Here is a 72089-nt window from a genome sequence, read left to right on the forward strand (position 1 = left end):
AGTCTTATGCCTAAGGGGAGATCACAGAGTCTGACGGCCACATAGGTCAACAAACAACTTTTAGCTCCCTTTAGCTAATGGTAGTACCTGGGAGGGCTAAATTTTTTCGCGGTAGTAGTTCTCCTACGGTATTAATATTAAGTAACGTTTTTAAAGAAGAAAAGATGACTAGTTTCGGAAGATAGCACGCGTTGTGCATACGACTGACTGTCATTACTATTTTAATATATTATCATCACGTCATAGCGTATATACATTGCTGGTCTAGATCAGTAACAAAAATATTAAATCTCAATGGTCGTACTACTACCCATATTATATAACAATTGACATATAAAGTATATAAGCAAACATACATAGATACATACATAGATACATAGATACATACATACATACATACATACATACATGCATACATACATACATACATATGTATCATACATACATACATATGTATCATACATGCTTACATACATACATACATACATACATACATACATACATACTCAGACGGACGGACGGACAGATAGATAGACAAATAGATATATAGATAGATAGATAGATAGATAGATAGATATATGGGACAATAGTCACATGTCAAGTATTCCATTGTTTCGCCTCCTCTTCCTCAGTTTCTCTTCGTCTTTTCTTACCTTTTAGGACTGGTATGGATTCTTCATTTTTTTAGAATTCTTCTTCATATTCGGGAAACCCTATCCTCCTATTGTTTCTTTGATCGGATATCGTTTTTCTTATGGCACTGTGAACCTCAGTGTCGTTTCTTTATACAATGATAACATATATCCTGACCTTTACTTCTGCTTACTCCTGTATTGCTTTGACGTTGAGGAGATAATGTTGACCAATGTCCATTCTCCTGACAAATACAGCAATTATCCTGACTTCTACCTCCAAAGGTGTAGTCCCACGTCTTCTCTGAAGTAAGCTTTTGAATGAGACTCTCTAACTTTCTAATCTCACCAGCTGTCTCTTGTGCCAAATATCAAACCAGAAGAATAAGATTTGTGGACTCTTCCATCTTCTTGATCATTTGAAAACTGAATGAATACTATATATATATATATACTATATATATATATATATATATATATATATATATATATATATATATATATATATATATACATACATATATATATATAGTATGTATGTATGAGTGAACGAAGCTACTGTGTAGGAAACCTAATCAAACGATATTTTTGCAATAAAGGTGAAACTGGTACGGTGAGAATCAAGAAGAACGTAAGAGAAAACATTGTTCCATTGTTCCGTATCCTCTCTCTGTCTGTCTGTCTTTCTCTCTCTCTCTCTCTCTCTCTCTCTCACACACACACACAAACACACACAAGCACGAGCAGAAGTGATAGCTCAAATACATGCGAGCGATTCTGAAGATGACATGAGAGAGACTAAATCTATGGTCTCGATTTCTGTCACAAAACCAAGAGAGTCCTGATTCAGCCAAAAAGAACTTCGTTCTCTCCTTAAAATTATTATCACATGAGAGACGCAAAAACTCTCTTTCAGAAAATTAAAAACGAAGGCTTGCACGTTCACTGTGAAATGTAAAGAGTTCACGTAGTGAGTAAAACGTAGCCAAATTAAAGTTTGTATCAAGATGAATCGATTACACTTTTCAAAGGAGAATATATGTGTGTTGAATGTGTTAGACACTGTTGCAAAAATAAAACGTTAACTATGATGGTACCCACACTGAGATAAGGGAATTCCACTCGAGGAGTTACATCATTTGTCTGGCAAATAATGTATCCAAATAACATGAGCCATGTGATAGGTTCTCAATCTTGATAACACATTTTGAAATTGTACTGTAATTTCGATGATAAGTGCAATTACATTCTCCTTACTGCCCGCAAATAAGCATTAAATTCCATATTGTTTTTTGATAATTGCAATTGAAAGACTTCATATTTTGTGCACACCATGATTTCTAACATTTAATGACAGAAACAGAAATACATTTGCAGATGTCAACACCCTTCTCTCTAGCTTCTTCAATCCGATGTATTTCATGTAGAATTGTCACATACAAATCCAGTCCATAATCACGAAATATCGTAGAATCAAAACTAATACCAAAATCTATTCATTCCAGATCAAATGGAAAAGTTGTTGCAATGCACATTCATTCACAATTGGACTCAAAATTTCAATTTTAACTGGGCACGCCATTTTCTTTCGAAAGTTATGCCGAGCGCGCGACTAAGTTCAAATTTATCTGGGCGGAGTTATGTGCGCAGAAATAATGTTGTTGTTGTGTAATGATGAATATGCGCTTGTGTATTTAGTTTGGAATACAGCATACATTCATTTACGTTGTTTCTTATAGTGTATTTTGTTTCTATAATTAAGCCTTAGGTAGAATAAAACAAATGAGCATATAATAAAAAGGTTATTGCATTTGTATGGGAAAATAAGAACTCGTTTTGTCAAATGGATATACTTCACTCCCAAGGTCGTGCAGTATTCCATTCAGAAACCTCGTTCATATTTTCCCATACAAATGCAGTAACCTATAATTATGTTTGAAGTGTATATGTCGGGGTACTGTTTTTGCAAGTATTAAAACTTGACGATGTCATGCATAGCTATTACTCTAGTATTACATACTTACAAGAAAATGTAAACGTATCCCATATTTCACATTTTACTGGCCTTATTTAAGTTGTTACGTTGGACTCATGATCACATAACAATTTCTGCATACATGCTATCAATCTAGAATAACGAAATGCAACAAGAAATGACGTTTGATTAGTATTACACTCATATTATACAACTAGGGCACTGTAAGCCATATTTTATTCTTCAGTGACTTTTGTTAAATAGTGGGTTTGAAGGTCATTTCCTGAGTATAGTTAATACTACATTCATAACAACTTGATGACGAAATGCATCTCTTGGTACTAGTATGAACTATATTTCACGTTTTACTGGTATTAGTTAAGTGTTTATGTTGATCTCACGACTCCATAGTTCTGCTCGTTTTAGGGACATGCTTAATGCATAATATACTTCTTTGTATCATAAAAATCGAGTTAACGGATGCATCATGACAAGAATAATAATAGGGGTGTCGTTGCTTATATATCACAATCCAGATGTGTCGTTTAAAATTTGTGTTTAACTTTCAAATATGAGCCACTTTCATAACAAAGATGTAAAACGTGTTTATTGGATACTTATATTTAGCACTACATCGTTAAAGCAGAACAGGTCACTGTGACATATATCATGTTTTACTATCATTTGTTTAATTTTGGAGCTTAGCACCTAACAACTTGGGTTTTCTAAATTGTTTGTAATATTGTAATAAGTGTAATCATTTATCTAGCTTCTACCTATATGGCATTCTTGGTCATTTTTTGGGTGTTTGTCTTATTTGAGTCATGCATGTAGATACTAGGAGACTGGATACTTACCATATTAGAGTCACAGAGGAAGAAATTTAGAGACCGGATACTTATATTAGAGTAACGGAGATTGATACTTGGAGACTAGGTATTTACCATGTTAGAGTCATAGAGACTGAAATTTGGAGACTGGGTACTTATCACATTAGATACATTGAGGTTGATACTTGGAGACTGCATACGTGTAAAATTAGAGTCATGGAGGATGACACTTGGAGACTTGATACTTATGACACTTGAAGACTTGATACTTATATTAGTGTCATGGAGGATGACACCTGGAGACTTGATACTTATATTAGAGTCATGGAGGATGATACTTGGAGACTTGATACTTATATTAGTCATGGAGGACGACACCTGCAGACTAGATACTTATATTAGAGTCATGGAGGATGACACCTGCAGACTTGATACTTATATTAGAGTCATGGAGGTTGACATTTGGAGACTTGATACTTATATTAGAGTCATGGAGGTTGACACTTGGAGACTTGATACTTATATTAGAGTCATGGAGAATGACATTTGGAGACTGTGAAAAATAAAAACAAGGACACCCAGCTAGAAACCTTCAATGTCAGTTTTATTTGCCTCCACAACGAATTTTAAATAAAGAATAAATGATTAATTTTGAAAATATTGTTCTTTAAAAATCAAGTGTATTATAGTGTTAATTGATAAATCACATATGATACAGAATATAAAGTCATGCAAATACTCTTACGTCTGTGAAAAATGGATATTTCTAAATTAGAATGGTTCTTATTTTGGATTTAAGTTACTGATCTGGGTCAAAGCTTTCTATGCGCCGTGAATGAACTCAGTTTTAGACAAGGTCATCTCCAACATACAATGTTACACTACAAAAGCATGTAATGAATAAAATAAAATAAAACTTACTAATAAACAAAGCAAATTAAATACACATAACAACATATTTTATTTCATGTATCATATTTGTTCACTGGCTTTCAACAGACAAGCATACCATTATAAATCTGAAATTTCGAAGATATTATTCGACGCTTACGTTCAAATCCAACAAAACGCAAATTATTTCCTTTTGTGTGCTTGTTAACTTTGACTTAAGAAGAAGAATTATGTTACTGTACATATTTTATGTGCGAAAGTAGATACACAAGACAGCAGAAAATAATCAGGAAACTGATGGCACAGTTCAGTATTTAGTTCGAAATCTGCGACTTTCAGTCTGTTATACAGTACATCTGGTTAACCAACACGTTTGAGCATAAACTAATCAAAACATTTTGATGCTACTAGTGAATAACGGATATATTTATCTCGTGGGTGAAAGCTTAAGTATTTTCACCCATTCGATGAAATATTTCCATTATTCACTCGTATCGAGCAAATACCCTCTCTGTACTCATAAGTGTGTTTGCAATCGTGCTTTTGTTGAAATAATTTTAGCATTTCACTTTTACCTTTAATATTATTGTCAAGTAATTTGTGGGGTTTTTTTTACATTTAGCAAACGTTCTAAAAGATATTCAGGTTATCTTCGAACCTATTTATACATCAATTGTAGAAATCTAGAATTATATGTACATCTCTCACAGGCAGACCGTATCAGCACTATTCGCTCTGTAAAAAGCGTTTTTATGTCACCGTATTTTATTGGCAGATTTGTAACCTTTACTTATAATATTTGTATACTGCGTACATTTACATAATGTAATATATAATATTCAGAAATGTTTTGGTTGCCCTTTCCTTTATTAGATGGTCCAACTGTCAAGTCAAGAGCAACAGTTTCCTAAACTCGCGCGAGGGGAGGGTGGGATCCAAACGTGAAAAAGTGTGTACTATTCTAATATACTTTGTCTTTATCTAAATTAATATTTTACTCGCATGTTTAACTGCCTCATAGTCTTTCAACATACTTTCCTATTTATATATAAATGATCTTAATATATTCTAATATTAATGATCAATTCGTTTATTCATGCATTTACAAATTGCAAATATGCCATATAATTTGACTAATATATATCTTTAGGGTAATGAAATCAAAAACGTATATTTGTCGATGGAATAACTTCTCTGCTAATTTCTTGGTAGATGTCTAGATATAAGTTTGTTGAAAGGATAATTAAACCAAATGAATTTGTGACGGATAAACAATTGATTTTTAATGATATTTTTGTTTATTAATTTGTTGTTGTTGTAGTTGCTGTTGTTGTGGGGTTTAACGCCATTTTTCAGCACACGATAGGCTATGCATGGCGGCCAGTATTAATGGTTGAGGAAGAACCCTGGAAAACCCCGGGAAGAACCACCGACCAACGAGAAGCTACTGGCAAGCTTTCTCACATACCCACATTGGACGAATCCTAGACTCTAACCCACGTAGACAAAGGTGAGATGGCAGTGATCCGTAACGGAGAGCGCTTTAGACCACTCAGCTACTAGGGGCCCCGTTTATTAATTTGAAATGTGTGGCAAATGGAAACCTTGTATCAACAGGATTTTAAGTAATGATAACACATTCTTTGATACTATGTGTAATTCTGAATGCTCAGACAGATAAACATAATTTGTTTTCCTTCATTTGACAAGTAGTAGACAGATACTGCAAACTTTTAGAAGTAATTTGTTTTTCAAGCGAGTCGTCATTCTTAAGAATAGAATTGTGTAATAGATCCCACAAACTTTGTATGTGGTGTTTTGATAGGTTCCCAACACACCTTTGAACAGTGGCTTGACAGCATCCTGGCATACTATTGGACACAGTCAAAAAAAAATCTTATTCTGACAGTATCCATCACACTTTTGAATACTGGGTGGGTTGAGAAATTTGTGCACAGTAATGGTGATTGAAATCAAATTTCCTGGATAAATGAAAAAACGAAATGCATTCCCTCAGGCCAAAGGGATCACGCATGCTGTACCGTAAGTCCACGTGTAGCCTTATATTTCAATTTCCTCTCAGATGGCATACTACAGAAAAATGAACTCAGCAGTCTATTATCACATTTGCTGTATATGTTACTTATGTATTTCTTCAAAAGCATCATGCAAAACCGTTCTGATTATACAACAAGAAAATATATTATACGTATTTTCACTAAAGATCTAGTTGTAATTGAATGAAGGATTACACTTACACGTAGTGCACACACAATGGACAAGAATTAGAGAAAAAATATGGTGCTTTAGGTGGTTTGTCATCATACATAAATCGAAATAGTCTCAGAGTTATTACCAAAAGATGACTCAAAATAATTTGTGAGACCAAAATTCACTTCCTTAGAGGAAATGAGCTAAAATATCTTAAAATAATATCATCATCGTAGATTAATCATTACGAAAATGAAAACATGTGTAACTGTTTTAAAATCAAACTTAAAAGAAAAATATGAATTAAAAATATACGGAAAATACGTTGTAATAAGTTCTATCATATTTACAGATCACACTAATACGATTGTATGGTCATAAACTAAATAACTGAAAGAAGCAAAACAAATAAGTTTTTAAAAAACTTAACAAACAATCTAATTATCAATCTTATAAATTTACAATAGTTCGAGAAAAATAGTATAATCCAATGAATATTTTTTATTTCCACTGAATAATCCAAACAAATATTTCCTCTCAAATAATATCTAAATAAAACATTAAAATACATGTGCATAGTTGACGTTACACCAAAAATACAAGAATATGAATGAGAAAATGTCAAGTCCTAGGAACTTAAATACAGACGGATGGGTAAAGCACGCATATTGTCATAGTAGTTACGTGACACATTGCAAATCTACAATATCGTAAAACAACTCACATGATCTAACACAATGAGAAATCCAATCCAATGAGAAAAAGCTTAATTCTTTGAAGAACCCACTCGTCGAATGAAGAAACAGCCTAAAACTTGTCGACATATTTACGAACAGTTTTATATTTGTAACTGTAAACACATATATAAGCATATATTTATATATCCTATGCAATTTTACGTTTTAATATCTAAAAATAGAAACTATTCACATACGAAATTTCAACTAAAGATAATCACTACAATTTACAGTCATGAATAAAATTAACAAAAACTTAATATACATACATAACATATATAAACGAATTAATATTGAGAAACATACATTCTTGTTAGTAAACACCAGTTTTGGAAGCTATTTATTGAGAGGAATGCATTTAATTAAATAATTCGTTGGAACTAAAATGCTCTAACATTCATTTAAAGACTATCTGGATGTATAATAGCTGTATTGGAATTCATTAAAAGACATTTTGGAATTGTATCAGTGCTTCCTCTGTATTTTGTATACATCATTATAATACAGGCCATCATTTGGAATACCTTTGGAACGCATTCGGGTTACTCTGACGCTGACGTACTAGAATTGATAGAACATGTATGACTGTAGCAATTCAATCATACTGTAAGTTATTTTTAATTCTTTCACTTTGTATTTTAGTGTAATAAATTAATATTTTCAGTTATAAACACTAGTTGGTTTTCTTGTTACTTGCTTTAAGACTAAAGAATCGTAACACCTAAGGAGTAATTTTTTTAAAATCCGTACATTCCTTAAACGAGACACAAAAATACTAAAATAACTAATTGCCTGATGTACAGACAAACGGTATGCGTGACAATCTTATTTTATCGGAATCGAGGAAACTGAACAGAGATGGACGATCAAGAAAGGTACAAATAATTCCCTTGTGTATGTCACCTTGAGAAGAAAAAAACCAAAACCACCCAAAGAAGCCTGATTACGTACCCTAAACATGGACTACCGTAATAGAGTTTTTATGATTCAATATTCGGGAAGTGAAATGAACAGTTGCACCAACAGATTTACACAGGGAAGTAAAACGATTTGAGCTGAAGAGTACTTTTCTCAGCAAACTAAGGTCATAAAGAAAGTTATATTATTTGATTTTGTGAGGCAAATAATCCTTATCTCCACTCCATTTCAAGTAGAGAAATACGAAAAGTGCATCGATGATCATATTATGTTTGAAAATAATTTGCTTCTGAAAATAAAAATTATGGGATACATAATATTACATCTTGATCCCAATGTACAGGCTAGACATTATAATCTGGAAAATCTATAACTCACTCATCTAGAACAAACTTCACTCAAAGCTCGTGCCACACCGCCAGACATAGCGTCTATCTACAATGCAAATCTGTTTGTTGCATGGGAAGTGATGATTCAGACTACACATTAGAAATAATATACATATTATTGTTGTTTAGATAGGTGAACAGGGACATCGTCATTCCAGAAGTATACGTGCTATTACTGACAAACAAAGAATAGTAACACAATAATACAAGGAGCTTCGTAGCTTACATTCCATCTATAAAGTCAGTGACTGTAATGTTTCATTTACATCAAATGTACGAGAATGAAAATATAAGTCGTTTCCAAAGTGAACGACTTTATTAATTAATTGTTCTGTTACCTTTTTTGCAGAAACCGTATTTAACAGACTTAGGTTATATTGAATTTGATGATCAAGTATCATGCGGAATAGCATTAGAAAACATTTAAGTACGTTCACACACGAGAAAGAAAACAAATGGTATTTTGCCAACTGAGGTAAGGAAAGATAACAGAGTTTATAATGTTGATCATTATATAACATTTGGAGCAGTGTACATCCGAGCATAAGAATCAACAAATTCCAATGAAACATGTAAAAAAAAGAAGCTTTTGACAAATTCACTATAACTTAATTTATATATTAATTGTGTATTTTAAGTGAACGACAACAAAACAACATTAATTATTACTAGATTACTAGATGACACTGATAGAACTTAGCATACTTTAGACAGTGTTGCTTCAGTCTGATAAATCGGATGGTATCTACATAACAAACAGTTGCCTGTTCTGATTAATATTAGAAAACCTTAGATTTTTGTCCTTACTCAGATATTCACTGTGTATTATCTTAAAATTTGATCAATTGCATTTAGGTTATCAAATAAAACTAAATCACTCAATAGAAGATAAAGATTGGATTGGAAGAGAGCGAAATGTGTACTAAACGCTTAGTGGCATCCTACCAGTTCATGGATGCAAGCAATTCACAGAGTTTAGATTATCAATTGGACATTTTATTTATGACCTCTTAGTGTTTGTTTGCTTTCAAATCAAGCTGATGACCAATTATCAACACCGACATGTAAAAGAGATTATCTGGACATGAATCCCAATCCCAATTAATGCTTGTTTTGATTGCTGCACAAGGATAATCATGATCATAGTTCATAAGTGAGAGGTGGAAGACCAATAAGGGCAAATTCGCATGGATTATTATTGTCGTCCATGTTGATGTCATCAACGAATAAATATACAAATTTAAGATTTATCTGAGCTATATCTTGTGCGTGGCGATTACATTTGTCTACGGATTAGGTAGACTGAACGTTGTTTAGACAAGATATTACTGACACAAATGCAAAAAGAGAAATAATCTTACTGAAATAAAATTAATCAAATGAATATACTATAGCGCTGTACACGTGAATGATGATACCTCATTTAGTGAGGTAAGGGCCTCTGCTTAAAACAGGGTATATATAGAGACAGCCAGAACATATAAACAATTTTATATGAACCCGTTTAGGCGGTAATCTATTTAAGGTAAAGAAATATGATAACTATATGAGACAGTATTGAAAAAATGTTAAAAGCTGAATTCGAAAACTGAAATAATATCAGTTTTATTGAAGTCTGAAAACGACTGTTGAAATCGTTGCTATGCTTAATGGTCAGTGCATCGTTTCGTACCGAACCGCTGTAAACGCTCTTCCAAACCAAACTGTCTGGTCTTCATAAAATCTCAGACAGGTTTTGTTGCTAACGTACCTTTTGTTTACCGTACTGTAACTTTTTGTACTTAATATTGCCAAAGAAAATGTTACTTAAAAGCTTCATCCCATAAATAGATCTAGACACGTTTAAAATTACAAAAAGAGTATTTGTATAGCTGTGAAATTCCCGTGTCAGAATAAGCAACCTCCAGTATCGGAGACTGGGCAGTAGGAACTGTCCTATCCATCGTCGGCCAACGTTTCTTCATTAATATTTTATTCTTTATCCACAAGTGCATTTCGCAAGCCTGTCTTATCCCTTCCCGCTTCTTTTCCTGCCAAACAACGCACAGAATAACTAGTTATCATATTCAACTAGGCAATCTAACGGTTGTAGTTTGGTACAGGGACTATTCAACTTCAGTGTGCAAGAGAATAAATATGTTATCTGGTTAATAATAAACATATTTCATTTCCATTTTCAAATAGGATGATGACGAGTTATGGTACAAGCCTCTAGGAAGGACATTTAGATAACATTTATCAAAGCGTATTTGACATCTGGCTTTTTGATCTTCTCTACATAAGCAATTATATTCACTGTTATCATTATTCTCGGACACAGGGTTAAACTTTAAAACGACATGTTCACAGTTCATAAAAATCACCTAAAATGCTGCTAATAAGCAATAAAAAAAACTTTGTCAGCAGTATTCAATACCAAATTATCACGTTAGGTTCTTTTATGAAAGAGGTAATAAGACATGGTGTGTCTGATTTGTCTCCAAGAGAAGCCGCTGGTGCTATTATTAAATCTGTTCTGCACATTACGATTAGTTTCATTTTCTTGTCACCATAGATAATCAAAAAAAATCACCCTTAAAAAAATCGACAAATATCTCATGAAGTCACTTTTTCATAGTATATTTTTATTCACCATTCATATAACAAATGTAGTGTCAAAAATATATGCTTGTTGTTTTGGTAGTAAAATTTATCACATTGCGCAACATGTTTTAACAGGTGATGCAATAAATATAATATTCAACAGTTTTATCTCATGAATTCGATATCAGTCATCCCTTATATCACTGATGTGATGTGCATGAGTTATTTCTTTCGTATCATACGTTGTACTAATTATGTTACTTCTAACCGGATGCATAAAAGTGGTGGGGTTTTGAAGATAAAAACTCACTCGACTGCATATAATTTTCTTATATGCAGCCCGACATTTCTGTTCCGATTACAGAAACAAAATTATTCCATTATGGTGTTTTTAGGCGATATATATATATATATATATATATATATATATATATATATATAAAAGGACAAAGAGATAATAAATTATGCAAGATTGTTGAATCATTATTATGTATACTAATAGCAACTTTTAATTTTGCCTACTGAGATTCCGAGCTGAAATCTTGAAAACCCAGAGTACCTTTGAAATTTAGGGCAGCCCTTACACTCATGACTGCTTAACCAATATGTTCTTCTAGGCTAATCTCCTGCTTCCAACATTGTATCAGTTGCATTTTAGTTTTTGATCAGATTATTCTCACTGTACCTGGACCTCCAGATTTTAACAGAAAAGTCATCACTCACAGTCACCAGCATTTCTGGATCTGCTGGGTTAAATGCAACAGAGTTTACAACAGCCGAATGTGGAAACTTATTCAAACAGATTCTATAATGGCGATCCCATATATATCCATGATTGTCTTCTGCTCCACTACAAATAATAAAACAAGAAATGAAATTCAGATGTTTAGTTAATAGTTGACACAAAAGAGGGGTAAGGCAATGATTATGAAATATATTTACCTTTGTATCTTTATATAGTTCATACTATAGTCTGTCCGAATTTTCAATACTAACTCCTTACATTCCATCTTTCTTAAAACGAAAGGTTTAGTTGTTTTAATTGCACATATCATGAGGAGAAAAAAATTACGAAACGGTTTCCTTATTTTGTTTGTATCTTTAATTTTCCTGGTCCGTTAATGATATGCTTTTATTTTCAAGTTTTCCCCCTGCAAGTGTATAGTGTTCTAATTGAATTATCGTACCGCGTATTGATAACTATTTCATCCGTAAAGTTCATCATAAAGCATACCGTTTTAAAATTACTTTATGTATCACATTTGCCTGTCATAATTTAAACAAACCTGATCTTTTCATCTCATAAGATTTTTACCAAAAAATAGACAATATCTTCAGAGAAAGTCTATATTGTACTACAATAAGGTAAGGACCGAATCAAACACTAAGTTTTCCCCCAGGACGTCGTGAGTCAAATGTAATTGTCATTAGGACTATCTGACTTTCCGTCAATGAACTCAAGACAGGAACTTATATCAGGATAAACTCGTTGTAATTGGAATATATAAATGTAGTTACATGCATCAAATGATGTAGAAGATATGTCACTTTCAAAAACATTTGTTGAAGGCAATGACGACATTGCTGCAGCAGAAAGCTAAATTTATTTATTCATTAATTATCAAATTCCTTGAAATATCTAACATCATACTGTGAATAAACAGCATCTTGATCAATTGTTCATCTTGTCACCGAAGGTTGTGTAGAACCTAACAATTTTGATAATATGTTGATCAAGAATATAAATTAGAAAACAAAATATATAATTTAATAAATGAATATTGAACATACCAGAAATCAGAGCTTTAATTTTTTGGTCAACATTACTAAACCTATATTTTAACTCCATATTTGAATTACAACTTGATACCTCCAAAACGTTTCATAATTGTTGATAGTTCGCAGTGAAGTGATAATATGATTATTTTAGAAGGCTTGCCCATTTCGAGACAGAGACTGAATGCAAATTTGCTTCAGGTATTTCCAAACAAAGTGCACTTGAATAATTGCTCATTTGGTCACGTTTAAAAGGCACTTCGGAATAATGGGAAGTGCGTGTTCGTCGACTAATTAATACGGCTGTTTGTAAGCGTACTAGTAGGAATAGACTGCTATGTAGATCTTGAACAATTCGTAGTGTGAAACTTCAACAAGAATATATCTCAATTAATCGTTCTTTCGATTTGTAGAGGTATATATATCAATGAACCTAATTACTTATCAGAAGACGTTTATCAGCTGGTCCTGCAAGGATATTGGTTATTACATTGTTGTTACATCTCATCATCGTTCATACACTAATACAATAACAGAACAATTACTAACCTAGCCAAATAGTCTTCGCACATGTCCAGTGATATTATGAAACAATTATTGCTAGGCGTGTAGGCCTTGTGGGATGCAGGTGTATACTATTCTAATTGAAGTAGCGTGCCCAGTATTGAATACCATTTTAAAATTACCTTTACCTATCAAATTTGCCTCTCATAATTTCAACAAACTTGTTCCTTTCATCTTCTTAGATTTTCTAAAAATTAGACATTATCTTCAGTGAAAGCCTATCGTGGGCTACTTTTCGGTGAAGACCAAATCAAACACAAAGGTTTCCCCAAAACGTTGTAAGCCACCAGTAATTGTAGTTAAGGCTATGTGGCTTTCTGTGAATGAACTCAGGACAGGAACTTATATCAGGGTAAACACTTTGTAATTGGAATATTTAAATGCGGTTACATGCATCGAATGATGTAGAAGATACATCAATTTCAAAACCATTTCTTGAAGGTGACGATGACACTGCAGCGACAGAGTGCTAAATTTATTTACTCATTAAATATCAAATTTATTGAATTATCTAACATCACTGTACTGTGAATGAACATCATCTTGATCACGAGTTCATCTTGTCACCGAAGGTTGTGTAGCACATAAACATATTTAATATTTAATGTTGACCAAGGATATATTACAGAGAATAAAACATGTAATTTAATAATTGAATTTTATTAAACATACTACATATCAGCGCTTTAATTTTGATCAACATTATTAAATCAAAATTGTAACTCCGTATTTGAATTACAACTTGGTACCTCCAAAATGTTTCATAATTGTTGACAGTTCGCAGCGACATGATAATGCAATTATTTTATAAGTCTTGCCCTTTTCGAGACAGAGACTGAATGCAATTTCTCTTCAGGTATTTCCAAACAAAGTGCACTTGATTAATTCGGACACATTTGAAAGACACCTAGGTATAATGGGAAGGGTGTGTTCATTAATTACTTGATTCAGCTGTTTGTAAGCGTACTAGAAGGAATAGACTGCTATGCAGATCTTGAACATTGTCGTTGTGTGAAACTACAATACAAATATATATCAAATAATTGTTCTTTTAACTTCACACTTTCGCTTTGTGGAGGCATCTGTATCAGTGAACCCAATTACTTCTCAGCTGACGTTTGACAGCTGGTCCTGCAAGGACATTGGTAACATAGGCTATTGCATTGTCGTTACATCTTAAGTATCATTCATACACTAATGCAACAATATAACACTTACTAACCTAGCCACATAGTCTTCGCTCACATCCAGCGATATCATGAAGCAATTACTGCTAGGCGTGTAGGCCTTGTGGGATGCATTCATCTTCCCTACCATTTTGACCTGCAAAAGATCGAAAACGTGAAGGTCGATTTCCTCTGCCAAGGGTGACAGCTCCATTGGATCATCGATCTCGCGGACTTCTTTCCATTTGCGACTATTCACGTACAAATATCTGCAGGAAGAAAATGTTTGTATTCCCTCTTAGGAGAAAAGAAACTCGAGCATGAATCACTAATCATAAAACTACACTTCATTTTTTTTAATCAAACTAGTAGTGTAAAAAACATCTAATATATGAAAACAATGAACACAGTATTATACTCCACACAAATATTGTAATATATGACCTTAATGACCTTAATTTTGGACCTGTCCGTTATTAAATCAGCTCAATTACAGCCAGTGTATTGAGAAAACAACAGAGCAAAGTGGCAGACATGTCATGACAAGATTGCAGTAGAATTTATGACGATATCAAAGCACAATACCCATGTTCACAAGGCGCCTGAAACATTAAATGCACATTATGGCAACTAAGTTGGGATAGTGTGGGATGGGTGGATTCAATATCCTTGGCTCGTGGAAATGCATCCCTTGACCAACATTGTTGACTATAAAATATGCGTGGTTGTGAGCTTTAATTTAATGCATAAATGTATGTTAGTAGTTATTATAATTTACTTGAAAGCATTGTGCTACATATTAACACATATGACGGTAAAATTTTACCTGTGATCAGGTGACAAGCACATCCCAATGATGTGCCCATGCATGTCGAATATGTGGTCTATGTTATCAAAGGCTTCACCATTAGGCGAGTGAACAATGTCAGATACATTTGGCAGAAGTTGTCCCGTTGTTACATCAAAGTACTCCTGAGCTCTAAAACGTTTCAGCCCTATATGAGTAGGTGCATATGTCTCTGATCCACACGTGAAGACCAGATATTTATCTAGCATATTATTTGATGAAGTACTGTTTTCTTTAGATATTTCATTCTTTGCGTATAGTTCGGCACCGATGGGCTCAGTCCCAAAACTCGCTTTTAGACTTTGATCATCTGCAGAAAATGAATGTGGTTTCGCCTGCTGTTCATAAATTGAATCAAACATCTCATTTGTGAAAGATATGTCCTGGCCATTACTTTCGCGAGAGACGTTGTAACAGATTAAGGGATCTCGGCACTTTTCATCAGAGATTGTAAGGGCTTGTGAGTTCACACAGGAGATAGTAGTTCCATGAATGCCCAGGTCTGAGCGGTGGGACGATATGTCCACCTTATTCTGAGAAGTTCTATCCACACTAAAATCTGCATTTATGTCTATTTCATCAATATCCACTGAATCAAGAATTGAGCTATGTCCATCGTTTGTCGAGAGAAACTGTCGCGTTTGTAAATCATCAGAGACTCGTATACAAGAAAATTTGTCTTCCACTCCACTTGTGACAAAATTCAAGTTCTTTTCTTCCTGATCTGAATTTTCTTTGAAAATGTGTGATACATCATCTGAACCTCCACTTTCGTCTTTAACTGGTTGTCCTTGTCCACCTAACATGGAAATAGTCGATATTGATTGTTTGTTTTCCAGTTGATTGTCACGTGATTCAGCTGTATGTTCTATAAAACACTTGTCTTGAGTGTTACAACTATCTCTAAACACATTGGCAATCATTAGACTTCGTATGGAGCTGTAGTTCTTATTTCGAAAGCGAAAAAGGCGTTTGATCAAGAGTTCGTGTTCAAAATCCGTGTCCCTAGTGGCCTGAAATAAAAACAATTCTTGCCATTACTCATTTTCATTTCGGCTTACCATCCTATCATAGAAGCGTGCGAAATATTTCTCGATTTTCAGTAGCGGCTTTGGGTAGCAGCCAATTGCCTCTCCCTGCTGCATTTTGAAGATATCAGGGTGACTCAGATAAGAAAACCTGCCATATAAATAGCGACTACAACAATGTCTCTTGATATGCATCATGATTTTTGCTAAATATTGATCATAATAAAATTCTGGGGAAAAGCGTGCCGCGCATATGACGCCACCGGAATCTTAAAAAACTCAGTAGATTCAGGGTATTTGTTTACTGCAATGTACTGTGAAATGGTTAACTACCTTCCTTTGCGGTTTGCTTTTAGTCTCAGAGGTTTTGCCATTTTCAAGCTTTTCGATCATCGTTTCAATTGGCCAAACTCTTGTGAGATCGAAAGATAATAGAGAAACATTCTGTGAGATTCATATGCCTGTAGCGTAGAACTGTGAGACTGACAATTATACGTCTAACACATTTGATGGCAGATACATGGAACTGATCGGTACAGTTTTGTTGTATTAACTACATTGCGTCAGAAATGCATAATTCTAGGTCTAAGGTTAATTATTGCTAGATTTGTCTAAATTCTTAATAGGGTATAACCACAATTACAGGCAAATTCGCATTCAATTCCAACCACTCTAAGCGAATTAACATTCAAATCCGATCACTCTAAGCGAATTGACATTCAAATCCGATCACTCTAAGCGAATTGACATTCAAATCCGATCACTCTAAGCGAATTGACATTCAAATCCGATCACTCTAAGCGAATTGACATTCAAATCCGATCACTCTAAGTGAATTAACATTCAAATCCGATCACTCTAAGCGAATTGACATTCAAATCCGATCACTCTAAGCGAATTAACATTCAAATCCGATCACTCTAAGCGAATTGACATTCAAATCCGATCACTCTAAGCGAATTAACATTCAAATCCGATCACTGTAGTGTACATAAGAGCTACTCTTTTAATACTGAATAAAAAGCAGTTAAAACAACACGAAAATAAATGCGAGGGTTTAAAAATTGAACGGCACGTCAGTAGAATACTATCTATAATGCACCTATTAAAAGGAACATTCTAAAACTGTAACATAAAGAATTGCAAAACAAAAACCAGTTTGGAAGACGAACCCTTCCAAATAAGTGTAAACATGAAGATCCTTCCAGATATGCATAAACATAAAGTGCTGCAAGATAATATATGAAAGGTAAATATTTTGACAGGATTCAATGTAGATCAAATATTTTAGTATGGCTTCAATTTCTTCCGAACAATCTGAGGCTGCATCTAGTGACTTAGTTAATGATTATCCAAAGCGTGTGGGTGAGTGTGAAAACTTGTGCTTGTAAACGTAAAATATCAGCATTAGCAATATTTGAAAGATTCATTTTTGCTGTTTGCTTGTGCTCTTTGTAGCTCAAAATGAATTGTTATGCCAAATGGTGAAATGATAATTTAAATTATGAGCGTACAAATTTGATATTTTGACCAAAGTGTATACCCTATGAGGGATTACATAAGATTAGAGGATAGTTTGATAGTATGCTGTTCGTCTGAGATAAACTGTTTCCTTATATAGCTCAATATAGTGACTTTCTGAAGGGAACTTATATACATGTATATACGTGATGGTTCTCACAAGACTGTTGTGGATTAGACGAAATTGTAGGGGTTATTATATGCACCAAATACATTAGAACTCTCTCTCTCTCTCTCTCTCTCTATATATATATATATACAAAGTTGAGGGTATTAGTTTCTTGTGTGTATGTGAAAGTGATCTCTCTCAAAGAGATAGTAATCAACATCCCCAAAACACAGATACAGCCTGTTATATAGTCCTCACATTGGTCTGCCCATGAGGAGTTTTGTTATTTATGGTGATGGACGCTCATTTAGCGGTTTTGTTAGGTTTCTTGGCAAGTGTTTACGCAGCTCTTTCTATTATCACCGTCGTTTTCTTTTGAAAACGTATCATGAATGCAGGCAGCTACTGAGTTATTTTCTTAACGTAGAATACTTATTTTATCAAAATGTACCTCTAACAAAGGACAATTTTGTTGCATTCTGGTGACATACATATGTATAGATGTTGTAGAAGCATGGGAACGTCTGGAAGGTTTGACTGGTGCAGTATCAGTGAGCTCTCTAATGTCCATGTATTCCAGACTTCCGGACTCATTGAGGGCTTGATAGGATCGCCAGATCCCTCTGGAAAGCTTTGTATATTATTTAATTTGCTGTGTGTTTGGTTTTGACAAGGCGTTACCACCGAGGTCAGCGGTTTACTTTTTTGTGTGCCGTATCTAACCGTTTTTGAGTAATTGCTATTTTGTATGTCTTACACTATTTTAATGGCCATTAGGAGGAACAGTTTGCATCTCTTTTCTCGAGCCAGATCGAATCGATTTCTCACTAATTGTGTTCGGGATCATATTCAATCCACCGTCACACTAAATATTTGCATTATTCACTTTAATCTATGTTTGGGTGGCTGCTTTCAAGGGTTTTAGAGGCGTTCGGAGAAGACTGCGACACTCCTTTTTCTAGTGGTCGTATACAAGTTGAATGTTTCTTTTCCATTATAGCCGTGTTTGCGTCGATTATACCGGCAATTCTTAACGCATTCATGACTCTCACAAACTTTGTAGTTATAAGGAAGATGTGGTCGGTCTCATGTTTTATTCGTATTTTCTTTTCTAGTTTCAACTACGGCATGATCTAGGGTAATGGAAGTGATCGCTCTGTAAACTGGCAGAGGATGTTCACTTATTGTAGGACGATCCATCGTGACCTTCCTGTCTACATTTGGGACAGACTTGGTTCATTCTGTAGCTAACGGTGTGCTGGTCACATTTATGGAAGTTAAAGCTCCCTAAAGGCTAAGGGATGAAAGGTGGACTGGAATATTCAATAACCCTTCTTTGGTCAATGTAAGCAAACACGAGCAATCCAGCCTGAGAATATACCTGATTATAGAAATCAGAATGTCGTTATTCGTTTCACTTACAAAACTTTCTCGGGTCTTTTCATTTTCAATCAAGTTGGTCCCGCTGTCGTCATTCTAATCTCTAAATCGCATGACACCTCAAGATAAATTATGAGATATGTATTAAAGTAATTTAAGAGGCATTTCAGAGGATCTCTTTGAGAGAAACCGATTATCAGAGTGACATTTTTGTTAATCATCTTCAAATAATTAGTAGCGAGACAAGTTTTTGACCCGCTTTGACTAACCTGCCAAGTCCTGGTGTGATTTGCAATCATGAATGTTAAAGTTTTGCTAGTGTTTTCATTGCATCGCAGTATTCAATGACATGAAGTCATTGCTACTTTCTTTCCTCAGAACAGTTTCCTCCTTCAAGTCACTGCTATAATGATTCCTTGTGCTACTGAAACCAGGTCTCACGGCAGTTTCATTGTAGCCGAGTGTGATGTAGTAGAATGGAAGGTAATTGCTTCGTCACCCGTGCTTTTTGCCCTCTTGAGAACCCAGTAAGTGTGAGGAATTTATTGATAGCGTTTCTTATGTTAGGTTTTCACAGGGCGATAGCTCCTTTCCAAGAATATCAGTGTGCGTCTTTGATCACAATGGTCACCTTCACAAGTAGGGAGGCAATTGTAAAAGGATTCTGTCTTTAACGCAGACCCAAGGCTTGGCGTGACTAGCTAGCTGATCCTACCGGGGATGTCAAGAGTAGCGTGTTGCATCAGAATGGTAACAGCACGATTCTTATCTACCCAACTACTGGGTACTCTCTTCCACTGATACGGAAAGCAACCCACACCAAACAGGTTCCCCCAGTTTAGTTGCCCCTAATGAGTAGCAAAACTAGCCACACATAAGAAACCTTGGTACTTAAGTCAAGGTAAGACATTGAAAACATCTGGCATCAAAACACTGGCAAGTAGCTACAGTTCCTGTTCAGATATTCGTCTGGCTCAACGTTTCTGTATTTAAACAATATTCAAATAAGGAAAACAGTATACTGAGACTCAGGAAACTTCGTCTACTGGTAAAACAGCTCATGATGCAATTGAATAAGATGGATATCTCCGTATAAAGACTAATGTTATACTTCCAAAATATTAAAATGTTTTTTTTATTCGTCTTGGACGGGTAATGTAACCCTTCCAAACTGTATGTAGTCCCCAAATAACACCCTTGATTATAAATTCCCACCGTAGGGGGAATAATCCCTTATTTCCTATTATATTAGACAAACGCAACGAAAGACATTTCTAGAACGTAACGTATTTGATACGGACAGCGTCTGCCTCCTTATTTCTGGAGAAGTATTGGAGAGGGTCAGAATAAGAATTAAATGAAACACACTGCAACATTTAAATAAAAAAGAGTTAGATAAAGGATAAAATATTGGACAGTTTAAATACTAAAATATATATTGCCCTTTTGTGACGTTAGCATTCGTAAGAACAAAACATTAACAATTACTAATCAATTGATAATTTCGAACGTTCACATGAAAAAGTGCTCTATTTGTATAATGTATAGTGGCGGATGCTCAACCAATAGCAATAACTTTGTGCAGCAGTCAAGGACATTAAGCAGATAAGGAGGTACGAAGTGTTCCATCCTCTACTAACGCATATATCTAATCTTTTACCACAAACGCTTTAGCTTGTTCACTGTATGAATGAACATTTCTCCATCAAGCTGGAGTATGTATTTCTTGGTCAGGGTGTTAGTGGTGATTCAACGACTATGCATTCGTTTTGCGTTATTTACAAATTCTCGGATACTTTTAAAAAAGATTTACATTGCATACATAAAGTAATTTTTGTAAATTTGAAAAGATGTTATTTGAAAGGTGATCAAGTATCTACAATAAAAGCGTAATGCCACATAGTCATTTAATTTATTTATTCTGTATCCAATAATAAAGACACACACCCGACGAACTGGATTGCAAAAATATATATTTTATGATTTTCGTTTACTCATAGCATAGTATCAAAGTAATATTATTTTCTCGAGATGAGCACTTATCCAAGTGGTCTAGACTGCACATGCATGATAAGTAATCGATAGATGCCGTTACTAGCTAATCTTGAAACGACTTATAAATATATAATCTCAATGATTTGGGTTCGTTAACTATATTGGAGTTGTTCTCCATAATGGAGATTTCATATAATCAGGTATCCAAATATATACGGTGGGATCCAATCGATGCGCTTTCCTTTCTGTATGATGAACTAGTACACATACACTCATTACGAAAATAAATGGAACAGTACGAGTCTGGGCTACAGGAATTTAACACTTAGCAATATGCACACACCTAACGGATTTCTATTTAGAAATAAAAGCCATATAAATAAAGTCATAAATATAAATTAACTCGATGGCACCATAAAAAGAGAGAGAGGAATGCACTAATGTCTGGATCGCACGCTGTGTGTGGATATATGTGTGGATAGACGACCACACGACGAATCTTGGTTAGTGTTATAATTCGTTCTAAACAATGTCAGGGGTAGAACGCGAGGTACAAATGAAATCAGTGGTTAACGAGAAATTTGACGCAGGTACAAACGGAGACTTACTGAAAGAATATGTACACAGACAAGCCGAATAAATTAAATTATAACTATAAATTTACACGTATGTATCAAACTGACAACGTATCCTTGGATCACACATAATAAATATTTGTACTGTTTAAGTCTCCAATGATTTATGTAAACAAGGTCGGAAGCAGTTTGTACGAATCAATCGAAAATAGGGGTTACCTTCTGCAGCCATATGCTCGAGCAAGAAACACCCTGTCCAGTCCAGTTATAATTTCCTGACAAGAAGAACCAGTTGTTGAACCATGTTCCATATATATCAAATGCCGTGTTGGTCACTCGGTTCACCATTTCGAAGTCACCTAAACGATAATGTCATTTAAAATATTGAACTTAATATTTTCCAGGATTCAGAAGTCATGTACTGCATGAATGATCATAGCAAAGAGGCAACACTTCATGTATAGTGTAAAGTCGAATTTGAAGCTTCAATACTTCTTTAAATTTATCGACAGTGCAAATGACATCGTTTTGTCCAAAATGAGCGGCATGCAATAATGACTTGAACCTAGCTCCGTGAAATCGAACATACAATGAGATAACTGGTTAAATTGTAACTAAAACAGAGTTGGATAAAACGGACGAGAAAAAATTCAAGAATGCGTACAATTTATGTCAATATAAGAGTAAATCATTGTTAACCGTGGTAATTTATACTGTGACAGCATTCATTTTTATTTGTCTTCCTATCAAGCATTTAGACAGCCTACAGAAGAGTACATGAACTGAATTCGATACATAACTAGATTGTGTAACTTCATTTGAGGTTTCCTCAATCTGCAATGAGTGTTAGTTTCACATCTTTGTTTGATAAATAAAATTGTGGTTGATTTTATGGATGCATTTGTAGCTTTATCCACAATTGTTACAATACTTGTTTTTACAAAAGCAGTTACCCACTATATAATAAAGTTTGACAGGGATGTCAGACTCGACAGTACTGTGCAAGATCTTCTATAAGATGGACCCAGCAATCTAGAATTATTCAAAGTTTACTTGCAATCTTATAGCTCGTTCCTCGAAGAAATGTTGTCATTTGCTGACATACTTTCACTGGTTTTCGTGCATTGAGACCTCGCCTAGTGGAAGGGTTTTCTTTTTTGCATAGGTTCAGACAAAGCAAATGATGCATAGAGAATTACGTAACCAGTATCAGAGCCATATTCATTAACATCTTCCGGTTTTGTAAATATGAGCCATCTACTAATACAAGTCAAAAGACGGAGCATTTAACATTTTCATGGTCGTATATGATTTAATGTTGTCTTAATGCATATAAACTTCTAGATGACATATTCGTAATCTGTAATTTCATCATTTTAATATATTCGTTTTCTATATGTATTCCTGTACTATATGCCTTCCTCCTTACATTGTACTGAATGCTTTGTGGAGGGTTCTGTGCTTTAATCTCTCCTTATTCTCATCATTCTTCTTGAAAAGATTTACATTCACTTCGTTTTTGGCTGAACTCGATCACCTAACAGTACACTGGACACAACAACTGTTATTGCCATAAACTAAGTAGCAGAAAGAAGCAAAACCGAAAAGTTTGTTAAACTCAACAAATAATTTAATTATCAAAAATGAAAACTACATTACAAAACACGTCAGTAGATTTACAAAAGGAACACAAGAAATGAGGATGACTCCAAACTCAGAATAAAAACTGATTGCTCAGTTCTCTCCTTATATACAACATCTATTTCACAATATACCTCATGTGACGGATGCTACTACTAATTTTGCCTTGAAAATTCCTATCTATATGGCCTATCCCTATCTGAAATTAATGAGTTCTGCTATAATAGTCCCATCCCCATCAGCCAATGAGAAATTAATCCAAACGGCGCCGTTAACGCTTATTATTAAGATTATTTTTAGGAATTGTCAACACATATGTAAGCACATATTTAAAGATCCTATGTAATTTGATGCTCTTAATAGACCTTATCTCAAAATAATATTAATAAAGATATGCCATATAATTTACATCCATGAATCAAAATACAAATATTGAATAAAATGTTGTACCTGAAGTTACAAAAAATATAGACTTTCATATCACAATAATACAACTGATTTTACACTGCTCTTAGGGCACGTCTTGGTTTTTACTCCTTACTGTTACTCTATTTATGACCACAGAGCAGGAACAATATAGTGAAACAATGTTCATAAATAAATCCAGTTGGATCCATTACGTAGAAAAATTGTTGCTTGAATACAATCAGTAACACCGAGGCATTAAATTATGCATTGCCCTGCTGAATATGGTTCGTGTTACTTACCTTGAAGATTGAAGATTGCAATCTCCCCTTGCCAAAGTTCATCTGCCGAAAGAGGTCCAGACACAAGTATTAGCGTATCACTTTCATTAAACTGTGAGAATGTTGTGTATTTCCATTTGAACCTGCTCATGTCAGCCTGATTCTTCAATAAGCAAGGGTAGCTGTTATTGTTCCATATCTGGCAGAACAACAGAAAACACAAGCACTCAATGTTTTCAATTTACTATGCTTCATTGTCTACCTAGAATGGCATCAGGAAATTTTTCTTTTTGTGCTTTTATATATTTCCTGATTCCCTACCAGGCATGTTCTTGAGCAGGTTTTCACTCCACTTCCGCCATGCCAAAGGAGGAGAATACTAATAAAGTTGGAGAAAAGTAGTATCATGTCATTTCGCAGAAACGAATCAAAGCAAGACTAGCATTTGTATTTTTCAAAGGATATTACGTAGATAAACATTGATAGATTACTCCTGAAAAACGGTAATGCAGAACAACAAATTATGTAAACCAGTCTAGATGAATGGATAAATAATAGTAATGAAGCATTCTCTTACGGTGTGTTTTTAAAAAATACAATTTCAGTGACAAAATCTATGTCAGATTTTCTTTTCTACATTTCAAAAGCTCTGCTGCTCTTGTTGTATCATAATATACGTTGTCCAGATAATTTAAGTATATTTTACACACACTAAATATACAGCATTTTAGAAAACAAAACATTACAATCTTAAAACTATTTAGTATTAAGTCATAGTATCAAAATGTAGAAACAAAATGATTGGCATGGCCAAGAAATAAAAGCAGCATCCATAGAAACCGTATAATTTTTTCAATTAATGTGATGATGAAAAAAAATATAACTGTTTCGTCAAAGCATTCCGGCTTTGTCTCGGAACTTCCTTTAAAGAAATATTCAAGACAACATAAGATTATGTTTCGACGATAGCCAAGTATAACATCCACCCATTGTTCAAAAGAGCCAGTTAGAGTATCATCCCTACTGAAATAATAAAAAATACATAAAAGTTATATCTCAACAATGTAATTCATTGAAACTGCCATAAACGAGTCATTCTGCAAAACCATGAGCATTTCCACGCGTAAAATCCAGTTGTTACATTCCATCTTTGGTGACTCGGTCATCATAGAACATCGGTTGATATATATGTTTATACGTTGTCATGCCAGGTCAGCACAATCCTACCCACATATTGGCGATTGAAAGTTTATTTCTCATATTGTAAAGGGAAAATGCTTGGTACGTGTTAGGAACATGAACTCATCCAAATATACTTTGATTTCTTTCACACGTAAAGTATCACAAATGAGAATACACAGATGTTTTGGTTAATTATACCAGTATGTAAGATATAAGCCAAAATATATTCATTGAAGATCTGACCAATTCGACTGTGATATTGAGGAAACCAGATGCGCGCGCCCGTGCGTGTGTGTGTTAATACGATTCTATCTTTTGAGAGCTAATGGCGTTTGACACCATGGAAAAATATGTAGGCCAATTCAAACATTACTCTTTTACAAACACAGCTTGTAATATTTTAGATATTTCAATTGGCATACAGCAATAAAAATGAATGAATAAAACAGGATCAATCTATTTTTACTGAACTAAGAAATATAATATTTACTTGATCTTTAAATCTTCTAATAGGAGACATGTTGTTAAGGATTCTTAAAATATAACTTTGAACTGATGGGAAAGGGTACCTTTATAAATCCATCTTTAGAACATGTTGCAAACATTTTGCCGTTGTGTGCGAAACTGACATGCAGGACTTCGTCGCTGTGACTTCGCACAACTTCACTCTCCACAGCCGGTGTGTGGTAGTACAGTCGTTTGTATTCCTGCACCCATGATACTTTTCCAGGAGACATTGATATAGACTGGTCCACTTTCCAGTGACGGTAAAACAAGTCCTTCCACAACATCTCGTCCAACGCCAATCTGTGATAGGTCGTGCATACTTGTGCCACCTTTAGGAGGGATGAAGGGGGGAGATAAGAAAATATTTTGATGATAATGTCATCTGAGAGACAGTGCCAGGTGGACAGATCTTGATTCTCAGTTTCTGGACCCATGGTCTCTGAAAAAATATTAACAGCTACAATTAGAAGAGAAACCTGCAATAAAAGCAGCGCTATCCGAATACTTATCTTTATTTCTCTGCTACTACAACGTCTACTACTACTACTACAATTATATACATACATACATACACACACACACACACATATATGTGTGTGTGTGTGTGTGTGTGTGTGTGTGTTCCCAGTTCAGCCACAGGAAATGGATCTAAGTTCTGACACCGCTGTGCATGTTGTCAGACTACTCTAAGTCATACTTATATCACAAAACTTGAAGTCTTTGTCTAAAACGGTGGAGGAGAGCCAAGCAAACTTCAAGATTGGAAGGCAAGATCACATAATTACCACCTTCTCTTCAACCTCCCTATTGACAACACATTCCGCACTCATGAACATAATAACTTCTGTACATAAACAAATGGTGAAAGAAAATCTGCTTCCGTACCGTAAAAGCGCTATGGATAATTTCGCAACAATCAATAAGATATATTTTTGGCAGTGGCTATATTAAGAAGATTTCAATTTCTATAATTAGAGGCCAGAATAAATCGACATTTGAGAAGGTATGTAGGGATGAGGTGAAGTAGAGGAAATCTGTAAATAAGCGTGCAACACAATAATAAAAAAACACCACAACTAGTTTACAAAATTTAAAGTAGGTGTTAGCGTCAGTTTGTAATTAACTGTAAATCAGTACAAAAATTTGTGACGTTTCACACATGGTTCTCAGACTGATTAGTCAGATACCAACTGCGATAACAAATATGTAGTTCTTGAATGTGATTTTTTCTCTAGGTCATTAACACCCACAGTCCAAATTGGACCCATAATTAGTAATTACACGTGCCTTCGGTGTTAAAATGAGGTTATTTATATCTGAAAATCTGTGATGATGTTCAATGCCATGCCATTGATATGTGACAATTTTTCATTTTCTATTTATTTGTGTTAGCTTGAAACTCTTAAACCTGTACACCTGATATTTCAATTATACTGAGGAATACTTTCCTTTTAATTGAGATAATCGATTTAAATTTACAAAATACATACTTAATTTACAAAACAAACTTAAGTGCTGTCCTCGTGATAAAAGAAAAGAAAAAACTTTTTTGCCTTTTTCATAGGTATTACATGTTTAGAATTATTCAACATGGTGACCCAGTGAATTCTCAACATGCATTACTCATATAGTATTCAGGATTTTACAACTATTGTCAGTCGGTGTTTCTTCCCTGGGTTTTCCAGGGTTCTTCCCCTACCAGTTGTACTGGCCGCCAAGTATAGCCTATCTTGTGCTGAAAGGTGGCGTTAAGTACAACAACAACAAAAACAACTATTTTAACTTTTGGATAATTGGTTCATTTCAATATGCATTCAATAAAACAATGAAAATGTATTAATAATATGAAACAGGTTTTCATTGATGGATTATAACTAGATCATGAAGAGAATGTTTTTTCAGAGAAACGTTTTTCCTATTACAACAGGATCAGTTGTTTTAATGCTTTGGATTGACTACCTCTAGTGTGGCTTTCTTTTCTCCTGACTCAAAACACAACTATTAACACCAGAAATGTTTTTACATCAAGGCATTTTGAGGTGATCTTTCATTTAGCTGAGGTGAACACTCGGCCTTTATTCTCTATAAATGCACAGAGTTTTGGAACTTGTTTACAGGTTCTGACAGCATTACACATTTATGTATAGCTTATTATATTACTGAAAGATTTATCTTTAAATAATTTATCAAAACGTAGATGGATCCTTTATGTGTTGTGATTTAAGTCTTTTTTAAATTGTAGTGCTAATAAAAAAAAAGCATCGAATAAGTCAGGCCTTTTAAGGAAGACAATATACGATGGATGGCTGATTACAACAAGAATATAAAAAAACACAGATATTCCTCAGCCAAAGAATTAAAAGAATGCTGATATAAATGTTGATCGTCGTGAATTCATGAAGTTCCCCGACAGGGAACTAAGGTAAAACTTTAGTCTTCGTGTAGATTTTCGTGAGTTCTAACAGATTCGTATACACAATGATTGTGTCATAAAATTAATGTCAATTAATTAATCTCTGTAACATACAGAAAGTGCACATCTCTTCCTGATATATTCATGACACTAATCCTGACACTTATATGATGACAGCAGCTTGCAGCACTCAGTACTGTCTTAATTTCTTTACTCCAAGCATCATTTGGGGCATTGTAAACTAAGTGTACATAGTATTATTGTGTCGTGTGAAGATCCCAGGAACTGAGGAAGAGGGTAGAGGTAAGGAGAAAGTACATATCAAGACGAGCACGAAATTAGTATGCGTTTATGTAAAGTTCTTATTAAATTACTGAAATATTTCTCTTTAATTTATCAAACCGTATGTATAGTGATTTAAGTCTTGTTTTAAAATTTAAATTGTAGTGCGAATAAAAAGTTAAAGTTATTCACCGCATCGAATAAGGCATATCTTTTAAGGAAGACAATATACGATGGAAGGCTGATTATGACAAGAAAAATAGCACATATATTATGTCTTTTAGACTTCCTCAACCAAAGAAAGAAAGGAATGTCGGTGTAAATTTTGATCATCGTTGAGTTCACAAAGTTCAAAGAACGGGAACTACGGTAACGATTTTATTCTTCGTGTATATTTCTTTTAGTTCGGACAGATTCATATAATGAAAGATTGTGTCATAGAATTGATGTCAGTTGATTAAAACCGTATCTCTGTAACATACAGAAAGTGCAAAATGTATCTTTCTGACATGTGTACACCTACATGATGACAGTAGAACTGACTACTAACTTATTTTATTTTACTCCCACCATCCCCTGGAGCAGTAGAAACTGATTGTACACGTATCATTATGTCGTGAGGAGATCCCAGACACTGAGAACGAAGGCAGGAGTAACGAAAAGGTACACGTCAAGACGGTCATAAGATGAAAACAATACCCATAATGATATATGAGCTTTCGGAAAACAAGGTGATCCAATACAGATAATGATATGGATACATAAAGAGACTGTAAGAATCTACATTTTGAGAAGCTACAAATGAGCTAGAATTCTAAACTGTCACTCATCTGAACTGTCACTCATCTGAACTGTCACATTTTCAGCTCAAATTTTTATGTTTTCAAACTAAAGCGCGATATGCAAAGCCGATTATTCTTATCGATCCAAAGGGAATTCGTGTGTTAGTAGTGCTAGAGTAACAAAAGCGCTGATCTAAATTATTTTAACGGTTTAGATAGCCATTACTGTTCAGACATGGTGTTCACAAGACTCCAAAACACCCAAAACTAGGCAATGCAAAATGTAGAAATGTCTTCTGCATTAAATTTAAGTTATTGCCCATAATGCTCTATTTGGGATATTGCATTGATTCACCCGTAGTAAAGTACTAGAAAGGTTTTGAAATGAAGAAAGAATGAAGAAATTCTCCACTTTTCAGCTGTTGGTAAATAACCCATTTCTTACTAAACTTATATACGAAACATGCCTCTAGTGAGACTGTCGTAATTAAAATCACACTTTAAATCCAATAAGAATCAAAAATATATTGCAATCTTATTCGAGAAATGAAGCAGATGTCACATACAGCAGTTTAAAATGAATCGTTTTATAAATTCGTTCAATATGAGTGATTAGACATCGCTGGGACCTTGCTTCGACGAAGTCAAAAATCAAAATCAAAAGAGGCTATCGTAAATTTTAATATTTACGGATGATCCACTTTAAAAACTGCTTACAGGTTAAAAAAAAACGAAAAGATACTAAAGTATCAATAAATCATACAGTTACAAAGACTTGGATTCCTTTAGAATATTTGGCGTATGAACAGGTTCAATGGATTCAACCAGATCAAATTCTTTGTCCTCCCTGACTCCATGGATTTCCACGTATTGTTGTCCCATATGGTTTGACAGATCAAGAGAGAGAGAGAGAGAGAGAGAGAGAGAGAGAGACAGACAGACAGACAGACAGAGAGAGAGAAGAGTGTGAGAGAGAAACAGAGCGATCAAAGGGAATGTACAATCGACTGACGTCTGACGATACATGCTATACAATCGACTGATGTCTCACAACACATAACATACAATCGACTGATGTCTCACAACACATAACATACAATTGACTGATGTCTCACAACACATAACATACAATCGACTGATGTCTCACAACACATAACATACAATCGAGTGACGTCTCACAACACATACCATACAATCGACTGATGTATGATGACGGCACATACCATATAGTCGACTGATGTCTGACGACACATACCATACAATCAACTGATGTATGACGACACATATCATACAATCAGCTGACGTCTTACGACACATACTATACAATCGACTGACGTCTAACGACACATGCCATACAATCGACTGATGTATGACGACACATACCATACAATCGACTGACGTCTTACGACACATACTATACAATCGACTGACGTCTAAAGACACATACCATACAATCTACTGATGTATGATGACACATACCATATAATGGACTTAAGTCTGACGACACATACCATACAATCGACTAACGTCTAACGACACATACCATACAATCGACTGATGTATGACGACACATACCATATAATGGACTGAAGTCTGACGACACATACTATACAATCGACTGACGTCTAACGACACATACCATACAATCGACTGATGTATGACAACACATACCATATAATGGACTGAAATCTGACGACACATACCATACAATCGACTGACGTCTAACGACACATACCATACAATCGCATAAGGTCGACTAACCTTAAGTCTAGAAGAGCTACATATAATGGTACGGTTACAGATAATGGTACGGTTACAAATAATGATACGGTTATCAGGCAAAGTGGTCAATGGAATTCAAATTCGCATGACACAACGTAGGAGGTAATCATAAACGCTGACTTTCAAAGACAGGAATCTAACCTATATTATCCAAATAATAGTACTCAGGCACCTGAACACCGGGCGAAGAAAATAACAGTGCCCAACAAAATACGGTGATCTGACCAAACAACTTCGTAAAGTCAGGAAAACCTATAGTGTATTGTGGTATTTGGAGCAATAATATACTTGTAGACAAGCTATAAAAACACAGAATATAACATAATACATACTACACAAAACTACTGTCATCTGAAAGGCACGAATACTACGTATTCTTTCTATAATACATTTCAATCTTAGTACAGAAAACTGGCAACGCATTGGTAACCAGGATCACGGTTTTCCACCCATAAATCACTATCAGTAACTTACATGGATATATGCTCAGGCATTAACTAATAATACTGTATTTGTCTTAAATGCATTACAAAATATTTCAAAATACACACAGTTTACGTTTTGAGCACAATATATAGTGTCACCTTCGATTTGTATACCTAAGAGTACGGTATGTTGTTTACCGTTTACAAACAAACTATAATCCAAACACAATGAATTACTATAAACAAATGTACAAACATATTTACCAGCTGAAGCCATGAATAAATGATCTTTTTGTATCTGGTAGTACTTCCACAAGGTACAACAACCTTCAGAGACAAAACGTTTGTTTACATGCTGCCGTTATAAGGAACGGTGGCGAAGTCAATTATGTTCGTATTGATTTACATCCGTAATAAACGGAAAGCGTTCTATACATGTACATTGCAACATCGTCACGAGACAAACGCCATGTGGAATCGGGTCACAATTAAGACTTCCAGTTCAGTACCCACGAATGTAGTTGTATTCTATTTTTAGAACATTTTTTTCTCTCATTTTGGTGGTGATACAAGAGTTTTATTTATGCATTTTTTGTAGGGATTTAAAGGTAGCTGTTTATTTTTGATAATATGAGCTCCGGGTGTTGTTGTCTGTGTGTATTTCGGCGACAGTGCACAGTGAGTAATAAGGCTTTGGTGGTGATCCGGAAGTGAAATGTGTGTTCTTTTTACATGCTGCTATGTTGACAGTCCAGCATCTAAAAAAGAGTAGGTCAACCATGGACGAGAACTTCACCGTGAAGTCATCTTTGAAGGTATTTTAGATTAACGTATGATATGTATTGATTGTCACACAGTGGAAAGGTCAGTACTGAGAAACAAATGCAGAGAACATAGAGTAAAATTAATTGTGTTCTATGTCCATGTAAGAATACCGTAAATCCTAGGTAATGTATACAGCAGATAGGTATGTTTGGTGACTTGTACATCCATGTGAAATACCATAATAATCGGTCCTCTGGCTATTTTAAATTTCGCGGATATGGCTGTTACCAATTACCAGTATGCGTCTAACGTGTACGCAGCTTTGTTCCGGAAAGATTTGCATGCAGCAAAATTGCACATGTTTATGATGAGGTGACATTCTACCCACATATCGACCATCAGTATCAACACGGATTGGTGGTGGTATGGGCGGATTTATCGAACTAGCCATGAAGGTGATAAAAGTATTAAAGAGTTTATGCTTCACGATTCTGACCGGTAAACTATATGATTGTGAATTAAAGGTTTGGAAAATGTGTTCTAGATGAAAACGCTTCGCACCAGCCCAGAATCTCGACTGATCCATTAAAAAAACTTGATATGTGAAACAACCAACACTTTTTTCCTGGATTCGTCAGAAAAAAAACTTACTAGCGCATTCAGGAATTAAAAACAAGAAGCCAACAAGTTTGACCAAGTTATATATATATATATATATATATATATATATATATATATATATATATATATATATATATATATATATATATATATATCTGCAATTGAGTTCATGAGTTGCAGTGTATATTCCTTGGCAAACCAAAATAAACTTCCGAAGCAATTGCCTGTAATATCTAGTTAATATCATTTCTTTACTTGTATTTTCTTCAAAAATAAAATATGTGATACACCCATATTAATTATTGAATCTCATAATAAGAATAATAATTTAAGTGTTTTATAAATTACATTATGACATTAGTGTGTTTGATCCGTGTTGTTCAATGCAACTTATTAGGAATCTAACTTAATCTACATAAATGTAGTTCAAACTTCTTTTCATATGTTCAAAGATACACTTTAGAAGCTCGTTCACTTTGAAGAGAACGAACACTTTTGTCAACATGGCATATATTGTCTGTTCCATGGAAATAACAAATGGTTGTATTGATACGTATGTGTTCTTAGATTTCTTATTTGCTGAGTTCTTTAATGGTAGCAGTAGAATTGTTGTCCGAAAATGTTCTATAAGTGCGCAGGATATTATTCTGGAAAACCACGAAAATTGTCACCTATACATGTAGTGTCGTAATGTATATTTTATGGTTAAGATTTTAGTAGCTGAGATATATCAGCTCCTATTATGCCCTATTTTGTGATTACTTTTACGACAAAGGTAACTTATGAGAGCGTTTAATGAGAAATCATAACACTAGCGTGAAGGAATTTGCATAGCGAAATCAGCTACATGCTATTAATTTTCAGAATACAATTATTATCCTTCCTTAACACAACTACTTCACCCTTTTTGGCGCGCAATTGGTTTACAAATAATTACTCGAGTTTCACAGTCTGTATTGCCTCACCTGTTTCTGATGGCTAACGGCTCTGTTCCGCCTCTGTGCCCTTGTTTCATTTTCTTTAAAACGAATTCGAACACCGCCATGTTAATTATTTTATCCTCGATAGCCACCGAGAAAAGTTTACGAATTGTATTGAGACTAATTTGTGTAACAAATTCAAAGTAAAGACATATTCGTGAATGTAGTTATGTTGACATTATTTTGCTACAAAACGAGAGAGATGCTGCTGTCGATATAGTCTCGACAATACTTTCGATTGGTGAACCTATAAACAGGTGTCGTGGCTGTGATGACTACCACGTAAAGGCCATCAATTGCTGCCGCGGCAAACCCACAAATAGCATGTACAACAACATACTCTTATGTTGCGTGTTTAGGTTCGAATAAACAGTAACAAAAGAAAGAGTGAAAACAACAAGCTTTGAACAATTTAGCAAATAATTTATTTCCCTGGAAAAACACTATAAAAAATGAATATAAAACAACTTACAGTTTTAAGAATCAAATCCAAAAATAATCCAAGAATAATCCACGAATTAAATTTTAGAAGTCCTAATAATGAAATGTTCTAATGAATTCAAGTTAGAGTCCCGATGAAGAATCAAAAATGGAAGGTGATGACGTAAACTGTAGTCCGTATGATGTTGTATCGTCAACAGTTCTTTTTTATTCCACAGTCAATAATATTCCGGTGTTTGAATTTCAGAATAAAATTTAAATAAATGTCTTTATCCAAGAATTCTGTATGAGAATTCAAATACTTTCAGGAAAAAGAATTAATCTTTTAGAATCCAAATAATTCGAATAAAAATTTGAAATGTAATTCCCAAACTGGTCACAAACACACACTTTTCAGCGTAAAGAAAAAGTCCTAAATGAGAAATATCTCTAAAAACAATGATTATACGGTAACTTGAAACGCAAAACAGATTCTCGGATAAGGGTCACGTGACCACATTATAGAATGATTTAGAAAATATCTACAAGTCGAATGGCATGTAGCACAGTACAGCCTCGATTTCACCACCACCATTCACACATCAAAATGAATCAAATAAGAAGTTGTTTACTTGACAACCAATCATGGCCAGCAACTAAGTAAAAAATAAAAACAGTGTTTCTGAAAAGATTTTCTGGAAAATATCTAATTCCTAGTAAACAAAATTACATTATATTCACATGTAATGAAATCAAAAAAATGTAAAACTTACAAACAAACAATTAAATTAAATCAAATATACATAACACTTCCCCCATAAAGAAAAAAGATTTATGTGATAAAGCTTTCTTTTTACCATAGATTAATTATAGATAAGGTTTTAAAAAATAGCTATAATACTACACACAGTCTACATGAAATAATACATTGTTATACACGGGTAAGTGCTTCTGCTATTAAATTATTTTTCCCTTGATGTGTCTGATGTCAAGATCATATTCCTGTAACAACAAACTCAACCTTAGTGTCTTTGATTTTTATTTTTCATCTTGCCGATGAAAGTAAGTGGGCTGTGGTCACTAAACACAATAATCGAAGAAGGACCTGAACTAATGTAAACTTCAGACTGTTGTAATGCCAATATCAAAGCCAAACATACCTTCTCGATTGTTGAATAATTTCTTTGGTGCTTATTTAATTTCGTAGAAAATTAGTACCCTGGATGATCAATACACTTTTTATCTTTTTCAATAAAAACTACTCCAACCCCACATTACTTGCATCAACAGACAATTTAAAAGATGGGCTGAAATGTGGAGCTGTAAAAACTGGCGCGCTTTTAAGTATGGCTTTCAACTTGTCAAAAGCCTCTTGACATTTTTCAATCCAAAGGAACTTGTTTTTCTTACTCAATAAATTTGTCAGGGGTTCATCAGTTTTAGATAAATTGGAACAAAATTTTCGATAGTATCCAGCCATACCTAAAAATCGTATCAGTTGTTTTTTTATTTACAGGCGCAGGGAATTCAGCATATATTGGTTTAACTTGTCCCTGTCCCATGATATGTCCTAGAACAGTTACACTAGCACGGCAGAACTCACTTTTGGATAAATTGTCAAACTTGCATCTGTGAGTCTGTCAAAAAATGTTCTGCATTGTTGTTAAATGTTCTTTCCAGCTGTTGTTGTAGATGATGACATCATCGATGTAAGCATTACAATTGTCAAGACCAGAGGTAATCATATTCATTAGACGTTGAAAAGTACTTGGTCACCCTTTTATCCCAAACGGCATTACTTTAAACTGATAAAGTCCATCTGGAGTCACGCATGCCGAAATTTCCTTTGCTCCTTCCGTTAGTGGAATTTGCCGAAATCCTTTCTTAAGGCCAAATTCGGTGACATACTTGGCATTTCCGATCTTATCAATACAGCCATCGATTCTTGGTAATGGGAATCAATCTGTTTTTGTAACACTATTCACCTTCTTATAATCGGTGCACATACGAAACGTTTTATTTGGTTTTGGAACAAGTATGCATGATGAACTCCCGTCACGTTTACTGGGCTCTATAAAATCATTCTCCAGCAAATACTGAATTTCTTTTTTCAAGTATTCCTGTTTGAGAGGGTTCATCCTGTATGGGTGTTGTTTCACAGGTTTGAAATTTGCAATTTCAACGTCATGGAAAATTTTGTTCGCTCTTGTAGGAACATCTGGAAATAAGAGCTCATATTCAAATAATAACTGTTTAAGTTCATTTCTTCCTTGCACATGTAACTGTGAAAGTTTCTGGTCCAGATCTTTTATAATTTCTGAATTCCGAAGATTTGTCACTCCATTATCAGTAGAATCCAATGATTTTCCTTCATTTAAATCTTCACTGAGTGGGATAGGTCCAACTAAATTAATTGCACATTTAACCTGGCTATCTCTTTCAATATACTGGTACTCCTATAATTTATTTAGATCCCAGGAGCACTAATATTATAATTTAACTCATTCATTTTCTTCTTAACTTTGTAAGGGCAGTAATATCTAAACTGAAGAAAATTTTGAGAATGAGCAAGAGAGACAGAACTCTATTACCAGACTCAAAAGTTCTCTCCACTGTAGTTCTGTCAAACCATAATTTCACTTTTGACTTTACTGCTGAATGTCAAATTCAAGCATAATGGGCTGGAAAGTTCCAGACCTAAAATTTGACCCTTGACCCGATTGGTCACGTTTGGGAAGGCCAAACTGAGTAAAAACTGTATCAAAGTTTTAAATATTCCTCAAAGGTATTGCCTCTGGAAACCTTGTTGACGCACACATAATGGTCAACAGGTATTGGTTACCTGACTTGTTCTTACGTAAGGGACCAACACAGTCTACCATAATTCTACTAAATGGTTTGTCAAAGGCAGCAATAGGTTGTAGATGCGCCTTAGGTATCTTCTGATTGGGTTTTCCTACCATTTGACAAGTATGACAAGATCTACAGTGTGTGCAAACATCACTTTTGATTTTTGGCACATAAAGGTGAGTCAAGATCTTGTAATAAGTCTTATTAATCCCTAAATGACCAGCCAAAGGAGATTCATGGGCCAGACTAAGTATTTCCTGTCTGCAAGGTTTTGGAACTATAATTTGATAGTTCATTGACCACTCATCACCAGCAGGTACCTCTGGAGGTCTCCATTTTTTTCATAAGAATTCCATTTTTAATGAAATGACAGGAACTTTAGTGGCTTCAGTTTCACTAATGGCCCTTTGAAACAAACAGGGGATCTCAGGATCTTTTTTTCTGTTCAACGACAAATGATTGTCTTTTGTCACTCTGATTAGAATGAAGAGAATGAGTAGTTAAAAGATGATCACCGTAATCAATACCCTTTGATTGATCCAAACAAGGATTGAAAGTGACCTCATCAAAAGCCTGACCAATACATGTGTCAGCTAAAGGAATATTTTCCTTATCAAGATCATTCTCAAGAGCTTTCGTCGCCATAGCCCTGGTAACTGCACAAGCTGGGATTATCTCAGGGAATTATTTTTCAATTAAATCGACTTTCCGATCCAAACGAGGCTTGTCCGTTACAAGTGAATTAACCACAACCTTGTCTCAAGCTAGGTCGTTGCCTAGTAATAAATGAATGTCTTCAACAGACACTATGCCGACTGTCACGGGTCCTGAGACTAAGTCTGATGACAAATTTACACAATGGTGTGTGTGTGATTTTGGATTTTTAACGTAGTTTTAACAATTTCCCAGTCATATCTCTACGATATCTGCAGTGTGGCAGTTTATAGTGATGCCTAGCACTGGGGCATCATGTCGCAGACATGTAGCATGATGTCCCACCCAGTCACATTATCCTGACACCAGGCCGACCAGTCCTAACACTAACCTCTTAATGCTGAGCGACAAGCGAGGGAGCTGTTTGTAACATTTTTGTAAGTCTTTGGTATGACTCGGCCGGGGATCGAACCCACGACCTCCTGCATCCGAGGCGGACGCTCTAACCACTAGGCCACTGAAGCGGTCCTTTACACAGTGGAGGGGAACACTGACAAAGCCGCGCTCTACTCTCTGAATTAGAACACTCTCATTAGAAAAATACTTCTCAGAAATAGGTAAATTACCTGACAATAAACGATTCTGAGAAGCTCCTGTGTCCCTTAAAATTTTAATAGGGATAGGATTGGCCGAATCACGCAAGAGTGATATAGAACCCTTCGATATGAATGGTTTATAATTCTCCATAATAAAATCAGACTGGTGTTTATTAGACCCAACACATATATTGCTTTCAATACATGACCATGACCATGACCTCTTAGAAATAAGAACATTTGGAATAGGTCTGTCTTGATTTGATGCCTATTTTTCAATTTGTAGCAATCAGAAATAACGTGTCCTTTCTTCTTACAATAGAAACACATAGGAAGAGACAAGGATCTTTGGTCAAGCTTATCTGAAGCTTGATTGTCAGAGATTGTGCCAGTTTGAGATTTCGAAGGGCTTGTATTTGGCTGAAATATTTTTCTGCCAGAAGACTGTTGAGTGGAAGTCTTATTTACAAAAGGAACTTTATTAGTTAAAGAATACTCATCAGCAACACGGGCAGCATTTTCCAAGATCTGATGCTCGTCAAGATAAGTCTTAATGTAACTATGGACACAGTTCTTGAATTCTTCAAGTAATACAAGTCATTTGAGACCTTCATAATCTTGTTCAACTTTCTTGGCTAAGCACCATCTATCAAATAACTGCTCCATTTCTCTAGCAAATTCGACATGAGTTTGTCTAGCTTCTTTTTTATAGTTTCTGAATTTTTGCCGATAAGCTTCAGGGACTAACTCATAGCCACTTAAGGTGCATTCGTTAACCGCATCATAGTCACCACTTTGGTGGAACTGACAGTGAATTGTAAATATCACTAGCCTTACCAGAGAGTACACATTGTAATAACTGAGTCCAATGCTCCCCTAGCCATTTCACATTTTCAGCAACTTTTTCAAAACGAGTAAATTATTTGTCTACTTCTCTTTCTCTGAAAGAGGGCACTAACCTAATGTTCTTTACAAGATCAAAACTTAAATTTCGATCTAAAGTATGAATGTGCTTTTCACTTGCCAGCTCCATTTCTTTTATTTTAGATTAATATTCTCTCTCTCTCTCTTTCTTCGATTTGCATTTATATTTGTTTCTCTTCTTTCTGTAACTGCATTTGTTCTCTTTGTAATTGCATTTGTTCTTATTGTAATTGGATTTGTCTTTCGTTCTCTTTTTATTCTGCTTGTAAATGCATTTGTTTTTCTTTTTCTCTTTCCTGTATCTCTCTCCTCTTTTTCAAATTGTAACTGCATCTCTTTTTCTTCTCTCCGAAGCTCCAGCTTCCTTAACACACATTCCATCTTGTATTTTAATTATAATTCCTTTACTTTAATTTCAGTCTGATGCAGACTTACTGACCGAAACCAAAGCACTTTTATCCAAAAACGTTCTTTTCTACCAAATACTGGACCAAAATCTTTTTGATGTCTTGTTTCGTTAAGGAAGCTTTTGCCAAAGAAAGATCATATTTTCTGGCACGTTGAATCAATTCATCTTTTTTGAAATGATCTAATTGTTCCTGGGTAGGAACTGAAAGAATGATTTCCACTTTTGATGACATTTTAGAACAAGCTTGTCGATTTCATTAAAAGATTTAAAAAACTAGGGGAATTCAAATTTTAAAAAAAACAACAAAGTTTTCTGAAATATTCTATCCAAAATTCAAATATCCGGGACGAGGAATCCAATTTCTTATGTTACGTGTTTAGGCTGGAATAAACAGTAACACAAGAAAGAGTGAAAATAACAAGTTTTGAAAAATTTAACAAATATTTTATTTCCCTGGAAAAAGATTGTAAAAATTATAAAGGACTTACAGTTGTAAGAATCAAATCAAACAATAATCCAAGAATAATTCACAATTTTGTTTAGAAGTCCTAATAATAAAATGTTCTAATGAATTCAAGTTCGAGTCCCGGCGGAGAATCGAAGATGGAAGAGGATGACGTATGATATAGTCAGTACTGTGCTTATCTACAGTTCCTTGCAGAAATACAAATAATGACACTCCTGTGTTGGAAATCTGAATAAAATTTTGATAAACTGTCTTTGTCCCAGAATTCTGTATGAGCACATCAATTATTTCCAGAAAAACGAATTAATCTTTTAAAATCCAATTGATCTGAAGATAATTAACTCAAAACTGATCACAACAGAACAACTTGACATCATTATGTAAAAAGCCCAAAACTGAGAATATGTCTATAAAACAAAGGTTATATCGTAACCAAAAACGCAGTTTCGAAAATCCCCAAGTTGCGCAGTGAAAAAGGTGGGTCACGTGATCGTGTTTATGTCACGTACGCCTAATATGACCCTGACGAAAATCAATCATTTTACTCTAAGACATAAATAAAAAGTTGTTTACATACTAAATCACGTAGTCCCATCATGACCTTGACAACAACCAACCATTTTAGAATAAGAAATAAAACTTATTTACGTGGCTGCTACTAATTTTGAATAAAGGTCAGGATTAGGTCAACATGTGGAGTTTACGAAAGAATGATTAAGGTCAACTGATTTCTGGAAAAATATCATCTCCAGTGAATAAATTTACATCACAATAGCATGTAATGAAAAAAAAAAACAAATTTAAAACTGACAATCAAACAATTAAATTAGAATAAAAATATATTAAATCAGATATACGTAACATTATGTATGTTTAATTTGTACTGTGATTTACTTTAGTCGAATAAATGAGTGTAGGAGTTGGGCTAACTTTACTAATGTCTTTTTTGTAAACTACATACTACATAGCTAATTTGTATCTATGATACTAGATTATATATTATGATCACTATTGGGTAGGCAAACATGTTTAGATGGCATTGAGTTCAGGACATGGGCTACTAAATTATAGTAATAGACCTGTTTCTTGTTGAGATCTTAGAATATTCTAGAAATGAAGTGTTTACACTCACCCTGGTCCTCATATAGCAACTTTAGACATTATATAAGGTATAAATGAAAAGAAATTCTTTATTCCTATCGTAATATCCCAAGTGGAATCAGTCGTTTGGTTGTATTCAGTTTTTAATGTGAGAGGAGTTATTTATTTAAATTGTTCACTGGAATTACAAATGAGCTGCAGTTATATCCATCACGGCTTCACAAATATTTTCTTGCAGGCTTGTCTTTTGCTATCCCCACTGTGTTGCATGTTACTTTTGATTAGATTATTCTCACTGTTCCTGGACCTCCAAATTTTAATAGAAATGTCATCACTTACAGACACCAGCATTTCTGGATCTGCTGGGTTAAAGGCAACAGAGTTTACAACAGCTGAGTGTGAAAACTTGTTCAAACAGATTCCATAATGGCTGTCCCACATATGCCCATGATTATCTTCGGCTCCACTTCAAAGAATAAATAATGAAATTACAGTTACTTGTCTATTTCATGGCTGACTCATAAGAAAGGAAAGGTTCCGGAAGATTTAGTATATTTTTACTCGGTATTTTTATTAAGTTTGTCTGGTCTATCCTAATTTCCAATAGTAAATCGTTGCCTTCTTAATCCATATCTAGATTGCCATCGTTCTTATGTTATTCCGTTGCAACTGAAAAACTGCAGTAGTAATGTGTGTCATTTGGGGTTCATATGGATTTATATATGGAATTTGGACCTAAAATTTATGGGGTCATACGAGCAATTAACATCCGAACGATACTTTGGGGTCATACGAGAATTTAACAGGGGAATGTCACTTGGGAACTTAACGGAAATTTAACATGGCAATGGCAGTTGGGGGTTATACGAGAAATTAATATGGGAGTGACACTTGGCGGTCAGGCGCTAACGGTGTTACAATTGGCTTACTTCAACTGGTGCTACATAGTAACGTTATTAGAAGTGGTTGACATGAGATGGCTAACATGCTATCTGCACGCCATATGTACTGGGTACCTGCAGCATAATCACTATCTTCTTGTATCCGAGATTTATATATAAAGCATTATGTTGGTGGCGTTCATAAATTTAGAGACTAAAATTATCCTGGACCATTAGATTACGTTGATTTCGATTAAAAGTAGTACTAAAGTTATGATGTACCGGACTCTAGCGGAGACCGAGAAAATCCAGAATGTTAATATTCAAATCGACGAGACAAAAAGTATGCCGAAACTGTACCAGACTTTAATGGAGTCTGGAAATGATCTGGAATATCTTTAATTATTTTCACATTGGCCAGTACTAAACGTAGTACGAATATTCCGAATCAATACCCGAGTTTAGAAAGTATCCCTAGTTTGTTCGAAATTGGCGTGCACTACAAGAAGTACTAAAATTACCAGAATATCCAAGACACTAGTGGCAACTGAAAAATAAAACCTCTGGAAGATTATATTCAAATCCTCATGACTTAATAAAATTGCACTAAAAGTCCAAATATTTAGCGGAATTGTATGTAAACTGATACATATATGCCCGGAAATTTTTTAGAAATGGCCAATACAAAGAAAATCACTAAATTAAAAAATTGCGCAAGAGTTTAGCCAAGCCGAAAATAATCCGGAAAAAAATATATATTCAAAATTACTAAGACCAAAAGTAGTATTGAAATTTTGAAACTCATACCGACTTTAGTGGAAACTGAAAAATTGTTCGTAAAATTAAAATAAGGTGAAGACGAAAAGATAAACCATATTTCTAATCCAGCATACCACATACAATCCAGCACCCGTTTTTGGACTCTCTAAGCATACCAGATATACAATCCAGCACCAACATTTTCAATACAATCCAGCACCAATTTCTGATTACAATTCAACACATCATATATACTTACCAGTACATCAATACCATCCTAGACCCTATTCACACAATCCCAAAAAAGACATTGTGTAGTGCCTATAATTCCACATCATCTATCAAAAGATAGGGGTATTGTGTAAGAGAAGAAGATGAAATCTTACATACTATTCAAACAGACACATACCATGCAACACCCCCTACACACATTCCAAAACGCATTGTGTTAGCTTAGAATGTAAGAGAAAGAGATGAAATCTGACAAACCTACTATCTATTACACCACAAAATATACTATCCATCACACCACATATACTATCATACACCCCATACACATACAATCTAAACCTTTTTGTGTTAGCTTAGAGTTTTAGAGAAGGAGACGATATCTCTCAAACCTACTATCCATCAAACCACATAAATAATATCCATCACATCACCTTTACCATTCAACATCCCATAGACACAAACCGAAAGGTCTTGTGTTAGCTTAGAGTGTAACAACAGAAAATCTCACAAACATTCAAACACACACCACATACACCATCCAGCACCCCCACAATCCAAAATGCCTTGTCTAACTTAGAGATGAAGAAAAGGATATGAAACCTCCCAAACCTACTATCCATCACACTACAAGCAACAATATCCATCACACAACCTATACCATCAAACACCCAATGCACACACTTTCCAAAGCGTCTGGGTTAGCGCAAAGTGTAAGAGCTAGAAATGTAATCTCAAAAACATACAATCACACCTCACTACACAATTTAAATGTCCCATACACACACTATCCAAAAGACTTTGTGTTAGCTTTGTGTAGGAGACGAGGTTGAAACCTCTCAAACCTACTATCCATCACACCAAAATCAATACCATCCATCACACCCCATATACCATCAAACACCCTTTCACACACACAAACTCCAAAACACATTTCTGTTAGAAGTGCATGTAAGTGATGAAATCTCCCTTACACCAGAAAAATACTATCCATCATACCAGCTATACCATCCAATATCCCGTATACATACTATCCAAAACTCCTCTACCCATCATTCTATGGTGTGAAAGTGTGCGTGTGTAAGTATTTATCCATAGTTTAAAATCAAGACACAACAATGATGAATGAACAGGCGGACAAATGTTCCCACTTGCATACCTAAAGCGCGTACGTGAAGGAAACATTCCTACCATTTCATCTTTGAGTTAAAACATAACCCAGAATGATAGAGTTGGCACGTACAATTCCATCTACATTGATCGCCATAATCATCCTCACCCAACCATCGAAGGAGACCATTTAGAGGCATGGACGGACGAGCACCCGCAAACCAAGATTCTGAGTTTTGCTAAAGGTGGTCCTAAACATTCCGGCTATGAATTACTAGAAAAACGTGAATAATTGCACATCGACTGCAAATTCATAGGATTTAGGCTTAACTATCAAATGAGCCCAGTGTGGCGAGAACAGCTCTATTTTCTGGAGAGGATCGACAATTTAGAGTGACCACCTACGAGCTGCACAAAATTGTACCCACCAAATTATTAGTCGCCTTTTTGGAATAAATATATCAAATCGTGTATCAGAAACGAGCGCGACTTCCAAGCCACAAGACTCTACCTTACGGACAGGCCAATATCACACGGTTTAGAAAGGATCTAAGACAACAGTCACCAAGAAGAATGATGACTACGACATGGCTAGGATGGAGTGATTGACCCAGTGTGTATTCCAAGTTCAAATAATACAATATTACTGTCTTCTTACCTGACCATTGCAATTGTGTCAGTCGATTGAAAACGTTTCAAAAATGGTCGAAGGATACCTACTCCCAATGTTTTAGTTAGAATAGGATTTGTCTATTTGGTTCCTGAGGTAGGACTGGGATACGAAGTACAGTGTTTCAGTTGTGGTCTGACAATCCGTATGGATCTATGTATCTATAAAGATTCAGGTATCAATGAACATGATAGATGGTCTCCGTACTGTCCTTACCTTTCTATGTCTTCTCACCGATCACACTACGGTACATTTGAGATGGTACCTTAGAGAATGTAGTACCGTTGTCAAGGTACAAAAAAGGAAGATTTGTAAAACTAAGCATAACACGGGAAAGATTTTCAAGGCCGAGACTTCAGTACGACTAATATAAAAGGGAAGACTTTCAAGACCGAGACTTCAGTACGACTAATATAAAAAGGGAAGACTTTCAAGACTGAGACTTCAGTACGACTAATGTAAAAATGGAAGACTTTCAAGACCGAGACTTCAGTACGACTAATATAAAAAGGGAAGACTTTCAAGACCGAGACTTCAGTACGACTAATATAAAAAGGGAAGACTTTCAAGACCGAGACTTCAGTACGACTAATATAAAAAGGGAAGACTTTCAAGACCGAGACTTCAGTACGACTAATATAAAAAGGGAAGACTTTCAAGACCGAGACTTCAGTACGACTAATATAAAAAGGGAAGACTTTCAAGACTGAGACTTTATTACGACTACATTCGCCGAGGTAGTAAAATGAATCTTTTGACGCAGACACAAGTTAACGAGGGGGTTCAAATTCAATGATAAATTCGAGTGCGATGCTCTGTTTGCGATCGCATTGATGCCGTTCCATGTGATTTCATTGTTTCAGAACGACATGGCAACTTATTTACTACTGCCATAAAAAGCGATGCTAAGAGTGTACCACAAGATCGATGATAAAATGTGATGACATTCAGTGCCGTGGACATTGCATCTTTACAAGGAGAAGAGATGAGACACAATCATTCAGTTTCATTCGTAAAAGTGTTACATTGGGTGTACCACCTTACGGATCTCATAAATGCCTTTACAAGTCACTCCAGATACCAATCGTCAAAGAATACTAATAACCCGTGGCTTTGCCTGACTACGGCGAAATTGAATGTCGATTGAAAACGTTTACGGGGAAATGGCTTACATATCTGAATGGACCTACACCCAAAGAATTGGCTAGAGCCGGATTTATTTCCTTGAAGAAGGAGATAGAGTCAAGCGTTTCAGTTGTGGTGTGTCACTTCACGAACGGGAGCAGAAAGACTCGTCTTATTTTGAAAATGCTACATGGGAGCCACACTGATATTACCTTTCTTTGGTGTGACCCAAGTAATATATTTATGGATACACTACAATATAACATTCGTAGTTTGCCTCTGGAGATAACGCATTTATGAAGAGTTCGTCAAGACACAAGTGAAGCACAGGGAACAATTACACCCACTGAGACATTAACGTCTTAACCACCGGTATCTCAATATTACAAGAAGGCTGTGTTTGTTCAAAAATGTACAAATTGTCAGACACTGATGAACATTTTCTGCTTCCTTAAAGATTTTGGTTGTCAAGAATTCAACCTACAATGTAGCAGTGACACAAAGAATTCGACGGAACGAAATGCGAAAAAAGGTGAAATACGTAGAGGAAATTAAAAAGTTACTAGAAGTTTCACCTCAAGACGAAACTCCTAATCGACGTGTGATTGGCGGTGAAATAGAGACTGAAATACAATTTATTCGATATCCTTTACCGCTGGATTCCGTTTGGCAAGTATGTGAATATTTCGTCAAAAAGAAAGACATTTCTGTGAAATTACTAGTTAAGAACAGTACATTCGGAATCCGCCTTTGGAGATGCTGGAACGGATTTACAAAGTGTTTGTCAAGATACAAGTTAAACACAAACTCAGAATTATATCTCTATTAAAACCCAATTTTCTAAAGTAGAAGAAGACTGATTCTTGGAGGATACTACTTCTATCACAAATATATTGTACACGACCCTGCGACCACGAGTAAAAGGCGACAGTATTTCAACGAGGGTATAAAAGCTAACCACAAACCACGACCTTTATCACTAGCGTTGCAACTGATTCCGTGGAAGGAAGTCACTGACGATATTCAGAAGTTGAAGGAATATCAAAACCTCTTACAAGAACTGTTTCCATTGAATTTTGGACGACTTGTTGTGTGCTTTTTTAGCCACTTCCTTTCTGGAATTTAGTTTGTCAGCAGAGTCTTTGCAGGTTGTTTAGGAACAGCAAAAGACATATGACCACTACACATTTCAATGTGCACGAGAGACTCATTCTTTTAAAAGCGTTGCGCTTTAATATCTATACTTCTCAACCTCTGCGTTAAGAAATGATTCGTGATGCTTTATCGACTTTGGATGCTTATGTGGCCAACACCAACACTGTAAAGATGTATGTGACAGGAAACGTTTTAGCATCACACAATTATTTGTGAATTCGTACCCATCTCTTTCACGGCTGGTGGCGAGAAGGATGGTTGGTCATTTACACATCCGCATCGCTATTTAAAAGGAAGATAAACACCTCCGTCACTTCGTTTCTCTCACAATCGTCAACATGACTTGCTTTCAGTCTCATCTTCCAGCCAAAATGCTGCGTGCTCTGTACGGCATCAGTCGAGAAAAATATCCACAAGTGTGAACCCGTGTGTTAGAAGCTAGTCTCAAAGAATTTGTACGATGGTTTATGGTGACAACAAGTCAATGATTTTCAGGCATCATTCACATCCCTCATCAAACCAAACGATTTATTCACAAAATAATGTGGCCTTGTCACAAATGGCAGATACTGAAATCAATACCAAGACCAAAAAAGTCAAATCATATTGAACCTAAAGGCAGCGGCTTTCTAGGAGTTGTCACATTTAGTTCCCCATTAAAATGGGACCCAAATGCCACAGCAGCCACACCCAAGAAAAAAATCCTCCCCCTAAAGACGTTCCACGAAGAAGAAGAGTGGTACAACCAGGTCACTACCGCAGAAAAAGACAAGTCCCAAGACAAAGAAAACTGCCAAAAAACAGCTTCTACTCGAAAGAGAGGAAGCGCGGCTTGGACGCAACCCTACTACCCCAAACCACGACCCTCCATGGCAGCATCTCCAGCAACTTTGTCCACTTCGTCATTGCTCGTGACACCAGCCAAACGAGATTTAACACGCGTCTGCCCCATTTTCTTGAAAAAAATGGAAACCCGTTTTAAAAGGAAATTTTCTTCCAACGACGCCGTCTCCTCCTCCTTCTTCTTCTTCTTTAGTGTCAGCGGCAGCCAATAAAACGAAACAGCTAAATCGACTCGGAAAGATTTCAAAGCCATGATGAAAAGCCAATCACCACCAACACCCCTGTGACCAAGAAAGACGCAGTCACACGGATGTCAGAAGACTACGCGCGAGAAGTCTTTCAAAAATACGTCGACTCTCATTCCTAATTAGATTAGATTCCCCATCTGTCATTCCTTTCAAAATGGCTTCTGCTACGGATGCTAACGATCAGGATAGGATCAACTATCACGTTCACCGTAAATTTCTACATACTCATTATTTGCATGTTAGTAAGTCGTATTTCGACAGTGTCAACGTTGGTATAAAAGTTCTGGGACAAAATATTCAATTGTCGAAAGGAAAAGTCACGGTGAAACTACATATTCGAAAAAAGATTCTTCAGGGTCTTGTAAGTCATATATCATGTGTACCGAGGAATCGCTCAACAACGAGGACATGGTTTAGGTGAAATGCTGAAATCTGCGTTTCGTTCCGTGGCCCCCTTTTAAACCCGATGGTGACGCGAGGAGTGCACGCCTTGAAAAATGCCGGATTGAGGCACGGACATCTTTTTCTCCAAAATATCATTATCGCCAAACAAAGTCCAAAAGTAGCCTTCTTGCAAGCAGATAAAAGTATCTAGCTTCAAACTGGAAACGATATTTTGGCTCCCCAAGATGTCCCTATAAATGTGCTCCACACTACTGACTAAGTCTTTCCTTCCTCATTCACGACACAGCATAAACACGTTGCAAGAAAGACTAAGGAAAGAAAAACTGCTAGAGAATAACACGTCTTTGATTCTTAAAGAAAACATGATGCACCGAGATTCTTTCGAATATTCCAAGTCAGAACTAGATCTGTTTGCCATGCCATCCACGATGATGACGATGAAAGAATCCCAATAGGTCGAATTTCATCCCGTCTCGTCTTTGACGACTTCAGGCCCAATCGAACTAGAAACCGAAGGACAGGTCTAAGATTACATCGATCTGAATAGCAGTTGCTTGTACCTGAAAGTCAAAAATCTCAAAACGGAAGATACTGCTTCAGCCGCCGATGCCAGAGTGGCTCCCGTCAGCAATTGCATGCATTCCTTGTTCTGCGAAGTAGATTGGTACTTGAATAACAAATTAGTTAGCAGCAGCATGGATACTTACCCTTATTGATCGTACCTGGAAAATCTCTTGACGTACGGAGAAGACACCAAACATACCCATCTGGTATAGAAAATCTGACAAGTCGGAAAAGATCAAAGAAACAACTGTGACAGAAGATGTGGGATTTAACGACCGTGAAAAGAAAATCCTACAGGGGCGTAGTTGCGAACTGATGGATCGTTTGCATTTATATACGTAAACGTATTTTGTTGAACGGAATTGACGTGCGCATGAGACTAAATCGAAGCAGTACCCTATTCCATTTGATGGCCAATGCGAAAGAGTTCAAACCGTAATTCAAGAAGCCCGACTCTACGTGCGTTGCGTGGAAGTGTTACCCAACGTGGGAAACGACATTAGTCACATTTTGAGCAGAACGACCGCCAAGTATTCGATACGAAGAGTGGAAGTGAAAACCTTCACCACTGCTGTTGGACCTCAATCCAAGATTGAAGATCATCTTTTCCGAAGACAAATACCAAAACATTTCTTCATTGACATCGTCAGCAATGAAGCTCTCAACGTAGCCATCACTCAACTTCTGTCGAGTTCAAGCACTACGAAGTGTCCAAGATAGAAGTCAATGGAGACTGTCAGTCAGACCTTGTCTACCAGATTTGTGCAGAAGAATTACTTGATCTCTAACATATCCCTGTACGAAGCCACGGGACAGTTAGCAACCAAGAGCAGCCACAGAACTTTGTAGAGCCTCTTTGGAGACGGCGGCCGAGAAGGTCTTTGAACCAAAACAAAAAGAAGAAAATACTATAGAAGAAAAAAATAAAGAGAACATCAGAATGTTGAGATGGCCAGAACAAGAAGAACATTTAGTCTCCTGTTTTCCTAAGCAGATGGCTGAAAAATAAATCTCTGACCCACAACCATTGTTATGGATGTCAAAACGTTCAGCCCAGTCAGATTCAACACGATAACTGTATGATGATGAATAACAAAGAGAGATTGGAATGATATCTGGATGACCCTTGGCTCCTCATCTCCGAATAAGTGTTGCATCAGAGATAAAAAGACTTGGGTGACCATTCCTCCACACCATTGACGTCTTGGAGATCCAACGCATCGAATCGCTCTTTCCACTGAGTACGGAGACGCAGCGTATAGCCATTTACTCTACAAAACTTTTCAAAGAAAAGGGATTGAATTGATGACTTATTATCACCTGTGAAAACAAAATGGATACCTGGAAACTTGATTACATTCTTACGGACAGGTAATACACAGCTTCTTGGATCCTGTCATGTGTGCTAAAGATGAACTTCCTCATCGTAAACATAGTGTCAATCAAGCCTGTCATCCACACTGACGACAGTCATCATCCAGGAACACACTGGGTAGACGTCTACTTTCCCAACGATCAAGTTGTGAAATATTTCGATTCGTATGGATCCCCACCTTTGGAAGACGAAATCATTGACTTTATGAGAAGAAATGCAAAATCAACTATATTCAATAATATGATACTACAAGGCACGGATTCCACAGTTTGTTGACAAAATTATGTGCATTTTCTTAGTCAACAAAGCCTTGGATACCCCTTAGAACATTTAGTCGCTTATTTTGATAGTATTTTAGAAACGATGATAAAGTAGAAAGATGGGTTTGTGAACATTAAAGTTATCTTTTGTCGTTAGCTAGTAAACGTAGTGTGTGTGCATCGATGGTATAATGACCTATATCAGTGGAAGTTAAGCTTGACTCCACACTGTTAATATGTTTAAACAGTTGTTGACTTGTTGATTTTGTATTAGAAAAGTTTCTTGTTATGAATTATAATGTTGTATTATTGAAAAATTGGTGAATGTTGCTTTTTATTGACACTGTGTGAATATATGTTCTTTCACCTCTCTGGATAATATTTTATTCCGGGACAATTTAAGAGCTTTTAGATTAATTTTAGTCTCATCCATTTTAGTGTTGGTTTTTTCGTGATAATACCTATTAATAACATCATTGCAATAATGCAAATTTACGTACAACACCAACATCATTTGAGGTCTAGGTAATGCTTTATATAAAAATCTCGGATACAAGAAGATAGTCATTATGCAACAGGTACTTAGGACACACGACGTGCTAAATAGCATGTGTACTATCTGAGGTTTTCCACTTCGAACAATGTTACTATATAGCCCCAATTGGGGTCAGTCAATTTTAACACTGTTACTGCCTGACCCCCAAGTGTCACTCCCATGTTAATTTCTCGTATGCCCCCAACTGCCATTCCCATGTTAATTTTCCTTTATGCCCCCAAGTGCCATTCCCATGTTAAATTTGCTTTATGCCCCCAAGTGCCATTCCCATGTTAAATTTCCTTTATGCCACCAAGTGCCATTCCCATGTTAAATTTCCTTTATGTCCCCAAGTGCCATTCCCATGTTAAATTTCCTTTATGCCCCCAAGTGCCATTCCCATGTTAAATTTCCTTTATGCCCCCAAGTGCCATTCCCATGTTAATTTTTCGTTTGACCCTATAAATAATACGGCCAAATTTCCTATATAAACTCATATTATTCCCAAGAGGCACACATCACTATTATTTGCTCAATCGTATGCCTCATGCCTGTGTCGTTAACCATTCCGTATGCACAATTTTATTTTAAACACAACGTTTATTTGTTTAATTGTTTTAACTGTACGGATCATGAGCAGGAATAAGGAACTTCTGGTATATGTTTCCTTTGTGCGCGTTGATTTCCCGGTCCATGATTCGTTTTTGTTCTTAATTTCCTACTCGCATGTGTGAAATCTTCTAATAGATCTCTCAAGTGTTGACACCCATTCCATCTGCAAATTTTATCCTAAACCTGAACTTTAATTTTATGGGTCGCATTTGCCTGTAATCCTTCAAATAAACTATGCACTTTTACCGCGACAATATTCTAAATTTAGCAAGCCACGACAAATGAGTCCTACTGAACGACACAACAAATAAGATCTCAAAATTTGCTCAACTTCATCCAACCTATATGTTTATGTTTATATTTATTTTAATTACAGTTCGGTACTCTTCAAACATTTCGTCTTTGCTGAAACTCTAAGGCGACGTGTTAAGGAAGTTATTTTCATATTGTCGCGACAAAGACCGAATGCAATTTTGCCATAGTGCATTAAGTACATTAGAGTACTTGCGCTGGCTGATGCGTTAGAAAGGCAATGCATATGTATTAGGAAGGCCGTGTTTGTTGATCCTTTTTATTTTAAAAACCATCTAGTAGGAAGCAGACTATTAGATAGATGAGGGCCCCGGGTGGCCGAATGGTCTGAAACGCTCGTCTTTACCAATGACTGCCATATCTCCTCTGTCCGCGTAGGTTCACGCCTCGGGCTAGACCAGTGTTGTATGTGATAAACATTGCAAGTGGCATCCGATCGGTTGTTTGTTCTAACCGAGTTTTCCTGGGTATTTCCTCCACCAGATATAAACACATATATAATTTCAATTTTTATGAATTGACCGCGTTTTCTACAATTCGATTGGACGTCATACTGATCTGGAATTTGCTGCACATCGATACGTTCTGTGGACTACTTTTGGTTCCCTATTTTGAGGTCATAATATGTGAAGCTTTATTTATATCTGCGCCTTGCACCATAATAATAACAACAATTTCAGATCAAAATGTACAAACCTCAGATTATAATCGCCCATTAGAAATTAAGACAATGTACTTACAAAGACCTCCCTGCACTCCAATACTCTCTCCTTTTGCCGAAGAAGGCATATGGCAGGTTTTACAAGCCAATCTTCAGAATTTATTACATTTTGCATCGATAACATGTACCAGCAACTGTAAAAGGTCAGGGTCATATCACGATTTGGGGATCTCACTAAATCGGACACGAGTTTACTTTTGAAAGATCTCAAAGCGCAAAAAGCCAGAACAATGAATGCTATAACAACACTGGCTATGCGCATGCGTATTTTTAAAAACTGGAATAGCCTGGTTTAACAGCATCAACTATTCTAAAGAAAATGATGATAACAAGCTTCTTAAATAACGGCTATGAACCGCTCTTACACTCTACCATATATTACTACATAAAAAATCGACCACTCTTGGCTAACGAAAATGGGGCTGTGTATTCTGTCGCAGTGGAGAGACTAATGAAAGAAAACTCTGAGTTACCTACAAATAAATGTTTTGTTAATGAAATATGATGTTATGATGACAGAAAGAAAGTAAATTGGAATTATAATGATTAAATGATTATGGTTGGGCATTTAATTATGTGTAGATTGTTACATAATCACTCACAAAGTTAACATAAAGTCCTTCAGACTTTATATACTTTGTGAGTGATTAGGTAAAATTATCACATCGATATATATATATATAGAGAGAGAGAGAGAGAGAGAGAGAGAGAGAGAGAGAGAGAGAGAGCAAACAGAACAGAAAGTGTTACCCCTGGAATCTACAGGAGAATGCTTGGTATAATAACATATTTTTTTTAATATGAATAAATAGCATTATGGTACAGGTTAGAGAATTTTAATTCTAACTCTACGGAGATTCGAACCCAGCTCTGCGAGTAAATATCACCCATCGGCATGCCTGTAAGCACAGACTCTATGCCATCTCGATCATGCACACGATACCAACAAATGATGTTACACTGTCGGTGGTATTGTGCATCTGTTCGTAGCAGAGACACCCGCATCTCGACTAATTGATTAATTCCCATCCTATAAAAGAGTCGGTGATTACAGGCATATATATAGAATACGTACTAACCTAGCAAAGTAATTTTCGCACGAGTCCAAAAATATTGAGAACCAGTTATCGCTAGGTGTGTAGGCTTTGTGGGATGCATCCACCTTGCCTACAATCTTGAATTGCAAAAGGTCAAAAACATGAAGGTCTATTTCCTCCTCCACAGGTGGAATCTTGATTGGATCATCTATCTGGTATCCTTCTTGCCATCGACGACTATTCACGTACAAATATCTGCAGGAAGAAAATATTTGCATTTCTTTTCAGCAGAAAAGAAACAAAATCAAAATGCGTGTCATAATTACAATCGGAAAACTTCTCTTCATCAACGTATGAACGATATCACAGTTTACTGACCTCTACTTAGCAATACCCATTAGGACTTAAATGTCTGAACTGTCTCTTATTAAATCAACTCATATCCTTGACAGCAGTAGAATTTATCAATGTATTAAAGTACTTTACACATGTTCACAGAACACACGAAAAATGAAATACACATCATAGCAACCAAGCTGGGATAGCGTGAAGTGGGTGGGTAGAATAGCCTTTGCTCAAGGAAATGAATTCCGTAACTTTTTTTAACGTGAAAATAACTTAATATAAAAGGATCTGTAAGCCAGAAAAGCGGCTGATAATAAATCAATTTAAAACAATATGTAAAGTATTAGAACATAATCACATTAACATTTTACCTGTGATCAGGTGACAAACAAGTGTCTAGGATGATCCCATGCATGTCGAATAGCTGGTCCATACTATTAAAGGAATCCCCGTCGGGAGAGTTACACATATCAGGTACATCTGGCAGAAGCTGACCCGTTGTTGCATCAAAATAATTCTGCTCTCGAAAAAGCTTAATTCCTATATGAGTGGGTGCCCACGTCTGCGATCCAAATGTGAAGATCAGATATTTATATGGCAAATTATTTGACGAATGTCTGCTGTCTGTTGACATTTCATTGTTTGCAGATAGTTTAACACTGATGGGTTCTGTCTCAGAACAATCCCCGTGATCTTGATCATCCGTAGAAAATAAATGAGGTTGAGCCAGATGTTTATCGAATGTATCAGAAATATCTGGAGTGACAGATATTGCATACCCATTACTTTCTTGGGGGACTTTGAAAGAGTCAGAGAGATCAGGGGAATTATCATCACAGAACGAAAGGGGCTGTGAGTTCACACTGAAGATTCTAGATCCATGAAAGGCCAAGGATGAGTGAAGGGACGATATATTCACCTTATCCTGACAAGTTCTATCCACTCTAAAATCCACACTTATCTCCGCTTGATCAACACCATTCTTCGATTTCGAACTCTGATCCGTTGAATATATGGTTGAATTCTGCCGATTATTTGAATAGTCAAACTTCCGCGTTTTAAAATCAAGATCATCTGTGACACACAAAGAAGCCAATTGTTCCACTACTTCACTTGTTAGAGATTTCAAGTTGAGTGTTACTTCCTGATCTGAATTTACCTTACAAATATATGACGCTTTGTCAGATTCCTCACATGAGTCTGTAATTGCTTTGCGATTTTCATCTAACATAACAGAGGTGGATATTGATTGTTTATCTTCCAGCTGATTTGGATGTGATGCAGTTGTTTGTCTTATCCTGGTAAGAGCTATGTCTAGAGTTTGAGAACTATCTTTAAACACATTGGCAATCATTAAACGTCTTACGAAGCTGTAGTTATTGTTGCGAAAGCGAAAAAGGTGTCTGACCAAGGATTCCTGTTTAAACTCCGTTTTCTGAGTGACCTGGAATTCAGGATTATTTGAAGCCTTTACTCATTTTTAACACACGTATGCTTAAAAACATCATTCAATGATACAAACGTGCAGAGCACTTCTGGATTTGTGGCAGTGACTAGATTGGCAGAATGTTTGAAGAAATCAGAGCGGCTCAGACATGAAAACCCGAGGAGATAAATAGCTACTACTTCAGTGTCTTTGATACGCTACATCATGTACGCGAGACAATCGTTGATAATAAAATTACGTGGGAAACGTGTTGCAAATAGGATACTGCCTTCTTAAAAAAGCAACAAAAAACTTTAAATTATGGTTAAGTTTTTGCATCTAATTTTTAAATAAGCAATATATTCTGAAAACGGTATAGCATGCAAAAGACATTAAATTGGTAGTTCCTAACTTTAGTTGAATTTAGTGTTTGAACGGCTCTGACATTTTCAAGTAATTCGACCCAATTTTACGATGAGCTGATAAAGGATGCCATTTAAAGTTAATACTAGATGGGATCAAAATGCCTGTCATGCAGAATTGTGATACTGACACTTAGATATATTTCATTATCTTACACATTTAAGGGCAGAGACATACGATTGATCAGCACGATTGTTTTATTTTGATTGTTTTATTGACATTAAATGTGTCAATAACGCAGAAACCTAGGTCTAAGGGTTAACATTTACTTTGTTTTCTTCTAAATAAACATATGTGTTAAACATAATGACAAGCATATTCCCATTTTCACTGTCAATAAATCAATAAAAATAAAATTAGAGAAAGAATAATAAATTTTACTAGCATATGAAAAATATCGTAACAATGCAGTCTACAGCTAGGAAAGACATGATTCTTCTTCCAACCATCTCTGTGCTGGCCACGTGTCTTGCTGTTAAATCATCGTAAAGGACAAGAAATGAAAGGCTTTGACATATACATAGAAACGCAGACGAACGTGAACATCAAAGTGATTGCAGGAATTAAATTGCCATTATGGTGAATGCTGATTCCTTTCGCGGATACCTCGTTCTTAGATCGCTGGTTTTCAAGCATTTTGGCCTCATTGCCGTCAACTAGATCGCTTGATCGCACGACATCTCCGGATGAGTTGAGAGATATGTCTGTAAAGACCTTAATATATATCTCAGCAAATCGCTTTGAGCGAAGCAGATTCACTTTCCGGGAAATAGATTGTCGGAGTATCTTTGCAACTGTTCTCTGTAAAGAACTGGCCACGCTGAAGTTACTGAAACTCTTTGGCTTTCCAGCCAATTTTGAAGCGTATTTGCAATCACAAAAGATAACAGTTTTCTTCGCTTTTACTATGGATTTCACGATTCAATGATCAGAAATCATTGCCTGTTGCCTTAATTCAGAACCGTGTTCTATTTTGCGTCACTGGTTTGAAAAATCCCGATCCTTTTGAGACCAGGTCTCAAAGTAATTTTCATTGATGGCATAATATGTTTTCGTATAAGGGATAACAATTACTTCGTCCTCCGTGATTAAAACCCGTGCGTTTCAGATGTCATTGTTGCACAAGGTGATATCTGCTTGGTAAGGTGGCATGCACATCAGTATGCATCTTTATTCACTATGGTAACCTTCACAAGTATGGAGACTATTGCAAAAGTAACCTGTCTTTAAGATAACTCATGAGGCTTGACGTGACTATTGACCGGGCACTTCTGTCGACCTGTCTAGTTGAAGTTAAGGCCACTGAAGTGTGTTGCACTGGAGTGTCGACAAGAAGCCTATTTTCTCATCAAAAAATGCCTGGATACTTTCTTCCATCGACACATAATGCAAACCCAAGGAAATAGGCTCCATCAATTTAGTCGCTTTTTGTCATGCAAGAAAAGCGCAAGATCTCTTGATAATGTACTTCTCTCTCTAACCATATATATAATCCTTTACCTTTGCATTCGCGACTCCTCCATACCGATGACAATACCCGTCCATCGTAGTTGGGCTCTCATGACCATCGCTTCGATACTGGTTAAGCCTGCTCTATCCAGCACTTCTAGGTTCTTTACTCTGTCCATCCATCTGATGCCCATAATCTAGCGCAGGGCTATCGTGTGGAAGCGCTCAAGCTGCTTGATGTGCTTCTTGTATGTTGTCCAGGTCTCACATTCATATAGGAGGCTTGTTAGCACAACTGCTTTATTCACTTTTATCTTGGGCATTTTTCACCCAGCTTGATATTCCTGAGATTCAACACGCGAGAGCAGAGACGTCCTAGTGATTGACTGGCGCTGCTGATACGTGCCGTTTCCTCTTTGACTTTGTCTAGCGATCCAACTGAAGATATCATGCTTCCAAGGTACTTGAAGTGTTCGACAGCTTTCATCTGTTTGTCTTCGATAGACACAATCGGGGACGAGCAATGGTGCCTGGGACAGGTTGGTGAAGTACCTCTGTCTTGTTCAGAATGATAGTGAGTCCGAAGAGTCTCGATGATTCCGCGAAACGAGTAACGATGGTCTGGATATCTGCTTCCGTGTGTGCCATGAGAACACAGTCATCCACGCAAAGTGCTTCAAGAATAAGTTTCTCCACTGTTTTCGACCGGGCATTCATTGGGCGAAGGTCGAAGAGAGAGCCATCCAGTCTGTACTTTATGTACACTCCTTTCATGGTTCAAGACACATGTTGTTGTAGGGTTTAACGCCATTTTTCAGCACAAGATAGGCTATACATAGCGGCCAGTATTAATGGTGGAGGAAGAACCCAGGAAAACCCCGGAAAGAACCACCGATCCACGAGAAGCTACTGGCGAGCTTTCTCACATGCCAACATAGGCCGAACCCGCGACTCGACAAAACACATGCGAAGAAGAGGTTAAATAATAATGTGGCGAGAACGCAACCCTGCTTCACGCCGTTAGAAACGATGAATGGCTCAGAGACATCTCCAGTTGTAGAGAACGAGTCTCATCATGCCTTCGTGGAAAAGTCGGATCATCTTTGAGTGTCTGTGTGCGTGTGATTTGGATTTTTAACGTAGCTTTAACAATGTTTCAGTCATATCGCTACGATATCTGCAGTGTGACAGTTCATAGTGATGGCTAGTACTGGGGCATCATGCCGCAGACACCAGGCGAACCAATCCTAACATTAACCTCTTAATGCTGAGCTCCAAGCGAGGCAGCTGTTAGCACCATTTTTGTAAGTCTTTGGTATGACTCGGATCATCTTAATGAATCAGTTGTTGTTATTGGGTTTAACGCCATATTTCAGCACACGATAGGCTATACATGGCGGCCAGTATTAATGGTGGAGGAAGAACCCGGGAAATCCCAGGAAAGAACCACCGATCCTCGAGAAGCTACAGGCAAGCTTTCTCACATAACCACATTGGCCGATTCCGAGACTCGAACCCACGCAGACAGAGGTGAGATGGCAGTGATCCGTAACGGAGAGTGCATTAGACCACTCGGCCACTCGAGGCCCCGTTAGTGAATCATATATATATATATATATATATATATATATATATATATATATATATATATATATATATATATATATATATATATATATATATATATATAGTAGCAGTGAAATACTGTGAGATATATAAATTTTCATTACAAAGAAACTAGGTTATGTATATTTATTGACGCATGCACAACAACCAGAGAAGAAACGTCCTATCTCCGGGTTACGCATGCTACGTTTTGATACTAGATGGTATAAAACACGTTTATACAGACCAACACTGGTCAAATCAAACAGATTAGATATTTACAATTCGTTCCCAGCATGATTAAAACCTGTGCCTAGGGTCGGTTGCCTCTCAAGCACGAGCTTTCTAACCCACTCGGCCATGCGCTCATTCCGTACATAATGAATGGAACAAGGTCGAAGTAAAGGTATTCGATGTGCATGAGAAGTAACTCTGAAGGCATGTGAAAATTAACAAGCAATACTATACCAAATTCGCTTGATTTATGTTTAGATGTAAGGCGTGTAAGTGAAAATATAATCATAAATTGACACCTAGACACCAAACAAAGAAACAAAAACATTGTAAATCGATCCAACATTATGCTTGGACGCATGATCCTATGAAGAAACTTTATAGAGATGAGATCAGTATAATCAAACTGTTAGACTTTGATAATTCGTTCCAAGTATGACTTGAGCGCGTAGTGGCATTTACCTCTCAAGCACGATCTCGCTAATTCACTTGGACATGCGTTCATCCTGCGAACAATCAACGAACAAGTTCGAAGGTAATCACTCAAAGTGCATGCCGAGTTTGACGCTCAGCCATTAAAAAAGGCGCTTAAATTATAATTATAAATTACCACTTACACACAAAGCAGAGAGAAAGGCGCTTATCCCTGGGTCCCAAAATATGTTTGGATCATATGAAGAGATTGTAAATAGTTGATATCAATAAAGTTAAACAGGATAGAGTGTTATAATTCATTCCAAGAATGACTCGAAACCATGCAGAGACTAGAAGCACTTACAGTCTTGCTTTCATGTAAAATGCAAAGCATAGAAATTACTTATAAACCCACACCTATATACCAAATATAGTGGAAAGCGAGCATAACAGATACTTGTCAAGTTAAATTGTGATATATGCAAAAACGTTTTGAAGCAGTGTGCAGGGATCAATCGAAGCCAGGGCTTACCTTGTTTAGCCATATATCAGAGCAAGAGACACTGTGTCCAGTAGCATTCCAATTTCCTGACAAGAAGACGCAGTCGTTGTACCATGTTCCAAACACATAAAATGGTGTGTTGGTCACCTGGCTCAGCATTTCGAACTCCCCTAAAAGTTGATGTCAGTTAAGAAAGGAACTACATATTTTACTGGATTCATAAAGTCAAGCATTGCAGGATAGGCTGCAGTTTATGTACAGTGTGTAATTGATTTTGAGGTTTCGCGATTTCATAAATCAAGTAAAATATAAAGTTTAACTCATATAATTACGCAGAGATACAAGATAATAAGAACTCTTATCAAATAAATAACAGAACCATATCATAAAGATTGATTGCAAATATTATCCAAATACAGAGGACGAGCATAAAAATAAGATAATAATGTCTCTTGGTGTTACAGACCAATGATGGTTTGTTGTCTGCGTCACGCGATGAGATTTCAACTGCTCTCGGCCTATCTCTTTTAATGTGTGTGTGTGTGTGTGTGTGTGTGTGTTGATTTATTTATTAATCTAGCATTCAATTGAGGATTGAATTTCACATTTTACGGTTTTCATTACGTCATAAGGCTTGAAAAGGATGGAAATTGATTGAAAGTCGCATGAACAGATGATTGTTTCCTATTATAAACTCATAGCTTCCAATTTTCTGTGCGAAATGATGCGATTTAAAGACAAAAATCTAAATGCTTCGTATAAAGGCTTCGAATAAATTTGGAATAATTATTTTCTGAGCCAAATGGAAATTCTTCACATGTAGCTATTACAAATTATTGAGAACGTAAGAAAAATCTTCTTTTAATAACTTAAATTAAGCATCCAGTCATGCATATCTAGGGTGAAAACAATGTCATATTAGTACGATTTCTGGACTATGGCGAACATTAATACGACTACACATTCTTTTCCGCCTCCATGTATACATCAATAAATTAATTGGAATGAAATCCTCAAATATATGCATATGATTAAAAAAATACTATTCCAGTCAAATATGTTGTTGTTGTTCTAGGGTTTAACGCCATTTTTCAGCACAAGATAGGCTATACATGGCGGCCAGAATAACTGGTGGAGTGAGAACCCTGGAAAACCCAGGGAACAACCACCGACCCACGAGAAGCTACTGGCAGGATTTCCCACGTACCCACGCTAGCCTAGCCTTGGACTCGAACCCACGCAGACAGAGGTGAGATGGCAGTGATCCGGAGCGGTGAGCGCTATGGACCTCTCGGCCACTCGGGGCCCCCAGTCAAATATGAAGAAAATTAGCGAACACAAAATAATAATTGTAATAGCAGCAGGGAGGGCGGGACGGACCCATCACAGAAGCAGGGTCTGGTCAGTAAAGGAGGGTGTTGTGATGGATGGGGTGGGGTCGGCTGGCAACATTCCCTTGCGGAAATCCGCATAGGGTTGGGGGTGGCTGGAAGGCCCCCACCCGTGGGGGGCTGGTCGGCCAGCCCTCCCTGATCCTGTAATATCTTACACATCATACAAGAAATGTGGAGACACACTTGAATAAATTCAGTAATTTTTATTGGTTGACACTAGGTCTGATGGAATTAAGGTCAAAATCAAATGCCAATATAGTTACTTAAAATATCAAACAGATACACTAGACCAGTCCAGACAAGATGTAATTATTATAGGTTACTGCATTTGTATGGGAAAATAGGAACGAGTTTTCGGAATGAATACTGCACGAACTTGTGAGTGCAGTATATCCTTCCGACAAAACGAGTTCATATTTTCCCATACAAATGCAGTAACCTTTTTATTATATACTCATTTTTTTATTCAACCTAAGGTTAAATTATATAAACAAAATACACTACAAGAAACAACGTAAATGAATGAATGCCGTATTCCAAATTAAATACACAAGCGCAGATTTGACGTTACAAAATGACATCATTATTAATGCGCATATAGCTCCGTCCAGATAAATTTGAACTTAGTCGCGCGGTCGACATAACCTTCGAAAGAAAATGGCGTGTCTAGTTAAAATTGAAATTTGCAGTCATATTGTGAATAAATGCGCATTGCAACGACTTTTCCATTTGATCTGGAGTGAATGTATTTTTGGTATTTTGTTTCGATTCGATGAAAGTTTGTGATTTTGGACTGGATTCATCTGTGCAAATTATACATGAAATTCATCGGATTGAAGTGGCGCGGGAGAAGCGTATTTACGTCTGCAAATGTGTTTCTGTTTCTGTCATTGAATGTTTGAAATCATAACGTGGGAAAATATGAAGTCTTTCAATTGCAATTTTCAAAAGAACGCTATGGAATTTAATGTGTATTTCATTTTGAGTGCAGTAAGGAGGATGCAATTGCACTTATAGAAATTACAGCACACTTTTGAAATGTGTAATCCAGATTGAAAACCTATGACGTGGCTCATGTAATTCCGATTTGCAGAATTAAGAAAATACATTTTGAGGAAATTCATGATGTAAAACTGTAAGTATATTTTATTTTGCCATTCTTATCACCAGATAAAGAATACAGTATATTCCTTGTCAGTTGTATGTTATTTTTAAGGACATGATCGTCCGTCTTTTATATAATGTAGCTAGCCTAAATCCGTAACATTGTATTAACGCGGAATGTGCCAAAACAGCTGGGTTTTTTATGTGTGTACAGTCTACGAAACATGTTTTAGTTCATTCAGAAACAAATTTAAATAACCACAACGTTAAGAGCCTCTTACGCGAGTGTATATGATTTGTTTACAAATCAAAAGTGCTGGTGTCTGCGTCTTTGCTTGTTTACAATAGAAAGTAGTTCCTTTATTCACGTGAATGCTATATGTGTATTGTCGCGCGCATTCAGTATCGGGGAATACTGAACGATTCCGTCAATGTAAAGTTAACGGGGGAAAAAATGAGCATATAATAAGTAAAGGTTACTGCATTTGAATGGGAAAATATGAACGAGTTTTTCAGATGGAAATACTGCACGACCTTGGGAGTGCAATATATCCATCCGAAAAAACGAGTTCATATTTTCCCAAAGAAATGCATTAACCTTTTTATTATATGTTCATTTTCTTATTTTACCTAAGGCTTAATTATGTAAACAGAATACATTACAAGAAACAAAGTAACCGAATGCATGCCCTATTCCAAACTAAATACACACGCGCAGATTCATCAGTACACAATAACAACATTATTAATGCGAACATAACTCGGCCCAAATATATCTGAACTTAGTCGCGCGCTAGACATAACTTTTAAAAGAAAATGACGTTTTGGTCTACTTAAAATTTAAATTTGGAGTCATATTGCGAATGAATGTGTATTGCAACAACTCTTCCATTTGATCTGGAATTAATAGATTTTTGTATTTTTGTCGATTCTACAAAATTTTGTGATTATGGACCGCATTTATCTGTACCAATTCTACATCGGATTGAAGCAGCGAGGGAGAAGCTTGTTGACATATGCAAGTGTGTTTATGTTCTGTCATTGAATGTTTGAAATCATAATGTGGGAAAAATATGAAGTTTTCAATTGCAATTATCAAAATGACGCTATGGAATTTAATGTATATTTCATTTTGAGTGCAGTAAGAAGGATGCAATTGCACTTGGAATATTGTCGAAATTACAGTACAATTTCGAAATGTGTAATCAAGCTTGAAAACCCATATGGCTCGTGTAATTCGGATTTGCAGAACTAAGAAAGTACATTTTGACGAAATTCAGGATGTAAAACTGTAAGTATATTTTTGTCATTATTATTACCAGCTAAAGAAGACAGTTTATGCCTTGTCACTTGCATGATATTTGTAGGTACCCTGCAATTTATAAAATCTGGCGTCTATGGCCCACCTAAATCCGAAACATTGTATCAAGAACGTTAACGCGGAATGTAACAAAGCAGATGTAGCAGTCCACGAAACATCTGCTTTATTTCATTCAGAAACAAATTTAATCAACCAAAGCGTAAACCGCACACTACGTGAGTGTACATGATTTGTTTACAAATAAAAAGTGCTGACGTCTAGGTCCATTGTCTGTTTACAATAGAAAACAGTTCCTTTATGGGTGCAATATGAAGTGCGCGAGAGTTCAATATCGTAAAATACTGAACGATTCTGACAATGAAAAGTTAGCGGAGAACAAAATGAGCATATAATAATGTAGATTACTTTAAATCTGTATAATTTAAGCGTCAACTCAGTTAGAAACTTGATCAAAATAGCTAAATATGAAGACAGGTATACAAATGACACACAATTATTTTAGGGAAATATTGGAAATAGCAAAAAAAAAAAACTGGAAAGATACAGATTGCTAAAGGAAACGAATTTTGATAGCCACACATTAAAAATGTATGCCGGAAAAGAAAATAATCCACGGTTCTTAACTTAGAAAGAAAATATTGGTAGTGAAAAGGTAACACGACAGACTGAAGTCCTGAAGTATTTTATTTAAAATGAAACCACAAAATGGAATGATGGTTACTATAACATTCATCATGAACAGGATTTTATGAATCAGGATAAAACAGGAAAGGGAATAAAATAGCTCATCAGAAAAAATCAGACTCTTTCGTTGTCGTTGTCACCAGAGCATTCTGTTCAAAATAATACTAATTTTGGACACACGGGATATTACCCCTGTGTTTTCATAACTTGCGATATGTTGACCTATTCTGCGCATGCCTTTGGAAAGATGAAATGTTAATGCATCGGGCTATGGAAATGAAACAAATTCCTTTGGATTCTTTCAGTTAGCATTTCAGCCGAGGAACTAGGTCAAATTTATAGCTGGTTTTACAAAATTTAACGTAATAATACCACTAAGTACCAAGATGCATTAAGCAAACAAAACAATCTTGTAAAATAAATTGGTACAAGTTCAACATAATATAAAAATAGGATATTATGATGAAGAGGAAAAACAGTGAATAGGATGCATTGTATTTACAACGTCTCGTGTATGGAAAAATTACTAAAAAATTTAGAAACGGAATATAATGAGGGAATTTCTTGAGAATCCGTTCGAGCGGCAACTTGGATAGCAGACGATAAAGTAGGAGTGGTGTAACTTCTGGAAAAATTAGAAGCTTGGACTAAGATGTAGTATTGTTAGATGGTCAACATTTCTATCTTTTAAATAATGGACTTTTTTGTATGATTCTAAAAGAGAAATATTAAATAGGTTTTTCTGGGTCACAAGTCCAAGAGGGTAATGGAGTGAATCTTCATGTTCACATTTAGAAATCACATTTTCATATTCATTTAGAATAGGAATGTGAGATAAATTTGTATTCTTTTCGAATATCACTTTCCTTAATTAAAGGACGGATCGTTCTTTCTTCATACAAACTGGATTTTCGACCCAAAACAACACGTGATGCAATGTTTACAGAAATGACGTATCCTTGCGCAGAATTACCCTACGCGCTAAATTAGCCAACATCCACGATTCTGATTCGCATTTCAACCACGCGTGACATGTGTCAAAATGCATCTCCATATGACACATTTCACGTTAATCCCCACGTGTCATATATCGCAAAACTTCAACCATCCAACGAGAAAATTGGTTCAAACTGTACACAGCATAATTTCTAGAACTCAAACCCAAATAAACAAACTAACCATAGCTCTATCTAAAAACAGAATCTACAGTCAAAGGCTAAATGTTAAACCCAAAATATAGATATACATAATACTAGCGAAGCGGTAATGATATGATTAATCGCTTACCAGAATGAAGTCAGCTGAAAACTTTATGTCAATAAATAAGTGGAAGGAAAACAAAGCATAAACTAAATTATCAAGGTCATAGAAACTCTTTGAAAGAGCTAAATACAAACCTGAGGGGAAAATAAAGTACTTCCAAAAACATCACCAGTATAAAAAAATGGTAAACATGGAAAACTTGATATGGCGACTATAGTATCCACAATGTCCTAGAATGGTAAAAACTGACACTACAGACGAAATGAAAATAGATAGCATGCAAAAACGTAAAGATGAGTGAAATAACATCTGTTAAAAGCTATTAAAAATAAATAGTCTAAAAGACCACAATCTGGTCTATAAGATTTTGAACCAATTAGGTTAACGAAAACTAGATAAATATCGATGGAATCATATACTTATTTAAGACTTCTAACATATTTTGTACAAAAAGATATTGCAATTACACCACGAACTGTGCATTTCTGCTGGACAAAATTAACAATGTACAACATTCTGACACAAAGAATTACCACCATTTAAACATAATTGTTTTTGGAAAGAGTTTATACACGATAAGGTTGAAGAAAAACGAAAACAGTGCACGTTATATAGCGTAGATAAACTGGTTTTAAATGTACAATGTTTTGCGACTTTTCATTTGACATCCCGGGATTGATATTAAGTTAAACAATGACTTGCATCAATGGTAGTATGTTTCATGTACAACATAACAATGACTTGCATCAATGGTAGTATGTTTCATGTACAACATAACAATGACTTGCATCAATGGTAGTATGTTTCATGTACAACATAATAATGACTTGCATCAATGGTAGTATGTTTCATGTACAACATAAAATGAACAATGTTGTGTTATGTCTAAGGACGTTTTCTTATTATTAATGTACCATATCCATTCCAAGTTATTATATTAAAAAATATTGTTTATGTTAACATTGGCAGTTATTTAAAAATCTCAAATGCCTGAAAAATAACTATTGCATAGTTTTGATAACTCCACGTTAAAATTTGACAACTATGAATCAATGAACTGGTACTTAGTACAGTATGACATTATATTTTGACCGAATATATTGAACTAGGCAGAGTGGGTGGCAACATGTTGTGGGATTTCATATTGGAATTTAACGATCAAAAGTGTTCTAGCTTGAACTGTTTATAGCTGTTCTGTTTGCCTTTAAATAGAACAATCATTATCCTAATCCAAAATACCTGTACCTACCCAACAGGATTTTAATACGATTAGCAAAGAATCTGCTACAAACAATCTGCTACAATCCTGTGGAAAATGAAGTCAAAATATAAATCCTTTTGCAGCCTGTATATGCACTGTACAAGTTGAAAACTAAGTACTCATTATACGGTCTGTTTCCATTGTTCTAGACACAGTTTAACTGACGATGGAGCTATTATGTTTAGCATACCGTTACGATTCACATGGGAACATTTTGACTAGTGTTCAAACATGCATATAAAAGTTAAGAATCAAATTAGACTATACTGTTGGTGGTGAAATATACCTCTTTTGAAACCAAATGAAACTTTCAGTATATTTGTCTGCAACAACAATTTAAACAAATAAAAAGACTCGTGTAAACTTTTATTAAACCCTACTGTCAATATTGAGGTAACAACGAACAATATTACAAAGGTCAATAAAGTGCTTCAGGCTCGGTTGTTTCTATGTTCAAAGAACACATGACGAGTCACATAGGTCAAATATCAATATCCAATAATGTATATCAAAATCGATGATTAAAAGAACCGCTAATTTTTCTGGAAGCTTTGTTTCTCATAAAATGTGCAAATAATTGACCAATTAATTGGACAGTAAGTTTAAGTACCATTTTTGGCTAGGAAACAAGCAACGTGTCTAGATATTTTAAAACTTTCTAAAGACAGCTTATTACACTGACCTTAAATTAAGGCAGCGATACTGAAGTTTAATTTTGAGGCGAACTGATACAAAATAATAACAAATATTTTGCAAGTCTTTTTAAAATTTATCAACATAATGGTCTTTTTTACTTTCAAGTGGAGCACTGCCACCACTTGTTCCTCCTCCATTTAAACCTGTCACAAACATTACTATAGACAAGGCAACATTTGGCGTGTTCGTCCTATCACCATCATTTTCTTTAAAAAGTAATATTATGCATTCACTAATTTGTCTCAACAAATTGAACTGATTTTATAAAACTATTTTCCCCAAAAGATCTTGCAATCTGTTTGATTTGTGCAACTACCTGTGTTTTTCTTCTTGGCCACTTTCCAACTGATCCTTTAATACTTCTTTCTGTTTGGGTTTGTTTCCGTGTTGCACTTTGTAACTTATCTCTTTGAATATGTGTTTTGCTATTTTATACATTTTGTCATAAAATTGCATTGATTATATTTTCCTATGGATAATTTCTTCACGATTTTATTTCATATGCTCTAATTATCGTACGTTTTGTTCAGTGAATATCATTTTACTGCATGTTTACGTTTTCTGCTTTGAATTATTCCGTGTTGATCAGCTATTATACTGTCCACTTATCTTGTCAAATACCAAATCGTTCATTTGTGTCAATTTCTGGCATCTGGATGTCTTCATATTTGTTTTATTTGAACATCAGTGGGTTACAGAGGATAGTTAGGTTAAATCACGTCCCAGCTAGGTGACAAGCACTTATTGCTTTGTTATGTCTAATGCAATGCAACCAACAACGCATTTCAAGCCAAATAAGCTGTAGTGTTAACAGCTAGTACTGACTTTAAGTTACCTTTCCTTGCGTTGTGAACTACCCCTTACCGTTATTTTTCTTTCGTAATATGGCGTTTTAATAGTTTTGCATTTTAAACTTGTTCTATTTTAATGTTCAAATTTCGTTATAATGTTTTTTCGGGAAATTTCATTCAATCAGCTTTCGTTATGTTATCCCTGTATGGGTCTAAGACTTGAATTTTAAACTTTCCTCTTAAAACTTCTTCTGTTTAAAATTTTTCCTTTATTTATCATCGTCATATACAAGATATTCATTTTTTTTATTTCAAAATCTTCAAAACCTTCACAGCCTTCTTAGATTTCACAGACTATTTAAGTAGCAAAAACTTTCCCTTTGTCTCAAGATTAAAACATGATTTTATATTTGATATATGGAGTGATCTCGTGCACCATATGATCGAGTCTACTCGGAAAAGCACTGCTATTTATCAAAGAAAAAACAACAGTAACTCTATCCATAAAATCTATGTCAACGCAAGAGCAAATGATATTTCCAAATCATTGAATAAACTGCAATATAATTACATGAATTGAATTAATTGCTAGATTTATGCGATTTAATTTGTGACTACCAATGACCTCAACGAGTGCGTGTTTCATAACTTTTAAACAGGTTGATTTAACAAAGGCAATATAAAGCAATACATCTGAACAACTGTTTGATAAATACGTTCTTGTCATTGCTGTTTTTGTAGTTGTGACCGCAACTGTTAAGATAGTTGTTATTATAGGAATAGCTGCTTTCCATGTAATAAAGTGTTCAAGGGAGTGATGAACAGATGTTAATGTTAAAACTCCTTAGTGATGAACTCGGCCATCTAGAAGTATTCACAGTTTTCTTTGCGTTCTTATGACTCATTCTTTGACGATTATTATTTGTTTACATACTTTCGGTGGCTTTTTTTGAGTCTTCAGCCAGTGAAAACATTTTCAGCCAGTGAAAACATTTTCTTTATTGCTAAGGATGGAATAGATCAAATGATCCACATGGAACAACCTAAACAGTATGAATTTTATCATTTTAACGCCTTAATTTTCATAAACTTGAGCATTCTACGGAATGAAGTTAATAGAAAGAGCTTCTTATATTTTCATCGTCGTCTATAATTTATTGTGTTGTCATCGTGCGTCCAAACGTCTAATTCACTTTATCTTAATTAACTTATAATTTCATCAGCTTGGTATTATCGTCTTTGGTATGCATGTCTGTGCTCAGTATTTTTCTTCATTCTGTTTGTATTGTACTCTTTGTTGGGTTCTTCGCTTTCTTCTCTCCATTTTGTTATTAATCTGCTTGAAAAGATTTGCATACACTTCCTTTTGGGCTGAATTCGATTATGTACTTCACTTTTTAGCATTTTAATTTTAATATTGTCTTGATATTGGCCTTTTATAAAAACAATTCGATCGTAAAATGTTGTTCACTTCTTAATATAACATTGTAAGATGACTACCAGTTAGGTTTTGATCAGATTTAAATTTATATTAGTTAACTTACTAACTTTCGTTGCAAGCAAACTGGTGTAGAGAACATAGCATAAATGAAACTAAAGTCCAGGCTTACAATATCGAGCCAAAGGCTGCGTGTGCCTCAAGTACAATCATCACAGACGGCAATTTGTATACACCCACGTTGAGTTAAATTTGGCAGGCAACATATCGTTTAGAGTAATGAAAAAAAAAAGCCAAAGCTGAATATTTAATGGCAGAATAAGAGGATTATAAAGCATCTTAAGGTGAAACAGATTGTGTAGATGTAGAGAACAAAAACAAAGTGTTTTATCTTATAGGTCCTGGCGCGCCTAAGGCGTTGTGTTTATCTGGCTTAAAAGTAACATCAAAGTTCTTAAAGTTGAACTAAGTTCAAGTGAAACAACAGGCTCCGCCTTCAACAAATACAACCAACCAAATCACAGCAATAAGCTAAAACCATGTCTGAATATTACAACAGTAAAGCCCGGAGCTGACCCTGCCGAATGCAATGAATGATTTTAATTTTCTCATGCAATAAATTACTTACAGATAATTGTCAAGTTAAACAAAAGATGTTATCAATCAATTGTATTCGCCATGCAGCATTTCAGCCTGCTTTTACTGTTGCACACTGGGTGGATTCCAAAATGATGCCTAGGATGTCAGTAGTTCTACTATTTGACATGGATATTAAAAACATTATAAATCTAATTATTACATTTGCACTTATCATAATGAGGTGCCTAATAACTTAAATGGACACAGTTGTACAAACATACAGCACTAACATCAAGTTTTATATACATGAACAACGGATCAATTTTCTACAGACAATATAGATGGAAATAAAACGAAAAACAACAGACATTACCAGCACAATTTAGCGTGTGACTTACATTATCTCTTATTGATCTGTATATCATGCAGTTGAACAAGACTTGATGATTACAGTTGGTTCGCCGTCAAATACGGATCCCAAAAAACTCACAAAGCTAATACTTCCAGTTCCTCTTTACCATTTCACAACTGATTACATCAAACCTTGCGGTTTACCAACTTGCCCAATTATTACACTATACTAGAAAGGGTTTTGCGAAGAAAATCTTTCCCGCTAGGTAAAGCAGTACTTTCATCCTCAAGAAATGTACCTTCCTCGGTACATATGCATTGCATCTCTTATACAAAACTATGGTCTTAATTTAAGT

General features: G+C 35.6%; 1 protein-coding gene across 2 annotated transcripts; it reads right to left on the reverse strand.

Annotated features, from left to right (window-relative positions):
* Positions 1-4020: 4020 nt before the first annotated feature.
* Positions 4021-32215, reverse strand: LOC149777814 (F-box/WD repeat-containing protein 5-like). Of its 2 annotated transcripts, none has more exons than XM_089938878.1 (7): positions 32092-32215; positions 26206-26582; positions 24476-24653; positions 22347-22486; positions 15499-16532; positions 14729-14941; positions 4021-12016 (listed from the first exon to the last, which is right to left on the reverse strand). In XM_089938878.1, exons 1-7 carry the CDS (start codon positions 32102-32104, stop codon positions 11821-11823), a joined length of 2151 nt encoding a protein of 716 aa, XP_089795004.1. In that variant the 5' UTR covers positions 32105-32215; the 3' UTR covers positions 4021-11820. The 2 variants fall into 2 exon arrangements, 1 of the variants encoding a protein (XP_089795004.1); XR_016415470.1 differs by having other exon boundaries at positions 11878-12016; positions 14729-14829.
* Between the last annotated feature and the right edge of the window lie 39874 nt (positions 32216-72089).

The sequence above is a fragment of the Sinohyriopsis cumingii genome, chromosome 17 (genome assembly GCF_028554795.1).
Source record: "Sinohyriopsis cumingii isolate HCF-2022 chromosome 17, ASM2855479v2, whole genome shotgun sequence".
Classification (NCBI taxonomy): domain Eukaryota; kingdom Metazoa; phylum Mollusca; class Bivalvia; order Unionida; family Unionidae; genus Sinohyriopsis; species Sinohyriopsis cumingii.

Coding starts and splice junctions, on each gene's coding strand:
- LOC149777814 (XM_089938878.1), bottom strand. Junction 16,533..22,346: donor CGAGCATATGGCTGCAGAAG/GTAACCCCTATT, acceptor TTTTTATTTCAG/GCCACTAGGGACACGGATTT. Junction 12,017..14,728: donor AGCGAAGACTATGTGGCTAG/GTTAGTAAGTGT, acceptor TATTATTTGTAG/TGGAGCAGAAGACAATCATG.